General features: G+C 54.3%; 3 protein-coding genes across 5 annotated transcripts; all 3 read right to left on the bottom strand.

Annotated features, from left to right (window-relative positions):
* Positions 1-1,961: 1,961 nt before the first annotated feature.
* On the bottom strand, positions 1,962-26,393 carry PDE4C (phosphodiesterase 4C). Of its 3 annotated transcripts, XM_045195886.2 has the most exons (17): positions 26,287-26,393; positions 25,873-25,933; positions 21,156-21,361; positions 10,721-10,912; positions 10,119-10,155; positions 9,954-10,027; positions 9,747-9,799; positions 9,280-9,392; positions 9,109-9,202; positions 8,408-8,571; positions 8,109-8,207; positions 7,536-7,700; positions 7,357-7,456; positions 6,583-6,737; positions 4,912-5,034; positions 4,479-4,661; positions 1,962-3,983 (listed from the first exon to the last, which is right to left on the bottom strand). In XM_045195886.2, the coding sequence occupies exons 2-17, from the start codon at positions 25,912-25,914 to the stop codon at positions 3,582-3,584; spliced, it is 2,202 nt and encodes a 733-aa protein (XP_045051821.2). In that variant the 5' UTR covers positions 25,915-25,933; positions 26,287-26,393; the 3' UTR covers positions 1,962-3,581. The 3 variants fall into 3 exon arrangements, with proteins under 3 accessions (XP_045051821.2, XP_045051822.2, XP_024416553.2); XM_045195887.2 differs by lacking the exons at positions 21,156-21,361; positions 25,873-25,933; positions 26,287-26,393 and adding an exon at positions 18,483-18,724; XM_024560785.3 differs by lacking the exons at positions 21,156-21,361; positions 25,873-25,933; positions 26,287-26,393 and adding an exon at positions 13,614-13,759.
* Positions 26,394-31,915: 5,522 nt separating this feature from the next.
* IQCN (IQ motif containing N) lies at positions 31,916-41,019 on the bottom strand. The gene is made up of 4 exons (XM_024560617.2): positions 40,060-41,019; positions 39,622-39,984; positions 37,612-39,504; positions 31,916-32,845 (listed from the first exon to the last, which is right to left on the bottom strand). Exons 1-4 carry the CDS (start codon positions 41,017-41,019, stop codon positions 31,916-31,918), a joined length of 4,146 nt encoding a protein of 1,381 aa, XP_024416385.2.
* Positions 41,020-52,657: 11,638 nt separating this feature from the next.
* Positions 52,658-54,466, bottom strand: JUND (JunD proto-oncogene, AP-1 transcription factor subunit). The gene has a single exon (XM_053917815.1). It carries the CDS (start codon positions 54,310-54,312, stop codon positions 53,278-53,280), a length of 1,035 nt encoding a protein of 344 aa, XP_053773790.1. The 5' UTR covers positions 54,313-54,466; the 3' UTR covers positions 52,658-53,277.
* Positions 54,467-54,682: the final 216 nt, after the last annotated feature.

The following is a 54,682-nucleotide window of genomic DNA, read 5'->3' on the forward strand; positions in this document are numbered from 1 at the left end:
AGTAGCGGGCGGAAACGTTAGGAAGGGAGGGATCACCTGGAGGCCCCGCCTCTCATAAGTGTCGTGGAGGCGGGGCTGCGCGGCAACCTCTCACTGGCTTCAGCAGTCGAGCGACGGGCTGGGTAGCCAATCAGAGATTGTTATCTTACCTTCTGTCCAGTGGTGGCTCCCCAACCGTAGGGGACCAGATGAGGCCTTGGCTGAGCTAGGGTCGTCAGGGGGCGTTCCCCATCCCCTGCACAGTTCACGCTAGGTGTGACTCTCCGGCGGCCCCCACCCAGGCCAGAATGGTGTGACTAATCATCAAACGCTCCCAATCCTCAATTTCAGAAAAGAGGGACAGAGGTCGAGAGCCGTTCTATACCCCCTATTTATGGGCTTCAAAATAAGTACAAAAGGAGAAAAGGCGGAAAAGGAGGAAAGAGACCCCGTCCATTTTCTGAGATGTAAGACCCCCGAAGTGGGCTGGGCGGGTAGATGCACCACACTGTTTCTGAGATGAAAGAAGAAATAGGGACCAAGAGAGTCACCCCTGCCCACCAATTCCCAGAAAAGAAGGAAAGGGGGTGATGGACGCTCCGACAACCCCTCCCCTGCCTGCGCCCCATTTTCCAGAGAAAAATTTGAAGAAAAGGCAGAAATAGGGCAGAGAAACTGCCTGTCCCCTACACCCGCAAAGCCTGCGATAAAAGACCCGAGAACAAGGAGGGTAAGACCGAGGCTAAAGACACGGGGCTGGAAGAGACTGAATTAAAGACAGGGCCGGAAAAAACCCTCCCTCTATCCTGGGGAATCAAGAGTCAGAGTGGAGACTTTGAGGGCTCAGATGCTCCGTCGTTTTTTCCCCAAAATCTTGAGAAGGGTAAGTCAGAATTGCGGGGGCCTGGAGAAGGAGACCCTGGCCCCCATTCCAGTTCGCTGCCCCCAACTCTCTCCGGTCCCCAGACCCAGCAGGAGGCGTGTGGCCCCAGGAAAACCCTGACGCCCCCCGCTAGATTGCTCCCCAGGAGGCGGGATGGGTGGGGGAGCTCATCCTATTTATAAAAAGCTCTCCAGCTGCAGAGGCTCGGGGAGACCAGAATAACTTTGTGCCAGAGGCTGCCCCCTCAATCCACGCATGCCCCCCAGCGCCCTGGAAGTGCAGATTGTCCCTCCCACTCTGCTTGTATTTGCAAAATCTGTTTTACCTAAAGGTAACAGTTTTGCCCCTTTCCCCTACTTCGCCTATAAAAGTATCACAAACCCACTGAGGAGAAATGGGGAAATTCAGGAAAAAAAAAATCCACAATCAAATCCCAGCTGTGAGTGGGCTCCAGGTGTGGCTGATCCAGGCAAGCGGTGGAAGTGAAGACTTGCATGCCTCTCGGCTCACTGACCTTCCTGCATCGGGCTTCATACGTGGGTGGCACTCGGAAATACCCGGTTTTTTCCTCAGCTTGTCCCAGAGAAATTTGTATTTTAACATAAAAATGATGCAAGGCCTTTATTGCTAATAATCAGCATTCGGCTCTGAAATTAGGGATGGTTAAATGGGGAGGCTGCATACTCCAGAAGGGTCTCCTGCATGGCAGGGGAGACAGCTGGATGGGAGAAGTGCCCCAACCCCCCCCAAGTCCAGCCCTACTCAGAGCGTGGCTCAGGACACACTTTCCTCAAGTGTTACCTGTTCTTGCAATTTTGGGACCCTCACAAAGAGCCCACTTTATCTGTGAAATGACAAAGGCTTCAGGAGGTTAAGGGACTTGTTCAAGTTGGCGAAGTCCATCTTGAGGGACACTGAGGATGGTGCAGTGGACCTCGTCCAGGCAGAGAGGACCTCCTGGAGAAGGGGTTGCTGGGCTGAGACCCAAAGAGTGAGACCCAAAGAATGAGGAGGAAAAGCATTCCAGGTGGTGCCATGCTTGGGGTGTGGGAAGCCAGTGTGGGTAGAGTGTAATCAGTAAGGGGGAGTGGGAGGGATGTCTGTGGCTCAAACCGAAGGGGAATATATGAGTGTTCTTACGAATGGGTGGAGAAAAATCCACAGGGAAATAAGGTGAAATGCTGAAGGCAGATGGTGTATGGGTGAGGCTATAATTGAATTTTATTTTCTTCTTTATGTTTCCATTACTTCCAAATTATTTACTATGAATACATATTACTTATAAGTAAATGGGAAGGAGAAAAATTATAAATAACCTAAATATCTGTCTTTTAAAGATCTGGAAGGAAATGCATCAAGTTCATGACCCAGATGATGTTTAATTCTCCCTGTGGAATTCGATCAGTAATTATGATGATGACGAATTACTGGAATCATTTAGTAATGAAGCCAGCTGTTTTGTAAGCCAGAGGCTGCTCTGAGGACCTGTGTCATGCATAAATTTTCAGGCACGCTGGGAGGGAGGCAAGTTGGGGTGTGGAATATTGAGCCTTCCAGGTACAGGAACTGAACCTGATACTTGAACACAGAGTCACCTCGTCTTCTCCCACCCAGAGAAGCCACCCCAGCCCCAGGCTGAGCTCCAAGGGAAATGCGGGAGGTGGGGCTGGCCAGGAAGACTCCCGAATTTGTTGCGCCTCCAGCCGCCAGGGGGCGCCGCTGGCTAATATCCAGCGCCTAGTTGCCTGGCCTTGAGCAGGCAACAGGACCCCTCTTGCCTCAGTGTCCCCCTCCATGAAATGGACATGGATACTAGTTTAGGGTAATAGGGTTTATTTAACCCCAGAGAAACATTAAATGCCCAAAGTTTCTAAGATATTTCAGGGTGATCACAGACATTACCCCTCAACCAATGTTTACCCAAATGCTAGGATTAAGCCATAGAGGGAAATCTGGCCCTAGAGGGAGTCTGGGACACCCTCAGAATCAGGAGGGGTATTGTGTGTGTAGGGGGGAACTGTGTGCTTTTGTTGCTGTTCTATAAGAGGAAGAGTGTGAAGGGGTACCAGCAGGGCATCCTGGGTCCAGAGAGAACAGGTGGACCTAGAAACACTACTGAAGACAGAAATTACAACTACTTAAAGCAGTAACTGACATACAAGTAGCAACAGGCTACATCAGTCTTCAGAGATGTCCCCCACAGAACCCTCTCTTTGCTGCCCGCTTACCACACCCCTCCTGAGCTCCAGAACCAGAGTTGGGACTGGACAAAGCTTTGGTGCCACACATTTCCCCATTCAAGGTCCTGTTCTCCTGCAGGGAGCTTCCCAGAAGATGAAAGGGAGGTGCCAGTGGAAGTCCTCTCCTTGGTGCTAACTCCTCACGCCCTTGCTCACGGCTACCCCAGAGGCACATAGCAGGCATAGGCCTGGCACATAATAGGTGCCCAATAAATATCTGATAAAGAGTGAAAGAATAAGTGATGGCTGTGGCTGAAGAGTGACTGCTGGAGAAGTTGAGCCTGACCCAGCCCCAACTTCAGAGCTGACTCTGGAGGACAGCTCTCTCAACAGAGCAGGAGATCAGAGTGGACTCAAGCCGGATGCCTATGATTTGACCCTGAAACTTGCCTATAACTAAAAGCTCTGAACGTGTGAAAAGGCAAGGCATGGGTCACTTGGGACCTCTTCCTGGAAAGTCCACCCACGCATAGGGACCACTAGGTGCCACACGACTCAGCTGCCACATTGCCCTGATGGTCCACACAGGGCTTGCCCATGGTCCTCTGGTTGTCTAGGCACAAGGCCTCAGGGTCTGTGCTGGCCTCAGGGGACAGGAGCTCAGTGTCAGGTGACTCTGAGGCTTCCTGAGCCAACATGCTCTCTCCCTCCTCTTCCTCCTCCTCCTCCTCCTCTTCTGCCTCCTCCAGAGTCAGCTCAAACTGGAATCTATCATGGCCACCCTGCTCAGGGATGGCAGTGTCCAGGGGGCTGCGGGGGATCTTGCTCTGGTACCACTCGCGGTTGTCCTCCATTGTGTCCAGCAGGTCCTGTGCATCTGGATGTACCAGGTCAGCCCACGTCTCCCACAGTGGGTGGGCGATGTAGTCAATAAAACCCACCTGTGGGGTGACACAGGGTTGTGGGGGCAGAGGCAGAGTGCTGTGAGTCACCATGGGACCTAGACCCAGTCCAGCCTCCAGGCCTTTGCCTAGGTTGTTCTCTCTCCCTGGAATGTCATTTGCCAACTCCTACTCGTTCTCCAAAACCCTCTTCAAACAACCTCTCCTTTAGGAAGCCCCCCTTGCTCCTCAGGGCTGCCCTAACCCCTAAGTCTTTCCATCCACCCCAGCCCTGACCCCTCAGACTAAGAGCCCCTCCATGTCCCCTAAGCCTATGCCACTCAGAATAGTCCAATCCCATGAGTGCAGATCCCTGCAGCCCAGAGAGAATGTACCCCAGCCTGACCCCATGCAGCCCGGGGCAGACCATGGCCTTAGGCCACACTCCCTCATTGACCAGCCTGGGGTCAAGCCAGAACTCATGGGGTGGGCTCAGCCACTCCTTTCCCTCCCCCATGCCACGTGCCCACCAGCTTGACCCAGTTGCCCTCCGACCTGGGACTTCTCCACTGAGGCCGTATGCTTGTCGCACATGGGGCTGATGTCCAGGCCTGCCTCTCGCTCACGGTCGCCCTGCTGGAAGAACTCAGCCATGATGCGGTCCGTCCACTGGCAGTACAGGGGCAGCGGCTTAGTGGGGTTGCTGAGGTCAGCGCAGTGCACCAGGTTCTGCAAGACCTGGGGAGATCGAGGCGTGGGAGGGCTTGGGCCAGGCCACCCGCAGGCCCAGTTAATCCCCACCGCCATGGACACACCCCTCTTACAGGTGGGGAAACTGGAGCCTGGGAGGAAAAGGAGTGGCTAAGGCACAGTCACGTGAGTCTTGGTACCTCTGTTTTTTCAAGTTTGGGGCACAGTCGACACTTATAAATGCAAGCTAAATGAGAGGCATGGAAACCAAAGCCCCGGGATCTGCCCAGCCACACACCTGGATGCGGTCAGAGTAGTTGTCCAGCAGCAGGACTCCCAGGCTTGTCACCTTCTTGGTCTCCACCATAGTCTTGAGGTCAGCCAGGAGGTTCATGTGCTTGGACATGTCGGTGGCCAGCACCTGGGGGCGGGTGAAGGGGGAATGACGGGTAAGAACATTGCACCCACCCCACCCCTTACTCCCAGACATCATACCCACTCAGACGCTCAGCCCTCTGAGCTTCCGTGTCCTTGTCTATAAGACGGGGGGGGGGGGGGGGGGGGCGGGGGGGGGGGTAACGGTATCGGCTGCACACGCAGCTCACAAGAGGAGATGAATCAATGGTCCTGTCTCTGAGCCATTGGGCTCATGGGGTGCATCCCACATGTTAGAGATTAAATATGGGGCCCTGGCAGGTGTGGCTCAGTGGACTGAGTGCCAGCCTGTGAACCAAAGAGTTGCTGGTTCGATTCCCAGTCAGGGCACATGCTTGGGTTGCAGGCTGGGTCCCCAGTGAGGGGCGCACGAGAGGCAACCACACATTGATGTTTCCCTCTCATTCTCCTTCCCTTCTCCTCTCTCTAAAAATAAATAAAATCTTTTTTTTAAAAAAAGATTAAATATGGGGGTTGAGGTGAGAAGTACCTGAGGTCAGCAGTGAGGCCCAGCCCAGGACATGGCCTGTGCAAAGGCCCTGGGGCTGGATGAGCTGAGGAACATAGAGGAAGCAGTTATGGCCAGAGCAAGTGCAGTTGGCAGGAGCAGAGAGGGCCTCAGGGAGGACTGGGGGGTTTATCCAGAGGGCCATGGGAGCCACAGGTTAACTTGAAGCTGGAGGTGACCTGACTTGATGCTCCCCAAATCTCCCTGTGACCACTGTGTGCCTGGGAGGGCTGTTTTCAGCAATTTTGAAAGAAGTTCAGCCCCAAACAGAGCTGTTTAAAAATCAGCTTCGCTGGACCCATGTGGCCCCAGACCAGGAATAACCCGCACCTCGTCTGTGGGTTCTCTGAGAATCAGACAAAAGTCTCTAAACTTCTTTCCAAACCTCCAGTCCGCCCCCAAATGATGCCCACCACCCACAGCCCCCACTCTGTCTCACCAAAGTTTTAGTTTCTTGTCACTGGCAGCCTTGGTTTCCTCTGAGCCCTCCCCACATGCAAATCCTTCTGCTGGGAACGCTCCTCCCAGCCCACCCTCCTCACCCGGCCCCAGCTTCAGTGTTCCTTCCCGGGGAAGTCCTCCCTGACCTTCAGCACCCCCCATCACAGCTCTGCTCAGGGGTCCCCATCATAGTTCCCACCCACGTGTCCATCTCCCCACAAACCAGGATCTCCAAAAGGCCAGAACTGCCTTGATCATTGTACAATGCAAGCATACAATAGGTGCTCAATAAATGCTTGTAAAATGTATGAATGAGGCATAAGAGCCCAGAACTTACTGGTGTTTCCAAACCTAGAAAATATCAAATGGCAAACTAAAGGCTCAGAAAAAGTTGCACCGGAAACCTCAAAAGCTCAGTTTCCACATCACTTGTGTGTGAACCACAGCCAGGACCGAGGGCCTGGTCACCCCATCCCATCCATTTAATAGACCAGGAGGCTCAGGCTTAGAGCAGAGACAGGCCCATGTTCAAGTGAACCCCCACCCTGGCAAGATCACCAGCCCTGTCCGTTGCTGTAGCCTCACCATGTCGATGACCATTCTGCGCAGACTCAGCCACTGCCTGGTGCTGAGGTTCTGGAAGATGTTGCAGTTCTCTGCCTGCAGCAGCTTGAAGCCCACGGCCAGGTGGTGGTTCTCCAGCACAGAGGTGTCATTGTACATAAGCGCCAGCTCCGAGTCTGTGGGGAAAGCAGAGAGCCTCAAGATCTGCCAACCAACCCGCTTCACCAAAAGGCAGGTCTGGCGAACTCTTGGCAAACTCCTACTCATGCATTGAAGCTTCAACTCTAATGCCCTCTCTTCCAGGAAGCCTTCTACGACCCTGTCTCCCCCTCTGGCCATGCTCTGACTCCACAGGGTTGGGGGCATCTGTGTTCTTTCCTGCCTCCTCGAGACTGGAGTCTCCATACGGACTCGGCGTGGCGGGAGACAGTGTGTACTAAGTGCTGGTTGAATGAACACCTGAGTCTTTGTATAGTTAGACTCTGGGATCCTCCAGTGAGAGAGCTCTACGCTCATCCTCAGTTCTTCTGGGATGTACACAAGAGGTGCCCAATAACTGCTTATCGACTGAGTTTTTCAGATACCTTAAAGGACCCCTTTAAAATCTCAGTGGGCCCAGATCAGCTGTGCCACATTTGTTATTCTCCCATTTATTGAGTGTCTACTAAGTACCCGAACCCGCTCTGAGTACTAAAGAGAGGAGCCATTTCACAAACAGGGACAGTAGGTTCAAAGCAGGGATGGGACCACCAGAGACCGCATGATTGACAGGTGGGAGCAGGACCCCTGACTCACTGGTGTTAATGAGAAACTGGTTGGAGACTCCAGGGTGGTCCACATCATGGATGGCGCTTGCAAAGATGGCAGCCAGGACTTCCAGGTCTGTGAACACGGCCTGAGCAGGCACGGGCATAAGAGGTGAGGGGCGGGCTCTCTGTACCCTGCACCCGCCCAGCCTGCTCATAGGGCCGTACCTCAAGTGCAGGCGTGGCCAGCATCACATGCGAGGACTGGGCCACATCAGCGGCATGCAGGCTGTTGTGGTAGGCCACATCAGCATGGTAGTGACCCTCCAGCGTCAGCAGGTAGGTGACAAGCGTGTCCACTGGGATCTGGAAGGTCTTGAGCAGGTCCCGTTTCTGGTTCATCACAGGCCCCCAGTTAGGACTTCAGCCTCCGGGCAACAGAACGCTCTGTTCCTACACTCTGTTTTCTCCTTCTGGACTTCTCTGCATCTCTCAAATGCTCCATCTTCCAGGATGCCCTCAATTTTGAACTCACTTGGTCTCTGTCCTTCCTCTCTGGTCTATCCCTGACCCCACAGCAGTTCCCTCCAGATTGGGTCTCTTCAGGCCTGGGCCCAGGGCTGAGGCTTGTTGACAATTAGCAATGAACTACTCAGCCTAGTGAACTCCTATTCGTCCATCAATGGCCTGCTCAAATATCCCACTTTGGGGTATTGGGGAGGAGTGTGTCCCCTGAGGTCTTGAAGTAGAAAGAGGTGAAAGAAACCCAGGGGTATTGGAAGCCAAGGGCATGGGCGGTACCTGAAAGATGCTGAATATGATGGCTGTGAGGGGCCGGTTCCCACTTAGCTCTGCCACCTTGAACACATCAAGTCCCCACTTATTGGTGTCCTCCAGTTCCTAAAGTGTGAAGAATGGGAGCTTGACCCCAGCCCGACTTCCCCAAACTCTAGCCCTACGACACCCTCCCCCAGGCCCCAGATCTTACATTTAGCCCCTACTTGCCCAGTATACAAATAGGCAAACCGAGGCCCAAGATAAGGCATCTGAACAGAGTCGGGACTCTAGCCTGGGTCTCAGCGTTCTGGTTGGGAACCCACCTTGGCCAGTTGCTCCTCCTGGTCAGTCTGGACCCCCAAGCGTGGGATGGTGGCTGTGGAGAAGCTGGCATTGTCGGGCAGCTCATGCAGGCCACTGATCTGGGACATCGGCCTTGGGGGCTCCGTGAGGGTCCCCCTGGGTAACTCCACCTCAGTCTGCTGGTCTGGAGGGAGAGCAGGGTGGGACTCAGAGACAGAAGCCAATTCACCTGCTAGGGGTGTTCTGCCTAGCCTCAGGTCCCAGACTTTGCTAAGCCTCAGGATTAACCTATTTCCTTTTTACCTGGATCAAAGTGAGCTCAGAGCAAAGTCCCCATATGGCCTGGAGCTACCCCTGTTTACATGGCTGCCTCAGTAACCCCTTATGATGGACATGGCCCCTGAGAATCTGGGGCTCAGTGTTTTTCCCCAAACAGCCCAATGTCCTTTCTATCTCCCAAGCTGGAGACCCAGCTGTCTGGTTTCCTCCATCTCCTTCTTGGGAAACTTCTACTCATGCTTCAGATCCATAGCTTTAATGTCCCTCTCCTCCTGGAACTTCCTCCTGTTCCTCCTTCTGGCCCGGTCTTCACCCATGTGGCTGGGGGTGTCCATGGCTGGCTCTGCCTTCCACAGACTGAAGTCTGTAACGGAAGTCTTTCTTTTCTTCCTTCTTTCTACCTCTGCATGTTGCTCAGGCAGGGACGACCCCCACAGCTCACCCAGGAAGGTCTGGGAGATGTACTCTGACACCTGGGTCCCAGAGCGGCTGGTTTCGGACAAGTGAGTCAACTCCCGATTCAGCATCCGCTTGAACTGCAGGGGAAGGTGAGGACAGTGATGAGGGGCACTGTGGGCAGGGCAAGCAACCTCAGCTCTCCAGGGCACCTCACCTTGTTGGAGGCCATCTCCCCCACCGAGTGCCGGGTCTGCAGGGTCTCCAGCTGGTCCAGACACCAGTCCAGCTCATCCAATGTCTCCATAGCCAGCTTCTGCCCGGTGTCCTCTGGGGGCTGAGCTGTCAGGGGCCTGCGCCACCCCAACTCGAGGACCCCGCACCCGTTATGCCTCCATCTCTACATCTGGACCCTAGAGCCCTTCCCAGTGGGGCCACTCAGGACCCCAGGATTTGGGTTGCACGTATGTCCCCAAGTGGCTGTATGACGATGGGCAGGCATCTGTCCCTCTCTGAGCCTCAGCCTCCCCGTCTGTAATATGGGTGTGGTAGACTCCATCCCTGAGGGTGTTTTGGGGTTAACATGAGCATGGCCTAAAGACTCATGGACTGGGGAGGGCACCAAGGAGAAAAAATTGACAGCAGTCCCACAGTGGGAGGAAGGGGTAGGAGCAGGCACCTTACCTGTCAGTGGAGGGGGCTGACTGCCAGATGGGGGGTTCCCGACGGATGCCTGCCTGCAGGACAGGCTGCTCAGGGGTGGCTTGCCTCACCCATGTGACCCCGCCCCCACCCAACCCACCTATCTGCTGGACCCTGGCCCTCCTCCCAGCCCTGCCCTGTCATCCTCTCTGCCAGGCCCAGCTCCACCCCACCCCCCACTCCATGTACTTGGCTGCCCTGAGGCCTTGCAGGTGGGCTAGCGCTGCAACATTTCTCCGAACTGTCTGAAGACTGGCCAGGACCTGTTGGGAGGGGGACAGTCCGCATCGGAAATGGAGGGGTCGACTCAGCCTGCTTGGTTCCTGCAGGGAGGGGGGAGGAGTGGACACTCACCTGGGCAAAGGGTGTCACAATCATGTCTTCTCCATGTCTGTGGGGAGATGGGGCATCAGAAAGGGCGGTTAGGGAGATCTCCTGCGTGTTCCCATCTTCCAGCTTTTGCACGCAGTGTGCCCTCAGGTAAGCATGTGTTCCCTTCCGCTCCTCCTTCCCATGCCCTATTGGTGCCCAGGCTCCCCTCACCCGAATCTTCCTTGAAACTCACCACAGCCTCTCCGACCATTCACTCGCTTTATCCCCGTCTCACAAGTGGGGAAACTGAGTCCCAGGGGCAGCAAGGGTCTTAGAGGCAAGATGATACTATTTTATTTCCCTTTTTATTATGGCTATCAGGAAGTTCGAATCAATGTGTTTTCTCAGTTGCTACTAATTGTCCTTAATGTTTCTGGATTTCCACTCAACCCCAACCTAAAGTCAAGCACAGATCACTAGATATCATTCTGGGCAAGCTCAACTGAATAAGTGGCTGCTTGGCAAACTCCTACTTAAACTTCAAAGCCCCACTCAAATGGCCACTTGAAAGAGGGGTACTGAATGGAGGAATAAAAGAAGGAGGAAGAGAGGAGGAGGTGTCACCCCATCAGCCTCAGACTCACAGGTCGCTGGCCACAGAGGAGTTCCGGGACATGGCCTTAGGCGAGAGTTCATAGTCGCTGTCAGACCGGTACAGGAAGGACTCTCGCCTTTGGCTGTGTTGGGCGGAGGTCTGGACGCCCTGACCAAGGCCAGGCCCAACCTGGGGATCCAGGGCACTTCTCCCACATGAGAGAGCATTTTCCAGGTCAAAGCTGGAAGCAGAGAAGGCATGGTCAGAGTGAACCTGTCCTTTCACGTCCTCACTGGACCCGAACGGTGGGCCATGGAGGAGTAGCCTACAGTTTGTCCACCTGCCTCACAGTCACCCCTATTCAGGGGCCCAGCACCCCACATGCCTTGGTCTCCACGTCTGTACCCAGAGCCTTCCCACTGGAGCCAATCTGGACTCCAGGACGTGAGTTTCAGATCTGTTCCCAAATGTCTGTGTGATCATGAGTAGGTCTCACCTTTCTCTGGACATAACCACCCTGTCTCTAATATTGGCAGGTAGAGTCTTCCCTGAGGGCGCTTCTAGGGAGTTACAGCGGTGACTGAGCGTCCTTATTACTAAGGAGGAAACTGAGGGCCGGGTCACGTGGTAAATTCCCGGGGACTGGAAAAGACCTTCTAGGCCCTCCCCCCTGGAGGGTCTTGGGTCCAGCCTAGATCCCTCCATTTCCGGGGTACCCCAGAGCCGGGAGAGGCGCCGCCCCCAGTCAGCTTTGGCCACACCCTGGCTCACTCGTCCTCCCCCTCCCCACCCCGGACAGCCTCAAACTACTTGGCCCAGCCCCTGTCTCGTCGACCCCGCCCCCAGGTCCTCCACTCCCCTGCTTCATTTTCGCCCCCGTGCTCTGCCTGTTCTGTTCCACCTTCGGGCTTCTGCACGGGCTGTGCCCTCTTCCTGGAGCATCGGCCTCCCCATAACACCTCCTGCTCGAGCGATCTCCAATTCCTCCCTCCCAGTTCTCTCAGCCCTGTACTTCCTTCCTGCCACGCTCTGGGTAACGGGGAATTTGTGCTCATCCCTTCAGTAAGAGGGGGCGTGGGTCAGAACAGAGGTTCTAGAGGGGGAGTTAGCAACCGGGGAGAGGGGCTGCCTGTGGGTCGCAGGCTTTGAGAGCGGGCTGGCAGGAGACAGGGAAACACCGCCCACGACTCGGGGCTTCTGGCCAAGGGCCAGTGTCCACCTGATCCCCTGCCAAGTCACACATCCGGAATTCGGCAGGATTCTGTCCGTTTCAGCTGGCTTCGGGCCGCATCGGTCAAGCAGGGCCAGGTTGGACTAAGTTCTACGGGGCCTGATCCCGCTGAGGTCGGTCAAGGGAGTTCTTTTTGACTTGGCTACGTCCGAGCGCACTCGGGCAGGTTCGGACGCTTTCGGGCCATTCGGCTACATTCGGCCCTACTCGGGTAAATTCGGGCGGGCTTGGCCTTGTCCAGCCTCTCCGAGGGTTCGGCTTCAGCCGCGCGGAGAGAAGCCGCTACCGCGTGTGTGTTCGAGCTCCTGCCTCGCGACGTCACGGAGATGGCTGGGGCTTCTTAACCCTAACCTGCTTAGCAAAGGGAGCGAGGGCGGGCGGAGAGACGCTCTTAGGGGGACTGGCGGCTGATAAACTAACCTGCCCTCCAAGGGGGAGGCCTAGGGGTGGCGAACCCTCCCCTCCTCACATCTCCACAAAGGTTCTGGGAAAGCGCACCCACGGAAAACTAGGAAAACTGAAGCTAGGAGAGGTCAACAGGGTGCTGGGTTCGAATGCAATGAATGAGCCGGCGCGCAGGGTTAAGGGCTGGTCGCAGCTGGGGAAGCTGTTTTCTTTCCGCTCTAAATTTAGCTGGGAGCGGCGGGGTCGGGGTGTGGTTCCATGACGCGGGCGCCTGGGGCTAGGTCGCCCTGACTGTGGGAACCCTGCGCGTGTCCTTAGCTAGACAGGTAAACTGAGGCACGGGGCTTCGGAGGGACCCGCCATGCTCCAGCCTCACCTTCTGGAACCCGACGGCGCCAGGGACGACACTCCAGAACACCTTAGCAGGCATCTGGTGTGTGTGCCCTGGGGGCGCTCACCCGAACCTGGGACCTCCTTTCGGGTCGTAATGACGCCATCAGGGACCATGGCCATGGCTGCATTCACCCCTGCAAGTTGTCACTGGTCATGTGACTTTGGAGAAGGGACCTCCAGTCTCTGAGCCGCCAGGTGCCAAATTTTCAAGGGAGTGTGAATGCAGCACAAATCGGGCACAAGGTGCCAGACACAGTCGCGCCCACAGGCCACATTTCCGACCCTAGCCTCGCCCCCACACCCTATGAATTCACAGTCGTGTCCGGAAGGGCCAGGATTCGAACCCACAGAGGTCACCACCAGGCCTTGGAGGATGCCACCGAGCTGCGCTGCGTGGATCCACTCAGCCTAAGGCGCGCAACTCCTCTCTTGCTACGGATGCCCTGCCTCGAAGAGCCCCATAAAATTAGATCTTCCTCCGGGGACACCGAGGGTTTCGTGTGAAGCCCCCAGATCATCTCATCGCCGGCACCGGGAGGGATGAAGGGGAGCCGACGGAGGGGAGGAGTGACCCTCTTTTCTCCCCTCACCCCTGAGACACTCAGGCCACTTGCGCAGGCGGGAGGGTTAGGAGGAGACGTGAGCCTAAGTGCATCCTGCTCTGGGCCGCACAGCTGGAAAGGGACAGCCGGCTGGTTCCCCAACCCCCGCCAGCCGCATCCCCCGCTTGCGTCCAGGCAGCGGGTGGAGGGACACGGAGATAGGACAGGGGGAGACAGATACCGAGAATGGGCGGGAGGGGCAGGGCGTGCATGCCCTGACCCCTAATCCTGCCCCAGCTGTCCCTAACTGTGTCCTTCCCACCTCCAGCCTGGCCGTTCCGGTGACCCCTCCAGCCCTCCTCTCGCCTCACCACAGAGGATGGGCCACGGTGAAGCGCCGCTGCAGGCGGATGCTCTGGTTCACCAGGAGCTTCCTGAAGAGCCCTGGGGAGCCGCGTGGGGAGTCCCGGGGAGAGCCAGGCCCAGAAGCCGGGGCAGGCGCTGGGGCACCCTGCATCTCCGCGACAGCTTGGGAGCAGGACGGATCCCGGGCGGTGGAACCTTTTCTGGACAGCTGCGGGGGCGGGGCCGGCGGGGAGGGGGCAGAAGGAGCACTGCCCCGCCTCACCACAGGACCGTTGGTGAGGCCTCTACCGGGACAAACGAGGAAACCGAGGCATGGAGCTGGGTGCCACTCTCTGCTCTCCCTCTTTGGGGGTGGCCCCGTGGGGCCCAGAACCCAGGTCTTGTGCCGTATTCCTCTGCCAGCATGTCTCACATTAGGGCAGCTCTCTGGGCTGAGCTGGCTGAAAAGCGTGAGATGCAGAAGTTAGAAAGGGAAGCGCCCTCCGTTATGGGCAGAGCACCCGAGGCACGAGTTTGCCAAAGGGCTGCCCCAATCCCACACAGTGCCTCAAGTCGCACTCTGCCCATTTTCCAGGTGGAGAAGCTCAAGCCTGGAACTACCAAGGGGCTGCCCAAAATCAACAAACCCTTACTCCTTTGCCAGGTGAGGAAACTGAGGCCTAGAGAGAAGTGGTAACAGACATAAAGTTTCCTGACAGGGCAGAAGGGCTCAAAACCAGCTCCTCCTCTCCCAGTCCTCCCCCACAAGTCCCCACATGACCCCCACCTGCTCTGACATACCCCAGGCCCTGTCTCTAGATCCTTTCCGCTCTCTTGCTGTCTCCACCGGACACACATCTGCACTCCATTCCAGCCAGATCTTCTGTTCTGTGAAACATCAACTGCCTCCCCCGTCCCCCAACCCCCGCTCCAGGAAGGACCTGGGGGGCCTGGAAAGGGAGCCGTCACCTTCAGTGTCTGGGGGAGTTCAGGGGCCTATACCAGGTGTTCTACCCTCAGAATACTGGGGTTGGTGGCCCTGCCCTGGACGTCAAGACAGGAAACCAAGTCTAGGAGCAGGTCACACTCGGTGGGACTCTGAGTGCCGGCACTGCAGACAAAGGCCACTGAGGTCCAGGGAGGCTGGGCCTCTCAGCTGAGGCCCCCCCCAGAAACTCTGAGCCAAGTTGTGCCCCTGCTGTGGGATGACACTCCCCCCGTGCCTGGGCCTTGCCCCTGGGGAGACGGTGCCAGTTGTGGGGCACCCATATCTCCAGCACACCTAGGAAAATGTAAGACACAGCTTGGGGCTGTCAGGGCTTCAGTGGGGGAGCCTGGGGCACCACAGTGAGGAGACCCCGGCCTTCTGACTGTTCTATGGTCTGCACTGTGCAGATGAGAAAAATGGAGGTTTGGAGAGGGTCATGCGGGGGCCTGGAGGACAAGAAGTCTCAAGGGTCTGGCTGGGAACCTCCTCCTGCCCCAAGGCCCTCCGACCAGACACCTGGTGCGAACCAGACTTGCTGTCCCCAAGACAAAAATACCATCTGTAGCTACTGTGGCTGCACCTAATTATAGCCGGTCCCCAGGGGATAGAGGCTGCCAGGGTTGTCCTGGTGGAGACATTGGGGCCAGGGTCCCTCTGAGGAGGCTTGGCACCACCCCAGCCCCATGGGAGGGGCTGGTAATCGTCTTATGTTCCCAAGGAGAAACTGAGGCACGGAAAGATTCAGTCCCTCCCCTAAAGTCACAGACATGAAATGGAAGGTTAAGACTAAACACATCAATACAAACAGCACTTCCTACTTGCCTGGCTTTGAGCCAAGGGCTATGCACGTAAAAGTCACTTCATTTTCAGAGCAACTGGCGAAAGTGAGGAATATTATGCTCATTTGGGGGATGGAGAAACTGAGGCACAAAGAGGTGTTCAGTTGCCCGGGGTCACGCAGCCACAGCAGGCTACCCAGCCTGTGCCTTCTCTCACTCCGTGCTTAGCTGGCCCCATCCCCTCTGAAGTTTCAGGGGCTCCTCTGACATTACTGTTTTATCAATGGTTTAATATTAATGTTTCATAATGTATTTAACCTTAAAGATTTTATTAACAGTTTTTACAGCAATATGTTATTAATAACTTTTTGGTTGGAGAAACTGGGCCACAAAACTGAGACTCAGCATTGGAATCTGGCCTGTCTGACCCTGAGTGGCCCCAAACCACGCAGGGTAAGGGGCGGAGGCTGAGGGATGGGTAGACCCAAGGACCCCCATCCTCAGGGACTTTGTCCCTGTGTGCTGCATGATCTGAGGAGGTTCCCAGCAGTCTCTGTTGCCCTTAGCACATCCCTGTCTCCATTGCTATTTGAGCATCCCTGCCCTGGGTAGGCACTTTTCTCTTCTGCCACCAGGCGGCCCCAAGGAGATGGGATGTGGGACCTGCGGAGGAGAATTGACTTCCCCAAGTCCCCATGGAGTCTAGACAGAGAGAGCAGAGTGGGAACTGTGTCCGTGTGTAGACGTTCACATGAGTTTGATCACACTGTCCTCTGCTCCAGACCCTCTGGTGGCTCCTCATTGCCCTCTCCTCTGAATCCACACCTCTCTGGAGGCCCTGTGATGCCTGACCCCTGCTGGCTTCTCCTCGTCCTTCCTCTTGGCTCACTCTGCTCCAGCCCTCCCCTTGCTGTTCCCTGAACAAGCCAGGCTCATTCTCCCCACATGCCCTTGCCTGAACATTTCCCCCTGCTTACTCTTCATCTTTCAGGTCACAGCTGGAGCATCACCCCCTCCAGAAAGTCCTCCCTGACCAGCTGGGTAAATATTCTCAAAGCAGCCTCCTCTAACAGGTACAATTTCACGTTTACTGTCATGATTTCACGTTTACTGTCATGATTGTTTAATTTGTTTCTGCCTTGCCCACCAACCCCTCAAAGGTAGGACCAAATCTGCCTTGCTCCCAGCTCTTCCTTCAGGGCCCAGCACTCAGTAGGTTCTCAATAAATGCTTGGGAAATGAATAGGGAACCTCCCTTCCCACTGTTCAGCCACACTGACCTGTACTCAGCTCCTCGTATACCTGATCCTCTTGAGTCTGAGTCTGTACACAGTCTGTTCCATCTAACTGGCATACCCTTCCCTGAACTCCCTCTGGCTGATTTTCTTCACCCTTCAGGTTAAGCTTAGATGCCACCTCTTCCAAGCAGTCCTTCTTAACACCCTAACCCCCAAAGCTGGGGCAGAAGCCTTCTCTCTCCAGCTGGTATGAATCTATCTCCACCATCAGCCTGTGAGCACCTGCTTGCCCATATCTGTGCCCCTAGTACAGAGCCTGGCACATAGTAGATAGTGATAAATGTTTGCTGAGCAACATGCCAGGACCCTCCCAGACCCGAGGTGATCCACCTGGGGCAGTGGGGGTGGGGTGGGGAGAGCCACAGCAGGGGACCAGGCCTCCACACAGAAAGTTCGCAAAATGCAGAAAGTACAGATGTGTGTGTCTATTTCACTGATACTCTCTGCTTGCTGGGGAGCACCCAGCAGATTGGCCTTGAACCTAAGGGCTGAGTCCCTCTCTCCACATCAGCACATATATGCATGGACAGGATGTGCAAGTGCACACTTGCGGGGACACACTCCTTCCAGAACCTTCCAGAACCCATGGGCTCTCCTCCTAGACGTGCCCAAACTCAGTCTCTGTTTGTTCTTTCTTGAGGATGGAAAATCATGAGTCACTGGGAGGCGGGGCAGGAGGAGCTGAGCGCGGGAGGGAGATGGGGCAGGGGGCCGGCTGGGCCACCTGGGAACAACTCCAGCCCTTCTGGGCCACAGAGCCCAGCTGCTTCAGGCGCCTCCCGGGGCTGCTAGAGGGCCAGGCTGGGGAGGGGGCGGGGGGTTAGGCCAGGCTTGTTGATCAAGAAGCCAGGAGCCCCAGGAGGTCTGTGGACCAAGGTGGAGGAAAATAAAATCTAGAGAGAAAAATTACCCCCAAGGTCACCAGCCTGACCTCAAGTCCAGGACTCTAGATCGGTCCTGCTCTGGCTTCCCCGCCGCCCAAGGAGGGCCTGGGGCTTCTGGACCCTGCTCCTGGACCCTCCACCCTGGCCCAGCAGCTGGAGACCCCCACCTCTGGCCCCCTCAGGATCCCTGTTTCACCTGCTGTTTCTCTCCATCTCTCTCAGGGTCCCACTCTTTCATATGAAACAGGAGGAGCAGCCCTTCCCCACTTCAGCCCCCCTTCTCCACCCCATCTTTTCTTAACGGAAGAAACGTCCTGTCCTCAGGCTCCCCAAGAGGCTTCCCCTCCTCCTTCCCGGACCAGGGGCGGGGCGCGGGGGGAGGGGGTTGATGGCAGGACGGGCCACAGAGGAAGCTCCTCCCCCCAGGGCTGAGGACAGCCCATCCTGGCCCTCTCAGAGGCTCGCGGTGGCCACAACCCCACAAACACCCGAGGACACTCCAGGGTCTGGAGGACCTCAACTAGGTTAGAGCAAGGACAGTCACGCTGGTCCACACACCCACAAAGACCACAAGGGGGAACACACACAGGCAGACACACAACTGGTGTACATACACCCAAGCACATCCGGTCACCCAGAGAGACGCAGCTGGCTGTGGACATTCACGCAGCAGGTCGGAGTACACACCAGGTCACAAGCGCTCAGACTCACGCACACACTTAGATGCAACGGCACCTGGCACACCGGCCACGCACACCCATAACAATCACGACACCACCACCTCCAGCCTCACCCCACATAAAAATAGCTTTTTCCGCTAAAGCACTGGCCTCAGACAAACACTAGAGACGTCCGCCCCTGAAGAAGCAAAGCCCCCCCCCCACTACCACCCGACCCCTTGCACCCCTCCCCACGCCTCGGGAGGGCCCTGCCCCCGCCCACCTACCGCCTGTGGAAGGAGGTGGGCCAGGAACGCTGTGACTTCCCGAGCCCCGGCCGCGGGCCCTGGTCCAGCTCGCTGTGGCCCGCGGACTTGTCCGGGTCCGAGTGGAATCGCTGCTGGATACGGATGGGGCGCCGCGGCTGCCGCCACAGGTGCTTCGGGTATCTGGCTAAGCCTTGGCGGCTGAGAGCGCGGTTCTGCTCGCTGGGTGCCTCCGCCCCTTCTTGTACCCCGGGGGTCTCCATGCGCCAGAGGAGGGAAGCAGGGAGAGGAGGGTGCGGGAGCTCTCCCTGAACGAGGAGTGTCAGTGTCTGCGCCCCGGTCCGGCCAGGGCCGGGGGTGGGGTGGGGTGGGGTGGGGTGGGGGGCGGTGACAGAGAGGAGCTGTCCGAGCCAGCGGCGGCGAGCCAGTGAAGGTAGAAAAACTGGGGCTCAAGGTGGGGCTGACACCGAGGAGCTGTCCGTGCCTAGTGGTGCTGAGGGATAGCGGGGGTGGGGGAGTGGAAAACTTGAAAGTGGGAGTTGGAGACAGGTGCTGGGGAGACCCCCAGCGCCGAGGATGGTCTGTCGTTTCCGCTAGTGCTGAACGAAGAAAGTCAAGACATGGGTTTGGAGTGGAGAAGACAGAAATTGTCCTCCCGGTTGCTGCCGAATGGAGAGCAGAGAGACAGAGGCTGGGGAGACCCCCAGCGCCCAGGCACTGTCCCTTCTTTTGGTGTTGAAAGGGAAGAAGGTAATAGATTCGGGGCGGATGAGACAGCGAGTTGCTGTCCTCGACCTGTTGGTGCTGAAGTCAGGGCAGGGAGACAGGGGTTCCCGAGCACCTCCAGACTAGGGCGCCGACCTCTCTGTAGGTGCTGAAGGCTGAGCAGCGGCGGGTCCTCAGCCCTCCCCAGTGACGAGAGCAAGCAGGAGTCTGGAAGCAGAGTGAAGGACTCTGGTGTTCAGACGCGGGCACAAATGGCTGTCCCTCCACCAAGCTCAGGAAGGTAGGCTTAGCAGTTCGGCCCCAAGTAGGGTGTCTTTGGAGTCCTAAAACCTCCCACCCACAGAGGGCAGGGATCCTGGAAGGACAGAGAAACGTGCAGATCTCGGGTGGGCACACAGAAGCTGCCTCTGGTCAGGGGTGCCAACAGTGAGAATGGGTAGAGAAGGGCACCTTTTACAGCCACACTAACGCCCAGACCCTCGGCAGAAATGGCAGGGTCTCCTTTGCCCTGTGACACACCGCCGGCGCCACCTCACAGGCTGCCCCTCCCTTCCCCAGTTCTAGGAACTCAAAGCGCAGTCCACCAGGCATTCCAGTCTCAGGGGTTCTTTCCTGGGAAGCGGAGAAGGGAGGGTGAGGATATTTTCAATCGTGGTTAACAGAAGTCGGTGTAGACAAGAGCAGGGCTGGGCAGTGTAGGCTCTGGTCTGGGGTAGGGAGACTTGGTGCAGAACGTGTGAGAACAGGAGAGCCCTGATTTCTTCATAGGACCCAGAGGACATTGTACAGGTATTTCCCATGAAGACTGTACCCTCTACCCCAGTTGTGTCCCCAGGTTGGAGAAGTGGAAAATGTTTGGGCCAGAGAGTCAGACAGGCGGAGCTCAAGCCTCAGTACTGCCATGTCTTGCTGGGTGGGTGGTGAAAAGCAAATGACCCCTCTCTGTCCTTTACTTTCATGGCTCAGTCTCTGGCCTCCTCCTCAGTCCCCTGGCCCCCAAAACTGACGGCGAGGGACAACTTGGCCCACCTGTGGGGGACATGTGTTCTGCTGCTGGCCAGCTGTCATTTCCCCTCTCCAAACCTGTTTTCTATTCTGGGAAGTAGAGTTAATGATGGTGTCCCCACATCTTGGCATCATTGCAAGGATCAAAATGTTGTCACATGCAGAGGGTCAAAGACCAGGAGCTGTTCACACCAATCGCCCCTCTCTCTTACCCTCTGCTGGTGTCCACCAAGGTCTGGTGTGACCACTTCCTAACCCGAATCTGCATACTTCTCTCCAGCCCATGGCTCTCACCCTACTTCAGGCACTACCATCTCCTTCCCAAAATTGCCTCCATGCTGGGCTCCTGCTGTTTCCACCCCTGCCCCTGACAGTGCTCCCCACAGCAGCCAGAGGGAATTTTCAAAAATGCCAACCGTATCAATCCACTCTATTGAAAACCCACCCACATCTCCTCATTACAACCCATGAGGTCTTTCTTGTGTGGTCCAGCCCCTGCTCCCCTCCCCCCGGCTCCCGTCCCACCCTCCAGCCACACTGATCTGCATTCAATTCCTCATGTACCTGATCCTCTTGGGTCTGAAGCTCTGCACAATCTGTCCCTCCTGATTGGTATACCCTTCCCTGCGCTCCTCCTGGCTGACTTCTCTTCATCCTTTAAGCCACCACTTCATCCTTAAATGATAGTTCTTCAAAGCATCCTTTCTCACCCTCTACACCCCAATGCTGGGTCAGAAGCCTCCTCTGGGCTCCATGGCACCCTCACTTCTCCCGTTGGTATTAGTCTGTCTCCACCATCAGCCTGTGAGCATCTGCTTGCCCATGGCTGTGTCTCAAGTGCAGGGCCTGGCACATAGTAGCTGCTTAATAAATGCTTTATGAACAAGTTTTTAAAAACTCCAGCTAGATGAGGCATTCTCCTCTCCTGGGATTGGCTCCCACAGTCCCCATCTGCCTCCTCACCTGCCTGAAGCTGAACCACGGCTTTGCTCTGTCCCTCGAGCCCCAATGGTGAACACCACAGAGGCGCTGGGCTCAGTTTCTCCAGAGGGCCCAAGGCGGCTCGACAGCGGGGGCAGCAACGGGGTCCCTGAGAAACGTCTCCAGATGACACCACTGCCAAGGGGACTCGCGGGTCCTGAGCCAGAATCCACAGACTCTCGGACATGCTAGGGAGACAGTGACAAGACATGAGTGAGTTTCTGGGCATGGGACCTTCCTGGTACCCTGGGGACCATGGGGCTCTGAGATTCCTTCACCCAGACACCTGGACTGGCCCAGAGAACTGTATCTCAGTCCTACTATCCCCCTGAGTTAATTTACTTCTGAGCCTCAGTTTCCTCATCTAAGAAATGGGGAGATGGACCTCAACCTTGCAAAATGCAAATATTGCCTGGCCCACAGTAGGCATTACAGCCACATTTATTTTTAATAAATTAATACAAAATATATTCATTATCATTATTTATTACATTATATAACACATACTGCTATTCGTTAGGCTAATAGGCACTTTACTGGTATTTCATCGATTATATTATTTATTAAAATGTAAAAATAAAACATGCACCTTGACTGGTGTGGCTCAGCTGGTTGGGCATCATCCCACAAATGGTAAAGTCACTGGTTGATTCCCAGTCAGGGCACATGCCTGGGTTGCAGGCCAGGTCCCTGGCTTGTGTGTGTGTGAGAAGCAACCATCAATGTTTCTCTCCCTCTATTTCTCCCTGCCTTCCCCTCTCTCTAAAAATAAATAAATAAAATCTTTTAAAATATTTTTTAAAAATAAATACATAAAGCATGCAGGAAGTAAACAAGTGAATAACAACAACAGTGCCAACAGCTAACCTGTCTTGCACACTCATTTCACAAAGATGCTGTTCTAAGGGTCCCCTGGGGGTCAGCTCGTGAGTGTACAATGAAACCAGCTTATACCATTATCTTTATATTGCAATTAAAGACACTAAGTCTCAGAGCATCAGTAACTCGCCCAAGGTTGCAGTTGGTAGATCCTTGGCTGGTGTGGCTCAGTGGGTTGAGCACCAGCCTGCAAACTGAAGGTCGCTGGTTTGATTCCCGGTCAGAGCACCGGGTTGCGGACCAGGTCCACAGTTGGGCATGTGAGAGAAGTAACCAATCCACATTTCCCTCTTTCTCTCTCCCTCCCCCCCCCTCTGAAAAATAAATGAAATCTTTTTAATAAAATGGTGGAGGTAGAATTACAGATTCTGAGCCTCAGTTCATTTCTTGAAGGAAGGACTGAAAAGGAGAAATTAAATGAGATGTTGTTTGCAAGCACGCCCTTGAGTAAACACTTGAGACATTTGAAAACCAAACAGAATCAGGTTGAATTGAGTCGGGCGTGTAAGCTCTCCAACCCAACAGATCGGGAGTGAGTTCAATTCATGATGCGTGGTCTAGGGCCAGCATGCCTCAGTTTCCCCATTGGTGAAGGTGGGGATGAAAAAGGTGCCAATTCCTCTGAGTCGTTGGTGATAAAAGGACAGGGGGAGGCGAGTCACAGGCTCGGAACTGTCCGCGGTGCTGACCCCCGGGAGTGGCACCGAAACTGGAACCCAGAGAAAGGGCAGTGTACTGGGGGTGGAAGAAGTAAATGGGGATGCAGGAGAAGTGGAGCTCGAAAGGGTGGCCTTTTCCTGCTCTGCCCCTGAGCCTCGCCAATGCGTCTGTCTCCACCATCTGACTACACATTCAGATTTGAAAACTGAGGTCCAGACCACAAGGCTGATACAAGCCCGCGCCAGGGCCAGCGGAGCGGGGAAGAAACTGAGAGGTGTGCACATCAGTTCACACCTCGGAGCCCCTGGTGGGTGCAGGAGAACTGCACTGCTCGTTGTCATCTCGTACTTCCATGTCACAGAGGAGGGTGCTGATGTTCAGGGAGAAATGACTGTCTGAGGGGCACACAGCAGAGGGCTGCTTAGCTCCCCGCCCCCACCTCATTGTACAGATTCGATCTTTCTAGGACCCAGGATTGCTGGCCATTCCTCCCCATTTGAGCACATCCCCACCCTCTCCCACAGGCACCTGAATTCTGATGCAGAAATCTAAGTAACCAATATTTGGCCTCCCCCAGGAAGGAAGGGAGGGTCCCAGCGGCTGGGAGGGTGTTCTCGGAAAGCAGAGGGTGGGGTGTGCGTGGGCCGCAGGCCTCTCCCATGTCAGGAAACCCACTGATGTCAGTTTCCCCATTTTCTGCTTGTGGAAACTGAGCCCCAGATGGGAAAAACGCTTGCCCACATCCACGTTCATTTATTTACTCAACAGATATGAAAAACAGTTCCCATAGTGCTGGAAAAAAGTGAGGCCATGGAAGGACCTACGGAGTGATGAAGGTATGCTATCACTCAGGTGTAGTTAGGGGCCTTTCTGAGGAGGTCACTGAGCTGTGACTTCAAAGAGGAGAAGGAGCTGCCCAGGAGAGAGCTTGGGAGACAGCACCCTGGGCAGGAGGAACAGCACATGCAAAGGCCCTGAGGTGGGAATACGCTGGCAGGCTTGAGGAACAGAAGAAGGTGGGAGTGGAGCCAGGAGTTGATGCAGGGCTCCAGGGGTGGGGTGAGGAATTGGGAATTAATTCCGGGAGTGGATTGAGAGCTTTTGAGGGATATGATTTACTTTATGCTTTTAAGAAGCCTCTTGTGCCTGCCTCAGGGAGCAGGGGCTTTGGGGGGCAGGGCTGAGGCTGGGCAGGAAATGGTGGGACATGGACCAGTGTGGGGCCTGTGAGTGAATTTGGGATGTTTTGGAGGTTGAGAGATGGAGCATGGCTGTAGGATGTTCAAGGGTATTCAAGGGCTACTAGTGTTAATAATGGGTTACTAGTCACTTGCCAGTTAACTAGTAGTCTGGATAGTTACCTGGATAGGGAATATTTGGGGAGAAACACCAATATCTGGGCCAATTCAGATTTGGTGTGAGTCTCATGTGACTTCCCCCCAAGGAGAACAGTGGAGGAAGTCAGATGTTTGGGGGGGTGGCCGGTTTGGGGGTGAAGCAGACAAGACAGACCCTGAGGGGAAGAGTCGACAGCACCTGCAATGGGTTTGATGAGGAGGTGCTCCTTGCAACTTCCAGGATCCAGCCTGCTGCCCTCCCTCCTTTGAAGCAGGGGGAGGCGGGGATGGGGTATCTCAGAGCTGCAGGCTGAGAAGGGGAGGAGGAGCCTCCTGGCCTCGCAGCTGCAGCTTTCATCAGTCTGCCACTCCAGACTAATTGCTTTCCTGGTTGAGAGGCTGGAGTGAGGACCAAAGGCCCGGGAGGGGGAGTAGGTGGGGTGGGGGGGAGCCTGGGTGGGGAAGGGCTTGGAAAGACGCTGAGAAGCTGCCTTTTGATTCATCCATCCTGGAGACCCTGATATGTTCTGCCTCTAAAACGAGCCCTACACCTGCCCCTTGCCTCCTCCAGTGGCTCCCAGCGACCCTGGAACAAAATCCACACCCCTCACGGCTGTCCCTGAGGTCCCTCATGTGCTGGTTCCTGCCCTCCCATCCCCCCTTGTTTTCCTCCATCTCCTCTCATTCCATGTGCCCCAGCCTCACCAACGCCTTGTTGTGCCTGACCCTTACACCTGCCTCAGGGCCTTTGCAGGAGCTGTGCCCTCTGCAGAGAATACCCTTCCCCCAGCTCTCCCCAAGGCTGGCTGCTCGTTTTCATCCATTCTTCAGCTCAGTCACCACCTCCTCAGAGCTCCTCCAGCCCGATCTGCACAGCCTCACTTACATTCACCCACCCCACACCTTATTTTTTACCTTAATTCAACACCTCCCTCCCCAGCACTGGGCCAGGCACACAGCAGGTGCTCCACGTGCAGAGGCAGTGACTGACGCTGGAAGCTGAATGTCTGGAGGAGTGCCAAGAGGTCCCCACTTTACAGAGGAGGAAGGTGTGACTCAGAGATGGGGCGTGGGTAAATGTGTTAATGTGTGCAGGACTTTGCCTTCCGGCTCATCCTGACCTCTCTCAAGCCACACAATTTTAGCCCTTTTTTTCTACACAAGAAAATAGTCCTGGAGAGGTTACCAGCCACTCAGGTGTCAGTGGCCAGCCTGAGATTCAAATCCACCTCCTGCTGGGTGAGCTCACGACCGAAACCCTGCTCACTAGCGTCTTTTTAAAAAATCCTCCCCCGAGGCTATGTTTATTGATTTGAGAGAGAGGGAGGGAAGGTGGAAAGAGACAGACATCGATGTGAGAGAGAAACATTGATCAGTTTCCTCCCATACGCGCTCCAAGCTCCAAATGGGAGCTGAGCCCACAACCTTTCGGTGCAGGGGCCAACCCAGCTGACCAGGGCTCACTACCGTCCTCCTCTAACACTGCTTTAGCTTCCAAGGTGGGCCATTAGCCCTTCCGCAAAGGCGTGCTCTCCTTTCCTTGGAAAACCAATCATCTTGCTTCTGGACCCAAAGGGTCCCTGCTTTTCCTGCCCTGCTGGTCCCTTGCTCCCAAAAGCAGTGGCTGCAGTCCTGGGCTGGACACCGGAATTGAGTTTCAGGCTTCTAGTGCCTTCTCTGGGCCTTGGTTTCCCAACCTGTAAGTGGGTCTCCAGACAGTTCTGGGTGTTTCCAAGTAGGGGGGCACTGGCACCCCTCCCCCATGACCTCCATAAGGCCCACCCCTCCCCCATGACCCCCATAAGGCCACCCCCCACACTCACCTCACTCAGCAGGAAGGAGAGCGCTGTTCTGCTGCGCCTCATGCTGCAGGCTTCCAAGAACCTGGGGAGATGGATGTGAACCCCCAGAACCCAGGAGTCCAGCCGCGCCCTCACAGACGGGGAGATCACTCCCACACGCTGCACCTTCCCCTGGAGCCCACAGATGCTCAGCTGAGGCCTGGTCCCAGCACAGGGGCCAATGTGGGACACCCCGCGAACCTCTCTGCAGGGGCCTGCATCCAGAAACAGGGGCTGGGTGCCTGCGCACTCCCCAAGCCCCCTCTTCACTTCCTGCTGGGTCCCTCGGGAAGAAGTCCCCTGGCTCTGGGTCCCATGCAGGAGACGTTTAGTTCCCAGACCAGCTCTGAAGGTTTGGAGACCCTAGCCCACCACCCGAGAACGCCCCAGACTCACACAAGCTCTGCGTGGCCCAGGCAGGCTTGGCACTCACTGCCGCTGCTGAGTCCTGTGACTGACCAGGGAGCAGGGCGCGGGAGGACTGGATGTGCCCAAGAGGGCGGTCCAGGGTTCCCCCCAGCAGATCCCCTTAACTGTCTGAGCGCCAGGCCCGCAGTGGACACACCTCCACACCACCCTTAGGGCTGAGCCAGGAGGTAGTGGGCTGCGTGACCCGGAGGACAGGAGAATGTCACAAAGATGGTTGTAAGAGAGAGAGTGGCCAGGAGGGTGACCAAGTGTGTGGCGGGGGAGGGGACAGGGTAGATGGGTGTTAAGTTTCATTGTCCCGTGTTTGCTTACAAGAAAAGGAGGGAAATGGAAACAGAGCCAGAGAGAGAAAAACGGAGAGACAGACATTGACAGAGAGATGGAGAGAGGGGGCCAGAAAGGCACAGAGAGACAGAGACAGAGAGTAAGAGCCAGAGGAAGGGAGAGGAAAGAGGCAGACGTGGGCAGAGAGAGCGAGAGAGAGGAGAGAGCAGAGAGGGGAACAGAGAGACAGAGAGAGAGGCGCAGCTCTGATGTAAGAACAGGAGGGTTTTACCAGCTTGAGGTCAGGACACTGTGCTCCACAGCAAGCTCTCAAGGGTGTGGGGGCAGCCCTGGGGACCCTGGCCACACTGTGCTGCCCTAGGCAGATCTATGACCCCCTCTGGCCAGTAACCGATCCACAACAGTGGGGGCTGGAGCTGCAGCTGAAACCTGGGCCCCCAGGAAAGATGATGAGGGGCCTGGCCCTCGGAAGGGAGTTCCTCTGGTGCTCCAGCCTCCTGAGCAGCCTTGAGTTAATGTTTCACCAGCACTGCCACCTGCTGCCCCCAAGAATCATTAGAGCATGACCCTCCCTCTGGGGGCTTTTTCTCAATGTGCCGATGACCTTGACTCCTGCCTCCCGGACCACTCCTGTCACAGCGGGACAAGAGTCAGCCCTGAGGGGGTCCGCTCCAGGCCCTGGTCATGGCCAAAGGGCAGGGAGCTTCCCTGCTAGAGAAGCCTGGCGGTCCTGGCGGTCCTGGCGGGGAGGCGAGTAGGTAGCAGGAAGAGTTCGTTGATCTGCGAGGGTCCCCAGCCCCAGGCCTGCCTCTCTGAGACTCGGTTTTCCCTCCTGTCTAATGGGAGGAGGGAAAGTGGAGTCCAGCTCAGACCTGCAGAGCAGGACTGAACAATGGAGAGGGGGTATTTTGACTCCCTGTTCTCTGCGTGCTTCTGGAGCTTTCCTGCCTCCAAGCCTTTGCATAGGGCTGTCCCTGCCTCCTGGAAATCCTTCCCTGCCCCACCGACTATCTGCCCCTGAAGACCTGAAGGAAGACCAACCAGAATCCAGCCCTTGCTGGCTGAAAACTCCCCCATGGCGCTTGGGTTATAACCCACACTCCTTCCTATGGACCATGCACCCCTTGATTGTTTTCCAAACATCCCAAGTTCTTCCTACCCCGGGGCTTCTTTACTGGCTTTGCAGGCTTCCTGGGACAGCCTCCTGGCTTTCTCCAGGGAGGCTCCTTCCCGCCTTTGAGGTCTCAGCTCAGTTATCACTGCCCCAGAGAAACTTCCCTGCCTGGGCAGCAAACCTGGACACACGGGCCACTGGGACCTGGCCCAGCCCAGGCTGTGACTGCGGTCTTCAGAACCACCCGAGATGTTGTCTGACCCCCTGGCTGTTGTCTGCGGGCCCCATGAACGATGCAGAGATACAGACCCACTGAGCAGAACGGACACCACGGACACACGGCCACTACCAGCATGCGCTCCAGTGTTGCCTGGAGCTGAGGGGAGGGCCCCACGGGCCCCATCCCTCTTAAGGCCGAGACACACACAAGGGCCCAGAACCTTTTAAGTCCCTTGCCAGAAAGCCGTGCTTACTTCCCTCTCTGCTTGCTGTCTGACCTTTTTAAAGTACATTTTTATCCTTTTGCTTTCGAATGTATTTGTCTTCAAGGATTTCATTTGGTTTGCTGTGTTTTCATAGCTCTCATTGGCTACACTCAGGGGTTCTTGCAAAGTGAGAAAAATCTAGAACTGTTTACAAATGCAGTGGCCTTCTGGGGATACATGTGAAAGTAGACAATTTTGGGGTTTAAAAAAATTTATTGATTGATTTCAGAGAAAGAGGAGGAGAGGGAGAGAGACAGACAGACAGAGAGACAGAGAGAGAGATATGAATTTGTTGTTGCACTTACTTACGCCTTCACTGGTGGACTCTTGTATGTGCCCTGACTGGGGGGTGGAACCCGAAACCTGGGCGTACTGGGACAACGCTCCCGATACCCGGCCTGGGCTGAAATGAGACACTTTGTAAAGATGGTGTATATCCTGTGACTTTAAGCGAAAGATCATCACACTTTGCATTTGTACTTTTGTTTGAACATTTTGGAGACAACATGTTAGTTTGAATAACAAATTTTTCTAAGTGCCTCTAAAAAATGTAGCTTTTAATGAACCCCTGGGGCCCTGGGGGGTCATACCCTATAATCTTTCCATCCGTGTTGCCATCCCACCAGTACCCTACCCAGCCTCTTCCAGACATCTCACTCTTCCTCAAATGCACCAGACACAGTCCTACCTCAGGACCTTTGCACAGGCTGTGCCTGTTACCTGGGCTGCTCTCCCCCTAGATAACTTCCTGGCTCCTCCCTCACCTCCTTCAAACCAAGACCTTTGCTGACCAATTTTTTAAAATGTCAAACCATTTGCACTCATATTGCAACGTCTTATTTTGTTCTGTTTTGTTCTTTTATAAACAAATATGAAATTTACTTACAACCTCTCTTCCGACATGGCTGTGTCCCACAGAATGACACACACATTAAGTACTTAATAAATGTGCACGAAATGGAGTTGTGAAGAGCTTCAGGCAATACTAGGGGTAGAGGGGAGGGGGGCGTGTAGCCCTTCCCTGCACATTCTCAGGTCTGTGTCTCTCCCTGGAGGCCGATCCCAGAACTTCAGCCCAGTAACGCCAGGCATCCTCCACACCCCTACAAACCAAACTGCCCCAGGCCCCGAAGCCTCAGCTGTACCATACCGTTGGTTGTGACCAAGGGCAGGGAGGAGGACTCCATTCTGGGGCTGAGGGAAGTGGGTCTCCAGTGCAAGGTCAAGGAGGTGGAACTCAGGCGGCTGGAGTGGGAGATGGAGGTGAGTTCTGAAATGGAAAGCCAGAACTAGGGTGGGGGGTTGTCTCTGGTTGTGGGAGGTGGGCACCAGCCCTAAACTTGTAAAACTGGAACTGGGCTTTCTGGTGGGGTTGCTCTGAATTTAAGGGGCTGTGGGGGTGGGGCGTGGAGTCTGCCCCTGAACTAGGGGTGCCGAAATGGATGGTGCAGCCGGCCTGGGGAGGTGTGGGAGGGGCTTAAGTGGTTGATGGAGGTCTCCACAGAACTAGGAGAGCCATGGCTGGAAAGAAAAGCAATCCAAGGTCTGGAAGTTGAGGTCTCAGTCTCTCTCCTAACTTCTGGAAAGAAAACACCAGAAGGTACAGGGAGAGGATGATTAGGAACAAGGGAGGATGGCCTCAACCCCAGTACCCTCTCTGGATGCCTTCTTTCCCTATGAGGGCCTGGAGGATTTAGTAAGTGGGAAATGAGATGCCATTGTTTGAAGCTCTTTGTCTGAAGCCCCTCCCAGGCGAGGAGCCCAAGAGCCAGGCGGAGAGTGGGTCAATATTTCACGGGCCACCTCCCACAATTATTTCCTTCCCAGCCCCAGGCTGCTGGGCACGTTAGCTGCTTGCCGGTTCCTTCACCGATCTCTCCCTACCCTACCCTGTCCACTCTGCCCTGAGTGGATCTTTTTTAAAAAAAGATTTTATTTATTTACTTTTAGAGAGGGTGGAAAGGAAGGAGAAAGAGAGGGAGAGAAACATCCGTGTGTGAGAGATACAGAGATACATCGGAACCAGGACTGCAACCCAGGCATGCGCCCTGACTGCAAGTCAGACCAGCAACCTTCCACTTTGCAGAATGATGCCAACTGAGCCACGCCAGCCAGGGCAAGAGTTCACCTCTTGTTGAATCACTAGATTGTACACCTGAAACTAATATAATAAATTAAAATAAATTTTAGGAAAAAGTTCTGTTCTTCACCCTTGGAACCGTCTTATAGGGAAGCAGAAGAAAATTAGTCAGGTGCCAAGAACCTCTCCTGGGAGCCATAAATGCTCAGTGACCAGGAAGTGAGCCCTTGTCCTGCCTTCCCATGGTCCTGGGGTCTGGCTAACAGAAACGCGTTTTAAATGGAACCTCAAACTGGGTGTGAGGCAGTCACAGCCTCTTACTGGCTCCCGTCAGGCTGCAGTTGCGGAAGTGGCAGCCTCAGGATAGGCGTGGGGGGTGGAGGGGTGGGGGTGCTTCAGCTGTTCTCACGAGCCCCCCACCTTGCTTCTGGGAGGAGAGCCCCTCTGGGGTGGGCGACTGGCAGACCAGTGTGGCCTGAGGAAGGGGCCCCAATGCCAGGTGTGTGGCTGGGCAGAACGCACCCCTCCAGCTTTCTAGAAGCCCATCTTTTTCCTTACTTGTTCTCACCTGTAGGGGTGTCAGCAAAGCAGAGAAATTTATGTCGGGTTGCAGCAGCAGCACCAGAGCCAGGAGCAGAAGCGGCGGTAGCAGCTGGGAGCCCAACAGTCCCATCTGCGGGGGGCGAAGGGCGGGCTCTGCACAGGTGTCATGAGTGGCCAGGTGTGGGGCCAGGTGGCTGTTTTTTACACCTGCACAAGGGAGAGGTGGAGGCAGGGCCTCAGGACACGGGGCCTATGGGGGGTGCTACATTTCCCAGGGGTGCCATACCAGCTCCCCTTTCCACTTGGACCCCCATCTTGCCTAAAAATCCTACCTGAACCATGACCCCAAAGACCTCAGATTCTGCCCATCCCTTCAGGACACCCCTGCGCCTTCCAGTTCCTCTCCCCCAACAGCCCCCACCACCCTGTGTCCCCCTCCATAGCTGCCCTAAACCCATGCCATCACCCTCTCTGCCCCTCCTCAACCAGGCTGCCCCCTCTGGGTGCTTGCAGCCCCCTCTCCCCCTCCTTGCCCTGTCCCTGACCCACAGGCTGGGAGAGACTCTATCTAGTTCTCTCTCACCCAGATCGGATCCCCTTGGGGATAAGCCCAGCATCCCACCAAATTTGTACATGGCTGGAACCCCCAGAATTTCCTTTTAAAAAAAGGCACCATGCATCCACCTGTAGGAGTTTTCTAGGGCCAAGGGACTTGTGGTGGCCATTCTGGGCCAGGTCCCCAGACACTGGCTTCTGGAGTGCATTAAGGACACCTTCCATCTAGATCCGACTGGACACCACCCCACTAGTCATGGACAGATTCAGTGGCCACACTGGAAGCCCCAGACCTCTGGGAAGGGTTTGGGTTCCCATCTCAGACACAGACCATGGGTGCCAACTGTGTGGTTGGAAGTTTAGGGTCCCCTCCCAGTCCACAGTGTTCTAGATTCCACCCATTCCCCCCACACCCATGCCCAAGATAGCTATATAAGCACAGGCAGACCAAGACCCTGGCTGGGGAGGGCTTTATTCATTAGACTGAGAGAGCCACATGGCACCTCCCCTGCTGTGACCCCACCAGGCAAGGTCCTAGACTCCTGGCCACTGCGTGTTCTGTGGGCTGTCCCATGCCGTTGGTCCCAAAAGCGCATCCGTGGTGAGGGAAGCCCGGGTATAGTGGCCGCGCCAGGTGGCTTGGAGCATCTTGGCTGCTACCTGCTGCTGCCTCAGCCGGTGACGCACAATGAAGCCCCTCCAGGCGGACTGGATGATGACGGCTGCCTTATTCTGGCCAAGGAGCTGCCTCCGAGGGCTCCGGGGAGTCAGCTGGGTGTCACAGCCCCATGGCATGGCCGCCTGGCGTGTACTGCCCTGGCCCATGCCCTGTACCACCCGCGTGGGCAGGGTTTGGCCGCACGTGTGGCATGTGCGAGGGCTGGAACCCACAAGCATCACTGCACTGGGCAGGCTCCCCAGCCGGGGACTCAGCGACTGACAGAGGGTGCAGGCCTTCGGCTGGCAGGACTGGAAGCAGCGGTGGTTGGAGGTCGAATGGACTCTGCCACCCATGCCAACCCACGTGCCGGGGAGCAGCATTTGCTGGGCTCGTCTCCGTCGGGTGAAGTAGCCTCGCCATGTGGCCTGGATGACTGTGGCAGCTCTGCAGAGCTGGGCCAAGTTCCGCCGCGCACAGTGGCCACGCCAGGCAGCCTGGATGATGACAGCCCACTGGTGCCACACCCTGATGGTACGGCGCACCAGGTAGCCACGTGCACATGCCTGTATGGTGATCACAGCTTGCACGATTATCTTCTCCACAGTCTGCACCGACGCTACCAGCTCGCCCAGCCGTCTTGGATCCACCACTGCCCCGCTGCCCGTGGCGTCCCATGGCACAGCACACCTGGCTGGTGCCCAGGCTCTGAGGGGGGCCTCAGCACTGCTCATGGGCCTGACCGCAGCACTGGGGACGGTGGGCTTCCACGCTTGGCCACCAGCCACGCCAGCATCCATGGGGCCCTGTAGTACAGCGGAAGTCAGGGGTGCCCTGTTACTGTATACAGGGGCAATGATGCTGTGGAAATCCTGAGGTCCCTGTAGTGACTCCTAGTTACAAAGGGGCCTCTGGGAACCACTTGAAGATTCAAGAGATACCCTTCAACCCCTGTGGTGCAACCCAAGGATGGCCCTGTTGTGAGCCAGGTCACCGGTATGGATAACTGGCTTTATGTCTGGCAGTGTGCCCATGGAGATTTTGGGACCTTCCTGTGCAGGCCTGGAGGTGTGCTCCCCAACCTTCTGGGAAGGCCCAGTCTTGGCCACAGAACTATCTGGCACCCCAGAGACAAAGCCACCATTCGTGGACCTGGAGTACTTTCCAGAGCCAAGGAGGATGTGGTGGCTGCCCTGAGCCAGGTTCCCAGACATTGGCTCCTGAAATGAACTGAGGACAGCTTCCACCTGGACCCACTGGATGGCACGCCACTGGCCTCAGACAGATATGGCAGCATACATGAGGCCACACTGGTGGTCCCTGACCTCCAGGAGGTGCTTGCGGTCCCCATCCCAGACACAGACCCCAGGCGCAAACTGGATGCCACAGAACTGCCATGGACCAGCTTGACCCTGAAATGTCAAGCCACCCACTCATGGGAGTGGCTCCAGGGCACGTGAGAAGCCAAGGGGCTCCAGGGGAAATGAGCAGCTAAGGGCCTGCAGGGGACTTTGGTGGTGGCCAACAGGCTCCCAGGGATAATGGGAGTGGCCAAGGGGCTCTGGGACACAATGTGAGCCACTGACACCTGGTAAACTGAGGAGGGCCCTGTGTCCATCTGCATACAGGGGACCCCATGAGAAGTCACAGAGTGGGAAATGGATGCCCCTAACTGGTTGCTGACCTATGCTGCGGAGTTGGGGTGACCCTGCTGGCCTTGGGGTGTTAGGCAAAACTCGGGGGCTGGGAAGGGACAGGGTCCATGCCACTCATCATAGACCTGGCTTAGCTGGGAGCCACCTCCTCCAATGGCAACCTTGGGCCTTTGGGAACAATCTTGTCCTCTGCCAGGAGTTCATGGCCATAGTTGACATCAGATCCCTGGGGACTCTCAGACATCCATGGTGTTGCTTCAAGGACTATGGACTCCCTATGGATCTGGACCCCCGGGACAGGAGTCTCGTTCAGGTCTTCCAGTTTCATCATGGCCTGGCCATCTTTGGTCCCAACAGCCATTGTCCCAAGAGGGTGGCTCAACTTTGAGGCTTTTTGCAGAACTGTGGGCACTCTTTTGGCTCTGCCACTAGCTTCTAAGGCATGGGGATGAGCTTGAGCCACACTAGTGGCATAGGATGCCTGAAAGGGAACTGTAGAACCCTCCTCAGCCAAGGCTCCATGGTGAGGACAAGTGGTTAGTCCAATGAGCATGGACCCCTGGGGAAGGCTGTAGGCCACGCTTCCAACTGTGAGGGGTGGACTAGGTACACTAGCCATGGACCTCAGAACTAGGCCCTGACTCAGATCCCCAGTCATAACCGCGCTAGAGACCATAGAGCCCAAAGAGACATGGGGATCCATCCCACTTGCCTAGAAGTGGGAACCTAGAAGCAGGCTTAGAGAGTTAGACTAGCAGAAGGTCTTACAAAGAGACGTTGCTTCTCCTCACCAGCACCAGGTGCTATAATCAGGCTGGGAGGCACACCACCTACCACAGAACCTAGAAGGTAGGTCCTGGCCATGCTGCTGGCTGCAAAACCTGGAGGAAAGCTCTGGGTCACACTACTGAGCACGGAACCTGGAGAGACTATGGGACACAGCACTGGCCATGGGATCTGGGGAAAAGCCCTGGCCCATGTCACTGGTCACGGAGCTTGAGGGTAAGGTCTGGGTTGACCGTGCAACCTATTGGAAGTGTGGGGGGCACACAAGTGATCACAGGAAGGCTCTGGCCCACAGCCCTGATCACAGACCCTGTGGGAAGGCTGGGGCCATGCCACTGACCACAGTACCTGAGGCCATGGCTGTGGTCGTCCCATTGGCTACAGAACCTGGCACCAGAAGACTGGCCATGCCCGTCACAGGCTCCTGGCTGAAAGCATTTGCTTGTTGCTGACTGGACACAGGATGACACTGGTGGCCTATAGATACTAGGAGATCAACACTGACCTGAGGTATGCTGGGGCCCACATTGGCCAGGGAAAATTTGGATGGACTCAGACCAGTCTGTTGGGCACTAGAGCCTGAGAGAAGCCAGGGCCCACCCCTGAGGTTTGTTCATGAACCAAAGGGGCACCGTCACAGGGCCCAGGGTGCCACGGGAGCCATGCCATGGCCCACCTGAGGCTGCTGTGGGCCCAGAGCAGTTGCCACCCTTCTCTGGCACATCGTCCTTGTAATGGCAGGACACACAGGTCCCTGAGACACACTTGGGAAATTGCCATCAGCCAGGGTCCCCCAAGACACATTTGGGAGCCTGCCAGCAGCCATGGTGCCCTGAGATGCACCTGTACCCAGGCCCCTGAATAGAAAGCCCTGAGCATTCTGGTTCCCTGACCTAGACAAGAGTCTTCTCCACTGCCCACAGAGGCCTGGTAGAGGTTTGGGGATGAACAGTGACAGCAGAACGTTCTGTTGTGCTTGGACGCCTCCTGCCAACACCAAGTAGATGATGAAGCCCGGGGACACCTCCCTGGGCTTAGCAGCCTGGAAGTTTGAGGTCACCCCATGACCCATCCGGTGATCTGGACATGGCTCTGCTCCAGTGACCAGAGACAGCTGGCTCAGCCCCTGCCCGTGCTGCCAGCCCTAGATGGGTGTGGTGTATTTGAGGTCACTTCAGTCAGAAAGGGTGAGTTGCACAGACAAGGGGCCACTGCATTCACCCTTGATAATGGTCGATCTGAATTCACCTCAGGAGCCCAAACTGGCTAAGTGCATGATCCACACCACTTATCACAGATGGCTGACCTAAGCTGGGAGCCATACTATTGCCTATATCTGCATGGGCTAGGCTAGGGGTCACCCCGCTGGTCACAGAAAGCTGAGTTAGGCTAGGGCTTACCCCATTGGCATTAGACAGCTGGCCTAGGCTGAGGGTCACCTCAGCGGCCATATTAGGCTCCACTAGGCTGGAGGGATCCTTACTGGACATAGAAAGCTGGCCTGGGTTTGGGGCCACCTTACTGGCTACTGATGGCTGGGATAGGCTTTGGATCAACTTATTGGTCAACGCTGGCTGCTAATATGAGGAAGGGACCACATTACCTAAAGGCAGACTTCGCTTCAGTCCTGTCCTGTTGGGTTTCTGGCACAAGCTACCTTTCGGATCCATGAAGTTTTGGCTTGAGGACATGCCCCTCTCATCGTGACCGCCTGAGCCCCAGTGGACACTCAAAGTCACGTGACTGGACACTGAGCTGTGGTGCAGAATGGGGATCACCTCTAAGGTCGGGGAGGGCAGGCGGTGCAGGTTTGGGATCATGTGTCCATGGCCTATTCTCTCCATCTCTTCCAGGTCCCCAGGCCTCTGGGACCCCCCCGCCCATGGCTTCCCCAGAGAGGAAGTCCCCATCAGGGCTGGCCTCTCTGGACTCCTCCTCCACCAGGTCGACAGCACTCAGGCTGGCCACAGACATGGTGGAAAGGCTGAGTGAGCTACAGCAGCACACTGTGCTCTGGGAATTGCTCGCATTTAGGCCATAGTCTGTGGAGCCCTGGGAGAAGCTTCTGGCTCGGTCACTGTGTGAACCCTGTGGTGAATGGGCCACCAGTTCACTGAGTAGGTGGCCAGTCACCAGCTCCTGGGGGCAGTGCATGCCAGAAGTGATACCCTGTGTTCGATTCTTCTCCTGCCCAGGTATGGCTGTATGGAGAAGGGTGGGCTTTAATCAACTTCCTGAGGAGGCTTCCAACAGCCTGGCTTCTCCCTGACTCTTGAATGCCCCATGATGACCAGGAACCAGGGAGCCAGGGACAGGGCCTGGGGTTCTGTCACAGGCCTTAAGGGTCTGTGGTTGGGTTGGGGGCACATTGCTCACTGCGGTGGCCCTCGCTAGACCCGAGGTCACCTGAGGTCATCTCACTACTGCCCACAAAGGCCTGTTTATGATTTAGGGACTGAGTCCTCTGCATGGTCTCTTCAGGGACCATGAATGGCTGTTGCAGACTTTCAGCTGCTAATGGCCAATACACCCCACGGGTCCTTCAGGTGACTCCAGAGGGTTGACAGCAATGAGCAGGGCCCCCATAGGCAGTGGCACACTGGTGGGAATGGATGGCCCTCCCACCACTTGTAGAGCTGGCAAGCTTGTCTGGGCCACCCTGCCCTCCCGCAATGATACCAATAGATGTGGGGCCACCCTGCTGGCCACATGTGGCTTATGGGAGCTTGGGGCCATGCCACCAGCCACCAATGACCAGCTAGTGCTTGGGGTCATGCCGTTGGCAATGAGCAGCTGCCACTGCTGGTGGGGCAGCTGCAGGGGGAGTGGCCCAGGCAAATTGGGGCCTGCATCACTTGCCCTGGGCTTGAGATCTGATGCCAGTTTGCCAGCTCCTGGGTGCAAGCAGTCCCTGGGGAGCCCCATCTCCCATGACAGAGAAGGGTCCAAACCAGTGATCAGAGGAAACTGAAGAATGATGGTGCTCACCCTACTGACCAAGGAGGCTCCCACCAAGACCACGGACAAGCAGGGTGACCCCCGACCAGGGCCCCATCGCCCATTTCCTCCAACAGCCCAGCTGGCCAGCCTGTGACAAAGCCTTCCCAGGCCCCACCCAGGGGAACCCTGACCTTGCTGGTGTGTGGTCTCACACAGCCCAGGGTGGGCCCCCACGCAGCTGACGGGCTCCCCCTGTAAGTCACCTCCACTGGGGCCGGTGTCACCATCATCCCACTTTCCAATGTTTTTGAGGCAGCCTTAGGAAGGATGAGTCCAGTCCTCAGGGCCGCCTGAGACAAGGACTGGCTCAGGATGGCACCCAGCTCACCCTGACACAGGGCCTGGTTCAGGGTGGCCCACTCCTCTTCCGTCAGGGCCTTGCTAAGCACATCCCCCAGTTTGCCCTGCATGGCCTTAGTGAGTTCTGCCCGCAGCTCACCCCGGGACAGGGCACGGGACAGTGTAGTGCCCAGCTCACCCCAGGACAATGCCTTCACCAGTGCTGTGCCCAGCAGGCCCTGGGGCAGGACCTTGGCCATCATGGAGGTGCCCAGGACCTCCTTGGACAGGGCCTGGTTCAGTGCCGCCCTCACTTCCCCCTGGGAGAGAGCTTTTGCCAGCAGATCACGGAGATCCTGAGAGCCCAGCACAGCGGCCAGCTCAGCACAAAGTGAGGCCAGCTGGGAGGCCACCAGCTCCTCCTGACAGGGCACAGCTGGGCTGGTGGTTGATGGCTGGGCCCAGGTGGTCCCGCTGTCACCACAGGATTCAACATTGCATGTGAGGTATCCAGTGGATGCCAGCAGAGGCACCAGCATGCTCTGGGTCTCAGAGGCCTCCTGGTGTGGGACCTGGGGGGCTTTACCCTGGGCACAGCCATGGGCCGGGAACTGGGTCAGTCTGTCCTCTGGCTTGGCTTGGGACAAAGTGCCAAGAAGGCCAGCCTGTTGGCGGGGCTGGGCAGAGGCTTTGAACCCAGCCAGGAGTGGCTGGAACTGAGTCTTGCCTTCTTCAGTGGCCTGATGGGCAGTATAGGGGCACTTGGCTGTTTCTGTGACCAGCTGCGCTTGGGGCTGGGCCTTGGTCAGCCTGGTAGGCAGATCTGCTTGAGGCTGGACCTTTATCACTCCTGCGGTCAGATGTGCCCGGGACTGCGTCTTGGCTGGACACGTGCCCTGATGGGCCAGGGTCGGGGCCTTGGTTAGCTTGGCAGGTAGGTGTGTGTGGGGTGGGGGTTTGGACAGACACGTGCCCAGACTTGCCTGGGGCAAGGCTACAGACAGCTTGGCAAACAGATGTCCACGGGATGAGGATTGGGTTGAACAGGTGGCCATCTGTGCCTGGGGAATGGCCTTGGATGGACGGGTGCCCGGCTGTGCCTGGGGCAGAACCATATTCATTTCTACGGGCATGTACACCTTGGACTGAACCTTCATAACATCTTTCTTCAGCTGTGCCTGTGATAAGACCTTGCTCCTGTCCTCCGCCACACTGGTATTAGACACAGTTGCTGTTTTCACCTGTTTCTGGGAGAAGCCCTTGATTTTCTCGCCTTCCAAAAAAGGCCTAGCCAGAGCCTTGGGAGCCCCAGCCCCCAGATGTGGTGGGGGGCAGTATTTCACCTTTCCCTCAGTCAAGCGTGAATGGGACGAGACTTTGACCATGCCCGCCGTCTGCCTCGCGGTCACCACAGCCTTGGCCTTTGGTCTATTCAGACATGTGTGTGATGAGGTGTTGGGAATCCCAGCTGCCACAACTGCTGGAGGTGAAGCCTTCAGATTTCCAGCTGCAGAAGGGGGCTGGCACAGCGTCCTGAGGATGGTGGCCACTGAGCGTAACTGGGCTGGTGTCTTGGTGATCATGGCTGCCAGACGAGTCTGGGGAGGGATCTTGGTCATTGAGGCCCCGGGGAGCGTCTGAGATGGGGTTTTAGCCATTGTAGCCACTGGACATGTCTGCAGTGGAGTCTTGGCCATTGTGGCTGATGGACGCATCTGGGGTGGGGTCTTGGCCATCACAGGCACCTGGCATGTCTGGGGCGGGGTCTTGGCCATCAAGGGGACCTGGCATGTCTGAGGCCGGGTCTTGGCCATCACAGGGACCTGGCATGTCTGAGGCCGGGTCTTGGCCATCACAGGCACCGGGCATGTCTGAGTTGGAGGCTTGATCATTGAAGTCAACAGGCATATCTGGGGTGAGATTTTGGCCAACACAGCAGCTGGTTGTGTCTGGGATGCAGTGTTGGTCATCGAGGCTTTTGGTTGCATCTGAGCTGGAGTCTTGGTGGTCATTGGGGCCACCAAGCATGGCTGGGGTGGGGTCTTTGTTATCATTATTGAGGGTACCGGGAATGGCTGAGCTGGGTTCTTGCTCAAGATTGCTGCCAGGCATGACTTGGCCACTGGGGCTGCTGGGTCTACCTGGGGTGGGGTCTTGGTTATTGTTACTGTGGGTGCTGGGCAAGGCTGAGGTAGGGTTTTATTCATCGTGGACACCAAGCATGACTGGAGTGGGGTCTTGGTCACTGCAGCTGCTGGGTACATCTGGGGTGGGGTCTTAGTCATCATTATGGTGGACACCCGGCACTGCTGGAGTGGGGTCTTGGTCATCACGGATCCTTGGCCTGTCTGGGGCGGGGCTTTGAGGACCTCTGCTTCCACGTGGCCCTGGGTCTGGGTCTTGAGAGGTCCGTGAAGTTCCTGGGCACACCTGCCACATGGTGGTGGCCCCAGGGCTCCTCCCTTGTTGGCTCTGGTAGTCGCTTGTGTGGTTCTCACTGTGTCACTTTCTGCGTGGATGAGACTGGCACTTCTGACAGTTCTTGTTAGCAGGCACGGGTGGCTCTTTGCATCTGGACTCCCTTGACATGGAATTCTCATGGAGACAGTCTGTTGTGGCAGGAAAGTGACACTTGGGCCTCCAGTATCATACGGAGCCTGCATGCCGGGATGTGTAATGCCTGGGGGCTGCCCCAGAGCCAGCTGGTGGGCACAGGCAGCTGAGATGTTAGCAGAAGGGGACTGGGTCTCCCTACTCACCATGCCAGGTGGGGCCAGAAGGAACTTGCCCTCTTCTGCAGGCTGGAACCGAACCTGCTGGGGGGCATGGTAAGGGATGTCCCCCTCATCCATGCTCATTTTTTTCTCCACTTCCTTGCCAGACCGGAGGAGGCGCCTGGTATGCAAGCGTCGCCAGGCCTCCTGGATGGCTTTAGCTGCCAACATCTGGGAAATCAGCTTCTGCCGGAGCCGGTAGCCCCTCCAATTGGCTTGGATGAGGGTGGCTGCATGAGACAGCATCAGGTCCATCTCATCCACCAGGACATTCTTGAAGGCCTGGCTCTCAACCACGGCCCGGAGGCGTGGAATGTGGCGAGGCACCATCTTACCCTTATCCGGTAGGGTCTCCCTGGATGCAGGCTGCTCACACTGGGGCTGTGAACACAGTGTCCCCGCTTTGTCTTGAAAATTGGGGGTGGGCTGGGGCTGGAAGGAGCTCTGTCCACTGGGTAACAACTGTAACTGTGTTGCTTGCTGCATTGTCTTGGTTCCTAGGCTGATCAACTCTGCCTGTGGAGGGTGGCAGGGAGACGATCAGAGAGTGGAGTCCTGCAGACGAGAGGGATCCTGGCTGGAGCAAGCGCTTGTCCTAGGATCTAGGCCTTATTCCTGGCACCTTGCAATCTGTTTCCCATTCATTGCAGGCCCTCTCTGTCCTGGCCTCTTGGCCACCTGTATCTGGGACGTATTGTGAGTACAGCACTGATCATACTGTTTGTGTGTGTGTGCTATTGTTATTTGCCTCTCCTAATTGAATCAATTCCTAGAGGGCAAGAAACAGGCCTGAGTCACTTCTTTTACCTCATCTCAGTCATAGAGTCTGGCTCCAGGCTGTAAATGGGTGGGTATTGGGTGAGTGACTAACTTGACTAATAAATGAATGGGTGAGTAAGTTGAAAGTTGGATGGATAGCCCTGGTTGGTGTGGTTCAGTGGACTGAGTGCTAGCCTGCGAACCAAAAGGTTGCTGGTTCAATTCCCAGTCAGGGCACATGCCTGGGTGGCTGGCCAGGGGCCCATTTGGGGGTGTGCGAGAGGCAACCAATCGGTGTATCTCTCACACATCAGTGTTTCTCTCCCTCTCTCCCTCCCTTTCCCTCTAAAATAATTTTTTTTAATATCTTAAAAAAGAGCCCTGGCTAGTGTAGCTCAGTGGATTGAGCTCGGGCTGAGAATCAAAGGGTCACTGGTTCGATTCCCAGTCAGGGCACATGCCTGGGTTGCAGGTCAGGTCCCCCCAGTGGGGGACACATGAGAGGCAACCACACATTGATGTTTCTCTCCCTCTCTTTCCCCCTCCCTTCTCCTCTCTCTAAATAAATAAATAAATAAAATCTTTTTTAAAAAAAGAAAGTTGGATGGATAGATGGATACATGACTAAATACTGGTAAGGTAAATCAGTGGATGAATAGTCAGTTGGAAGATGGATGGAGGGTTCAGTGAAAGATTGGATGAGTAAATGAAGTTGATGAATTTATGAACAGATCAATAAATAAAGAAATGAACACATGGATGGATGAATGCATGGATGGATGGATGAGTGGGTAGGTGGTTGGAGGAATGAGTAAATGGATGAATGGATGGATAAACATGGATGGATGGGTAGATGAGTACACGAATGGGTGGGATGAGTAGATTGGTGAATGGATGGATAGATGGATAGATGGATGGATGGATAAGTGGATGGATGGATGAATGAATGAATCAGTGAATGATTGGATGGATGGGTAAGGGAGTAAGGGATAAATGAATGAATAGATACATGGATGGGTGAATGGACAGATGAAATCTGAGTAGATAAATGGGTGTGTGAGTGGAGTGAGCTGAAGGAATTGGTGAAGAGACTATTAGTGGACTGATGAATGGATCAGTGAATAGATGGTGGATGACTGACAGATCAATGGCAGATGGAAGGATGGGTAGAAGGAAGAATGAGGAGATGACTGTAGTTTTTAGAAGTACCTTAGTGCAGAGAGAGTTGGGATGCTGTCAAGCAACCCTGATGCATAACTTGGAGACTATGTTTGGCCAAAGTCCCCCCCTTCTGGATGGACCAGCTAGACCCTTGTCCAGTCATCCTCATACCTTGAGGGGTCATAGAGTTGGAGGAGGAGCAGGAAGAGAATGTGCAATCTCAGAAGCCAGCTTGTAAGAGTAAGCAGCCTTCAGCCCTTCATCCGATGCAATGTACAACACTCCCTGGGCTGGCTCTGTCCTCAAAACCAACATGAGAAAAGATATTAAAAGGCTGGTGTGGCTCAGTGGATTGAGTGCTGGCCTGTGAACCAAAGGGTCACAGATTCGATTCCCAATCAGGGCACATGCCTGGGTTGCAGGTCAGGTCCCCAGTGGGGGACACATGAGAGGCCACCACACATCGATGTTTCTCTCCCTCTCTTTCTCGCTCCCTTCCCCTCTTGTCTAAAAATGAATAAATAAAATCTTTTTTAAAAAGGCAAAAAAACTAAAATCTCAAGAAAAAACTTTTAAGCCCACAAAGATGAATGTACAAGAAAGTTTATTCCAGTGTTATTTTGTGCATAAAAACAAAACAACTGGAAATAACCAAAAAGGTGATTGCCAGGGGTTCAGTTACAAGTGCACAAAGCAGGTTGTTTCAGAATGTCATCACTGTATTGTTTAGAAGAGAAAAAACTGAAAACAGCCCTGGCTGGTGGCTCAGTCGGTTGGAGCATTGTCCCATGCACCAAAAGTTTGCGGGTTTGATCCCCGGTCAGGGCGCATACATACAGGTTCAATTCCCTGTTGGGGCATTTACGGGAGGCAGCCAGTTGGTGTTTCTGACATCGCTGTTTCTCTTTCTCTTTCTCTCTTCCTCTCCCTCTAAAAAAACCCAGTAAAAAAAATCCTTGGGTGAGGATTAAAAAAAATTTTTAAACTGAAAACAACCCAAAGGCTTATCAATAGGAGGTTCTTAAATTCATCAATAGAACACTTGTACAGGGGTATGCTATCCAGCCATCAGAAATGGTGTCTAGATTCACAAGAATGGTTAAAATTAAAAATATGGACCACTTGGGGAAACTGTCAGTTTCTTGAAGGCAACTCAATCCATGCTGACAAATATACTAAAGAGGTCTAAGTGTTTATACTCATCCCCAAACGGAAACTATACAAGCGCCCATCAACAGGAAAATGAATATATCAACTGTATATTAACAATATATCAATATAAGTATCAATGGAAATAATGATTCATTTGGAAATCAATGTATACCATTCAACACAGCAAGGAGAATGAGCTCAGCAATATACATGTATCTCAGATACATTATTTTAAGTGAAAGAAAAAGAAGGACAAATTTGTTATTCCGAGTATAGGAAATTAAAAAGGGAACAGAGGAAGTTAAGTTCTGCTATTAGAAGACAGGCTATGAGTGGCTGGGAGGGGTCATGAGGAGGCCGTAGGGACAGTCACATGGGTGTGTGTGGATTGTGAAAATGAAAACTCATAGATAAGATGCAGATATTCTAAATAAACATGACCAAGTATCAACAGAATATTAGAACTAAGGAGGACTTATTGCAAGGATGTAAGAACGGTTCCATATCTCTAAGTCCCGAAGGTAATTCATTATATCTAAAAGTTAAAAGACAGCCTATTGATTTTTCAAAAAGTACCCAAAAGGGGTTTTATAAAATGCAATGGCTATTTTTTACATTTTTTACCTATTGATTTTAGAGAGAGAGGAAGGAAGAGGGAAAGAGAAACATTGGTTTTCCCACATATTTATGTATTCATTGGTTGATTTTTGTACGTGCCCTGACCAGGGACTGAACCCACAACCTTGGCGTATCAGGACAATGCTCCAAACAACTGAGCTACCCAGCCAAGGTCTGCAATGGCTATTTCTAATAATAAAACTTTTAAAAATAAATAGAATAGTATATAAATACAGTAAGGCTAACCACAAAACCACAGCAAATGCCACTTTCAGTGGTGAAATCCTAGTCATTTCTATTAAAGGAAAGAGCAAGATGCACAGTTGGCCACCCTCACTGCAGGTATCATTCTTGGTGGTTATAGCAAAAGGAAATGACAAGGACTTGAATAATTAGTGTAAATATTTTAATAGGAGAGCTAGCTGGTATAGGGATAGTCTACCTAGAAGAGCCAAGATATTCTAATTTTAAAATACATATTTATATAAATATATGAGAGGGGAGACCCAAAAAGCCCATAATTTATTTATAAAAAACTATATTTATTCTTACATGTTTAACCTTCAGTCATATTCAAAGTACTCTATTTGATACAATACATCTATCAAAATGTTTTTTCCACTGCTCAAAATAGTTTTTGAACTCATTGATTTCGATGCCTTTTAGTGCTTCTGCTGTTTTTTTGTTTCACCTCAAACATTTCCCTTTTAGGACTTTTTCATCTGGGGTAACAAAAAAGAAAAGGTCACTCAGGGCAAGATTGGGTGAATAGGGAAGGCGGGGCACAGGGGTCATGGCACTTTGGACGAAAACTGCTGAACACTCAGCATGGTGTGGGCAGGTGCGCTCATAAATCCCCCATCATGAAATGGGAAAATGTGTTGAAAGAGTCTTCAAAACAAATTCACTGAAGCCAAATGCAGCCTCTCACAACAATGCCATTTGGTACACTGATACAGATGGGCTCTAGAACACTCACCTAGTGGGGGAAGCCTGTACCACAAGGGGCCCACCCTCCAGAAGATAACTCCGGGGGTTTTCTGAGTCCCCCGTCATATATCTATATAAATATATATTTGTATATTCTATATTTAAATATATTATCAATATTTTGGTTTTAAAATATAGCTTATATATTTATATAAATCTGTATCTATATATTTTTATCTCCTGTCTTTCCTAGGCATGTAGCTGCATACAAAACCAAGAGCATTTCTGTATTTGACAAAAAATCATCTGGAAATGAAAATGGGGAAAAATACCATTCATAGTAATGTGAAAAACTATACAATTCATAGAAACAAATTTTACACAAAAACCAAAGGAGTTATATGAAGGTCCAGAAAGGAGCAAAAACCATCTGAAAGACAGACCACAAGGTTAGGAAGAAAGAAGTCATGTAAATTAGTATTACACAATGCCACATTCACAGAGGGCAGTTCATATTCAATTAGAATCCCAACAGGGAATGTTTTGCAAATGGAAGGAATGCTTTCAATGTTCAAATGAAAGAATAAATGAGAGTAGCCAAGATCATGGACAAGAAGACTAGGAAAAAGGAGCATGACTCACCGGATATAGAAGTATGCTGGGAAGCCACCATGATCACAGTATGGCACCCACCCAGAACTAGACAGTCTATTGAGACAGAATGGTGAGATCAAAATTGATCCCAGTGTAACAATGGCACATTGTATTTTAATTCAGGAGGTAAAAATCATAGTATGAGGTACGAACAAATAGTACAAGGCAATTCATCTGGGAGAACAGAGCTTGGACCCCTATCTCACAACATAGTCCAAAAAAAAATCCATATGGATTTAAAAATTATGAGAACATTGCCCTTGCTGGTGGTTCAGTTGGTTGGGGCACTGTCCCATACACCAAAAGGTTGTAGGTTCAATTCCAGGTCATGGCACATCCTCAGGTTGTGGATTTGATCCTTTTCGGGGCACGTACATCCATTTCTCTCACATTGATCTCCTCTCTCTCTCTCTCTCCTGCCCCTTCTCTAAAATCAATGGATATATCATAGGGGAAGATTTTTTAAATTATGAGAACATTTATTAGAATGTATGTATTTATTAGAATGTGTAACATGTGAATTAGGGAGCTCTCATAAAACTAAACAGGAAACTCAAAAGATCTGAAAGAGATAAATGTTTGACTTCACAAAGAGAAAAATATGTATGGCAAATGATGCCATAAACAGGTCAAAGACAAAAGACTGGAAAATGTTTGCAATGCCTGTGATAAAGAGTCCAGGTTAATTGCCTGCTAACACAAAAATAACCACACTTTTTGGAAGAATATCACAGAATCCAGAGCCCCCACCACATAACACTCACAATGCCTAGGCTATATTACAAAATCACTCAATGTATGAATAAACACAGAAATGCAATTCATTCTCCTGAAAAAGAAGTTATCAATAGAGTATGACCCCCAAGATACCCTAGATGTTGAAATTAGCAGACAAGAATTTTAGAGTAGCTATATAATTATGATTAATAGGAAAATACCAGTATGCTCATAATGAGTGAAGAGATGGGCATCTCAGCAGAGAAATAGAAGAAAAAGATGCTAGGGGAAAAAACAGGTGAAAATTCTAAAATTAAAAATATACAATACCTGAAACTTCAAAATTCTCGGGATGCGCTAATCAGCAAAGTGCAGATGACAGAAGAGTCAGTGAATTTGAATATAAAGAGAGAGAAATTATCCAAACTGAAGAACATGGAGGAGGAAAATGGACCTTAAAGCAATACTTAGGGACTTGTGGGACAACATTAGAAGGCCTAACATATATAATTGGGGTCCCAGAAAAAGGCATAAAACAATATGTGAAGAAATAATGGCCAAAATGTGTTGAAAAAATGTTTTTATAGATTTAAAAAACTCATGAAGTCCTAAGCAAGATAAATACAAAGACTCTACACCTGGGCTCAATCCATTATGTCTTGAAAAACATTATGTCTTGAAAAACAAAGGTCAAATCTTAAAAGCATCCAGAAGAAAATAATATGTAACAGCCAGTTGAGTGACTTCATCAATCAGCCAACTTTTCATCAGAAACTATGGAAGCCAGAAGACAGTAGAACCACTCTGCTGCAGTCTGGGCTCAATCAGGAGACAGAGTTTAAATAGTTTAAAGTAGGGAAGTGTAATATAAAGAATTGTTAATGATGATAAAAGACTAACCATAAAATAAAATGAAACTTTAAGTGGTTTCCTAGAGCTGAGGGAGTCTTTCCAAGGAAGAGCAAATTTGGAACAGATTTGGACCTCCTTGGAGAAGATGTGGTTTGGCACACCATATGGCAGAGATGTTCGCTAGTTTGGCCAGGCCATAGCTGCTCTGGAGTTGCTGGGCGAGGAAAACTTGGAGAAGCAGGTGATCAGCAACTGGCGATGTGAGCACACGTTGGGAGTGCAGGTGCTGGTGGGGACAGGAGGCTTGTGGTGCATGGGCCACCATGAGGTTTGGGGTCAAGAAGGCTGGAGAAAGGTTTCCATCAGGTTAAGGCTGAAAAGTTGCAGAGGAATGATGATCTGTACTCATGACTGAGGCAGGTTCCACCTGGAGTCTCCATACTGGCCCTTCTTGCAAGAGAGCCTCTTTGTCCAGCAATGTCTCAACAGTGCCCTCTACTGAAAAAGGTTAACATCACACTCATTTCAAAGGAGACAATCAAAGAACTCCTTTACCACATAGAACATACTGAGAGGTTCATTTAAAGATTCAAATAACTCAAAGGAGGCAGAAGAGGGGGAATACAGTGCTAGAACTCAGGTACAACAGAAAGAATAATAGTAAAATGGTAGACTTCAATCTGCCGTATCATTAATCGAGATGATACTGGACTGACACCTCGATATAGAGTTGACCAGAATCAATTTGTTCTCAAAGACCCATGCATCCCTCCTTTCATGATGAACATTCTGGCTTCACCTGTGTGATGGCCTGAATGTGCAGCCCCTGCCCAGTCTTCACCCTGGCCTCAAGTCAGCAGGGCCCATTCAGAAAAAGGGGCAATGATGGGGGGTGGAAATGGGAGGGAGGTGGGGAGGGCCGGGGGTTAGGCTGGGGTGGGGGGAAAAGGCAGAGAACTGTACTTAAACAACAATAAAATTAGAGAGAAAAAAAGAAAAAGGGGCAGTGAGAACTGAATCCTAAGAGCCAATGGGCCTGAGACCAGCTCCCCTGGAGGTGGGTAGTCATCGTCCCCATTTCACAGAGGAGGAACCTGAGGTCTGGAGAAGCCAACATACTATGTGACTTACTTCTTTATGTTTTTTCTGATTTGCCTCCCCCATTAGACTATGAGCCACCCATCGGTGGGGATGTCTGTCAGTTTTGTTTGCTCTTGGATCCCCAGAGTCTAGAACAGTCCACACAGTAGGTGCTCAATAGATGTTTATGGGTGGATAAATGGCTAGACGGATACATGCATGCACGGATAGGATGGATAGATGGATGGAGAGATGAGATGGATGGATGAAGCCCAAGCTTCAAACTTGGAGTTGGCAGCTTCGGGGTGTGAATTGGTCCATCCTGGGGTTTTATCAACCACGTGGTTCAGCCCTTTTGATGAATTTAACCAGAATGAGCAAACAAACGACGGAATAAGAGAAGAGGGGTTACAGGGGATAAGAAGGAAGAATAAGGGCCCCCGACACCCAAGGTGAATGGCTGGCTTGACAATTTTGGGTGAAGTCTTTTGAGCCTCAGTTTCCCTATGTGTCACATGCGCTAAGCCCACTTTCCCAGGCTCCCAAGATATGACAGACTTTCCAGGTTGGGCCCCCAGGCAGACAAACCCACCAGCAAGCCTTTGGGGAAACTTGGTGCCCCTGCTGAGGGATTGGGGTGCCAAGCCCCCTCAGAGAGGCCCAAGGGGACTCTGAGGACACTGGGGGCCAGAAAAGAATGACCAGGTCCCTATATACCCATCACGAAGCCCTCCATTAGCCCCACTCACCTGCCCCTGAAGTTGAACCCACCAGCCTGATGACCAACCTTACAGCCCTGGTGCCACGGTGGCTTTGTGACTCACAACCAAGTTCCGGCCAATCACTGCAGGCTCCTGGGAGGAGGGAGTTCTAGAAGGCAAACTCGGGTGGGGGTAGGACCCAGGTCAGAACCGAGAGTCATGGTGGTTGTGATATATTATAATCTGCCCATCCTGAGCAGCAAGTTAGGGCTCTGAACCCAGAAATGACCCCCAAATCTCCACCTCCACGTGTCTGGAAGCAGCCTCAGCCTCTCACCCCTTGGGCGTTTGCTGAGCACCTACTTAAGGCTGGGACCTGATCTGAGCCTGGGGACACAACTCAAATAATTTGGGGCTGTGAAACTTAGAAGGGACCAAAGGGGGGTGGGATGGGCTGACCCGCAGAGGAGTTGGCTGTGGCAGAGCTGGGTGAAGGGCATATCAGGGGCAGGCACAGTATAGGCAAAGGTCCTGAGATGGAAATAAGCTGAGCATGACGGAACACACAGGAAGCTGATATGGATGGAGAGGAAAGAGAAGAGGGTGAGGCGGGGTCCACTCGGAGAGGAGTAGGAGAATTTCAGTTTTACTGAGAAGGCTCCTAGGAGCCATGAGAGGGTTTAGAGTAAAGGAAACTCTGACTTCTTTTTACATTTTTTAATTTGTTTCTTAGAGAGAAAGGGAAAGAGAGAGGGAGAGAAACATCAATCAGTTGCCTCTCATAGCATCCCGACCGGGACCAAACCTGCAACCTAGGCATGTGCCCTGACTAGGAAATGAACAGGCAAACTTCCACTCTGCAGAATGACACCCAACGAACTGAGACACACTAGTCAGGGCCTGACTTACTTCTTAGAAGGCCAGCTGGTATCGGTATCTGTCTCTGAGGATGGAGGCTCCTCCGAGTGGGGCTGGGCCCAAGACACCCTGGGATCTACACATAGCCTGGTGGAAATGGGCATTAAGTCTTAGCCACAGTCCTGGAGACGGAAGTGAGGCTGCCATCCCCAGTCACCTCCTGGGGCTAAACAGAGGCCTGATGTGAATTACTGCTGGCAGGGCTGGGGCTGACACACATCTTGGCCTCAGCTCAGCAGGGTCCTGCCAAAGTCACAACAGCTTGGCCCAGGGGCCTCTGCCTGGCCTCCCTGGGGAGCCACTGGGAGGCGCCAGAACAAGAGGCCAGCTGCAGATTGGTCTCCAGAAAAATCTAGGCTAGATTAGTGATTTGGAACTTTAAGAGTTTATTTATTTTTAATTTTTATTAAAGATTTTTACTTATTTATTTTTCAAGAGAGAGGAAGGGAGGGAGAAAGAAGGAAACATTGATGTGCAAGGAGAAAACACTGATGGGCTGCCTCTGCCATAACCCCAGCTGGGGACCCAGCCCACAACCCAGGCATGTGCCCCAACCCGGAATCGAACAGGTGACCCTTTGGTTTGCAAGCCTGCACTCAATCCACAAAGCCACATAAAGGGAGCCTAGATTTTATTTAGTTTTAGAGAGGAGGGAAGGGAGGAAGGGAGAGAAACATTGATTGGTTGCTTCTCACATGCCCACAATCAGGGACCTGGCTCATAACCCAGGCATGTGCCCTGACTGGGAATCAAACTGGCAACCTTTTGGTTTGTGGGACGATGCCCAACCCACTGAGCTACAGAGGCCAGCAGGGGCAGTCTTGAGGGACTGAGCCCTTCATCTGTGGGGACTATGCCAATTCCAGGTAAACAGTGTCAGAACTAAACTGTAGGGAACTCGGCTGCTGGCTGGAGAGTTGGGGAATTGGTTAGTGTAAGGGAAAAACCCCACAATTGGCAACAGAAGGGTCGGTAAACACAGCCTGGGCCGATCTCGCAATCTCCCCGGACCTCACCTTCTCTGTAGGCTGGGAACTGCTCAGGGCGCACTTGAGTATTAACTACGTCATTGTTGTTCATCCCCCAAACACTTCCAACTTCTGCCCTAGGGGAGGTTTCCTGGACGTGAACACACCCACATCACAGCACCTCAGGTGAAGGCCAAATCGGGGAGAAGATTGGGCTGAGGTCATAGGGTGGCAAATTGGTACCCAAATTGGAACTCATTCTCCTGAATAGTTAAGCTTTACCCCCAAAACATGGCATTTAGCCTCCTCTGTGTCAAGACACCCTCTCAGCATCAGCCCTCACTTCTGGGGCACCTCCTGAAATGCCTGCCTGAAGGTGGTGCCAGGTGAAGTTAAAAACAAAACCCCAAAACAGCTCTTAAAACCTCAAGAAGTGGGCAGCCAGGGTGGCCAGGGCTAGAGCAAACATGCAGGTGGCGGCACCACTCTGATGGCCGAGGGACTGTGGGCACACAGTATTCCTTCTTTGTACCTGTCCACCATTCAGCCACCTTCCGAGCAGGGCTGGGTACAGTCAGCACTCAAGTACATGCCTACCAGCCCAGCTTGCCCTGTGTCCTGGGCTACCAACACTCAGTAGCAAAACCCAGAGGAGGCCAGGGAAGGGGCAGCCTAGCAGTCAGGAATCTGGAGAGGAGAAACCCGAGTCATCTCCTTAAAAGGCTGTGTGACCTCAAGCCAGTCACTCAAACTCTCTAAACCTCAAAATGGGAGAACAGGATGTTGGGGGAAGGTGCTTGGAAAATCCTGGACTCCCCAGTTACCTCAAAGGGAGACCGCACAAAAAGTACTCATACCTCCAGTCCTAAAGGAACACCACCTGGGTCAGATCCCACCTGTGCCACTTTCCTTCTGGCCCCGAGACTCAATTTCCCTACCCCCTAACCTGCAGTAAACACTCTGGGCACCACTGACTGTAAGCCAAGCATTACTCTGTAACCAGCGGTGTCCAACCTTTTGGCATCTCTGGGCCACACTAGAAGAGTTGTCTTGGGCCACATGTTAAATACACAAACACTAACGAAAACACACAAAAAAAGCTCATGTTTTAAGTAAATTTACAATTTTGTGTTGGGCCGCATTCCCAGCCATCCTGGGGCACATGCCGTGGGCCACAGGTTGGACAGTGTAAACAAACTTTATCTTCACAACTTCATGGAGCAGGTTAATTGTTCTGCCCATTTCACAAACATTGGCCCAGAAGCTTAATGTCTCTGCCTTTTCCTTCCTGCTCCGGGCTGGGGCTGTTGTCTCCTTTCTATCCTGCAGTCTACTCCTCCCCAAAGGGGACACGCTGCAAGCTCGGTAGTTCCAATCGAGGGTTGAAGTCTCCGGTATCCCACACCCAGCCAGGACATCAGTCGGCCTCGCCCAAGCGCGCCTAGATGGCGCTCGCTGCGCGCCAGAGGTGCAGGCCCCACCCGGGCGCCGGCTCCCCCTCCTCTGAGCAGGGGAGGAGGGCGAAGGGCAGAAGGTGTGGGGGAAGGGGAACGAGCCAGGCCTCGCCCAGCCCATCAGGCCCCGGCGGAGGAAGGAGGAGGCGGAGAGCAGAGCTGGCATAAGGAGACTTTACTGAAAACAGAAAACCGGGCGAACCAAGTATTACAAACAGGAATGTAGACTCGTAGCAAAACAAAACAGAATAAAAAGGGGGAGCGGGAGGACGGGGGCGGGGCAGAGAGCAAGGAAAGGGGAGAGTAATTTTCTTCTTCCCATTTCTTTAAAAAAACCAATACAAGAAAACACACACTCACACAACCAACGTTTGTTCCCGAGTAGAAACATAAATAGGGCAGAATCAAACACTGTTCTCTCTTCCAAATGAAAAAAAAAGTAAAAGAAAAGGCAACGCAGGGCTTCAGGCTGCGCCCCCTCGGAACCCTCTTCGGCGGCGGTGCGTACAAAGGGGAGGCCGGGTGCGCGGGTTTGTGCAATTCGGGCGGCCACGCGCAGAGGTCAGAGGCAGCGCGAGGGTAGGGGGCGGGGGAAGTCATGCGCTTGCCCCCCGGGAGCAGGGGGTCCAGCTTGTCGAGTCTGAGGCGCCCTCTCTGAGTCCTGGCACCAACCGGGGGCGTCCCCGGGGCCACGCCCTCTCCAAGTTCGGGACACCCACGCCCCCCCACGCGAGCCCGCCTCTCGGGAAGGGGGGCCGCGCATGCGCCCCGCGCTTGGGCTCAGTACGCGGGCACCTGGTGCTGGGGCAGCAGCTGGCAGCCGCTGTTGACGTGGCTGAGGACCTTCTGCTTGAGCTGCGCCACCTGCTCACGCAGCAAGCTCGCGGTGGACGCCAGCTCCGTGTTCTGGCTCTTGAGTGTCTTCACTTTCTCCTCGAGGCGCGAGATGCGCTCTAGCTTGCGCTTGCGGCACTTGGAGGCAGCGATGCGGTTGCGCAGCCGCTTGCGCTCCGCCTTGATGCGCTCTTGAGTGTCCATATCGATGGGCGACAACGGCGGACTCTCACCGAAGCTCGGCACGTCGGGCACCGTCTGTGGCTCATCCTTGAGCGCGGCGAGGCGCGGCGGTCCCAGCGCGCCCGGGGGTGGCGGCGGAAAGGGCACGGGCTCGGCAGCGAAGGCGACAGTCGCAGCGCTCCCCGCACTCCCGGTGCTGCCCGCGTAGCTGCTCAGGTTCGCGTAGACCGGCGCCTCGGGCGTGGCCGCCGCCGGAGCCAGCTCTCCGGGAGGCGCGGCACCGGCAGCCGTGCCCGAGGGTCCCCCGGCCGCTGCCGCAGCGGAGGCCGCACCCGCACCCAGCTGGTTCTGCTTGTGCAAGTCCTCCAGGGCCTTGACGAAGCCCTCGGCGAACTCCTGTTCCTCGCTGGCCGCCACCTTGGGGTAAAGGAATTGCGTACTCGTTGGCGTGGTGGTGACCAGCCCGTTGGACTGGATGATGAGACGCTCGAGTTCGGGCGAGGCCAGCTTGAGCAGCCCTAGGTCCGGTGAGGCAAGCAGGCCGTCGGGCGGCGCTGAGCCAGAGGTGCCGTCTGTGCGCAAGGGGGCTGGGGTCGGCGCGGCCCCGGGCTTGAGCGCTGCTGCCACCTGCTCGCTCAGGCTCAGCGTCAGCGCATCCTTCTTCATCATGCTGCCGGCCGCTGCCGTCGGGGGCGCCCCGGGGAACAGGCGACCCGGGGACGCAAAGCTGCTGCCACTGCCACTGACGCCGCCGCCCAGGCCGCTTAGCGCCTCATCGCCGTAGAAGGGTGTTTCCATCCTCCGCCTCCCCCGCCGCGCCGGTCCGGGGGGGAGGGGAGTGGCTGCGGCCTCCCGAGGGGCCCGCACCCCCCCGTCCGCTTGGCCCCAGCGCCCGCCCCGGCCGCAGCCGCTGCGCCCGGCCCTCCGTTGGCGGCGGCTCCTGCGCCGCGCAACCCGCGCGCCCTCTTATAGCCTCGGCCCAGCGCGATGAGCTCACTGCCCCCCGCTCGCCATTGGGTGCGGGTGACGTCTCTCATTTACATGGAAGGGCGGGGCCAAGCTATCAACGCCCCCCGGCTGCCGTTGCCCCGGTGATGCGCGGTAAACGGCACAACAGCGCGCTGCCTTGTGGGTTGACGTCATGGGGGCGGGCAGCGCGACTGGGCCG

This window comes from Desmodus rotundus, unplaced genomic scaffold, assembly GCF_022682495.2.
Source record: "Desmodus rotundus isolate HL8 unplaced genomic scaffold, HLdesRot8A.1 manual_scaffold_315, whole genome shotgun sequence".
Lineage (NCBI taxonomy): Eukaryota > Metazoa > Chordata > Mammalia > Chiroptera > Phyllostomidae > Desmodus > Desmodus rotundus.

Bases quoted from the DNA above. Each gene is read 5' to 3' on its own strand.
- PDE4C (XM_045195886.2), bottom strand. From the start codon at position 25,914: ATGAGGCGCAGCAGAACAGCGCTCTCCTTCCTGCTGAGTGAG. The intron at 21,362-25,872 runs GTGAGTGTGGGG...CTGTCTCCCTAG, and splicing joins TCTCCTTCCTGCTGAGTGAG to CATGTCCGAGAGTCTGTGGA. The intron at 10,156-10,720 runs GTGAGTCTGAGG...ATCTCCCCACAG, and splicing joins TCCTCTGTGGCCAGCGACCT to ACATGGAGAAGACATGATTG.
- IQCN (XM_024560617.2), bottom strand. From the start codon at position 41,019: ATGCAGCAAGCAACACAGTTACAGTTGTTACCCAGTGGACAGAGCTCC. The intron at 39,985-40,059 runs GTGTCCACCATA...ACCCCACTCCAG, and splicing joins CCCCACTCCAGCAGTGCCGG to TCATGCTTGGTGTCCACGAT. The intron at 39,505-39,621 runs GTGCCTGTGATG...CAGACATGCCAG, and splicing joins CTCCAACTCAGACATGCCCG to GTGCCTGTGATGGCCAAGAC.
- JUND (XM_053917815.1), bottom strand. From the start codon at position 54,312: ATGGAAACACCCTTCTACGGCGATGAGGCGCTAAGCGGCCTGGGCGGC.